Raw genomic sequence first — 72,089 nt, 5'->3', positions numbered from 1 at the left:
TTTAAAGGACGAGTCGTCTTCTTGCAGATCGGGATGTTCTTGAAGGTTCTCCCTCTCTTTATACTGTTTATGATCCTTGCCGTCTTTAATGTATGCATCTGGTCAATGAACATTTTTGGCTGACCCTCAGTGATGATTTTATTAGAGTAGAGCATTGCACAGAAGATACTCTGTTGATATAGGATTTTCTTCACTGAAGTGAAAGATGAGCCTCCTGTACAGCAGGGGTAAAATTGGGCTAAAATGAAATGGAGTCCCCTTTGTACTTCAAATCTTTCTTCTCACACGCTAACCGAAGAATCAGACCTCTGTTGGGGAAATTCAAAAGCCTAGTAATTATGGGCCTGACAGGGGCACCCTGTGCAGCGGGCGGGTGGCCAACGAGCGACCCGCCCATTCCACCATATAGAATTTTTAAAAGCAGGCAGCGGCAAAGAGGAAAGCATTTTCTTAATATATGTCTCAATTTTATCTGTATTTGTCGATTCAGCTATCCCAAGAATGTGGATGTTGTTGCGCCTGGACCTGGCTTCCAGGTCTTCGGTTTCAGCTTTCATAATTATTTTTCCCTGTCATCAAGGGTGCTGTCCACAATTGTTGATATTCTGTTCTTGGCTTCCATTGTACGGGCACCATGCTTATCTATCTTGGTAGCCATAGTGTCCATACATGTTTTTGACATCTATTTTTCTATCTGTGAACGTGAGACTAGTTTTCATGTTTTTGAGAAGTGTTTTCATATCTAGATCCTCGTCTGCTCCAACTTGGCTGAAAGGGCCAGGCACTAGATCTGACTCATGTTGTTTTCCAGTCCGCCACTTTTTAAACAGCAATTTCAGCTGCTTGAGGTCTTTAGTTTTTCCAATCTTGACTGCTAATGTCAGTCCTGCATGGCTAAGTACACTCAGCAATAACTCTCAGACACACGTACACTATCCGCGTAGGATAGTGCACAGGCTGCCCAGGGTGAATGTTTGACACCTTGATGGAGCAGAATGGGCCTTTGGGTAATCCGGGCCTGCAATCCCCCCAATTCACAGGAGGCACAAGCAGCCTTGTGGGCCCTCTACTGGCAGCACCACAAATGAATGGACATCCACTGCTGACCTCCACCAGTGTTGGGCAGTGCACCTGTGTCAGGCACCGACCTCACAGTGAGTTATTGCCTCATAAGGTTTTGAAAGGTGGGGCCATCTATGCCCTGCCATCCGCAGGCCCTCCAGAGAGACACTCTACACCTAGTTGTCACTAATGGAGTGTGTTTCACCAGCAGCCAGGGAAGACATCAACAGTCCGCTCACTCTTAATAACCAGGACTCCCCACACCAATTGCAGTGGTCATAGCAGATTATTTTCCTCTTACCGCACAAACATATTTCTTCTTCTACTTATCAGGCCCAATCTCTGAATGCCCTCAGGCAGTATGTGCTATGCCCACATCCAGCCAACCTATTGGCCAATTCCGTTCCACAGGATAGTGGCTCTTTGCAGTCCTCGCCCACCATCTTGGCAGCGTAGAAATTCAGTGCCAGGTGTTGTTTGTTCTGTGCCTGAGTGGGTGAATTTCCCAGGTGGCCCTCCCACTCCCTGCCGACTTTTGGCCTTGGGGACCACATCCCCTGGGGCCTAGCACACAATTCAGGGGGAGAGATGGCAGGGACCCCATACCTCAGGGCCCAGCACATTTTACAGGGGAGGGGACAGGCAGCCCCACTCCCCAAACCGATTTCAGTCCTGGGATCCCATTCCTGTGGCCTGGTGTACTTGTTTGGGAGAGAGGGCTAGCCGTCCCCCCTCCCTGGGCTAGTGCAATTGTTATATGGGGAAAGCACACCCCCTCCTTGGGCCAATTTTGGCCCTGGGGACCCCATCCCTGGTGGCCCGGTGCGATTTTTATGGGGAGGTGGCCTCACCTCCTTAAGCCAACATCACCCAGAGTGACCCTATCCCCCGGGCTCAGGTGCAATAAAAGAAGTGTGCCCTGATGCCTACCAAGGGCACACAACATAGTGTTGCTGATCCCAGATGCCCCACCTACCTCTCTGCATCCAGCGGGAGCCGGCATTGCTCCCCCGCAGAGAGCACGTTCTAATGCTGTTCCCTGTGGGTGGGAACAATATTTCGATTTGTTTCCCTGCCTGCATCACTGCGGGCACACAGATCTAAAGTCCGCTGCCAGAATTTTTGAATCTCCCATCCCCTGGTGCCGAAATATAAGAAAATGGAGAAGTCCTCCTCCCTATTTTCCTACATTTCGGCCCTAAGGGTGTGGCCTCTTGGGGCTTGGGAAGGGAGTACCGTGCAGCCCCTCCTCCCCATAAATCGTGATGGCCCTGGGCATGGTCTCCTCGGGGCATCTCAAGGATCAGCGAGGAGGGCTGCGGGGCCCCTCTCTCCATTTTCCTATATAATTGGTCCTGGGATGAACCACTCCTGGCGTGGGGGGGGGGGGCATCCCACCTTCCCATATAAACAGCTTTCAGTTCTGATGGTAGATTCTCCGGGGCCTTTGGAGGCTCTGGGAGGGGGGCCACAGAGCCCTTCTCCCCTAAGTGAAATCAGCATCCGGGGGTAGGCTCCCCATGGCATTAGGAATTCATAGGCGGCCTGGCCGCCATTTTGTTTTTTCGATCTCAAAAGAACGTTGTGGAATCACTGCATTTTTTGCTGTTTATTTCCTTTTTGCCCCTAGAGGGTGTCCCTCTGGGCCCACGGCATGGGGCCTTGGGGTCAGGCTATTTTTACCCTGAACCATATATCTTTCTTTTTTTACAATTTCTGGACAGGGGACGAAGGGTCTGATTTAGAGTTTGGCGGAGTGCGTTACTCCATCACAAACATGACGGATATCCTGTCCCCCGTATTACACTTCAAATGTGACGGATATCCCGTCCACCGTATTACAGTTCCATTATAGCCTGAGCAAACTGTAATACGGCGAATGGGATATCCGCCATGTTTGTGATGGAGTAACCCCACTGCCAAATTCTAAATCAGGCCTTAAGTCCCCAAGTCCTGTAATGGCTGCCAGCAACATTTTTCTCATGTTGTTGGCAGCCAATCAGAGTGCTTGCTCTTGGAAGAGTCTCACTCCCACAGGAGTGAGATGATCCAAGGGAAATAAAGCTCTCTGGGGCAATCGGAACACTCTATTATTAAACGGGCTCTCCTGGGATGGTCTTTCGAAAACCCCGAGAGCCCAACTGCCAAAATATACAATTATTTTTTACTCTTCATTCTCAAACTACTGAATGAATTTACACTAAATAATAAAAAGTGCTATCTGGGTACCAAGATCTAGCTTCCTGTCCAATTTGGAGTAATTCCGTTCAGCGGTTTTTGCTGTAGCCTGACTTAAAGAAGTCTATGTAAAATGAATGGGAATTTCGAATTTTTGGACTTCCCTTTTTTCTCAGCCCCGTTAAACGGATCATCCCAATACTTTCCATGCACAAACTAGGCAAAAAAGTAGCACCTCTTTAGAAAGTTTCGCAGAGATTCATCACACTGTGTCAAAGCTATTAGCAACACAATAAACTCTTTTCCTATGGAACAGCTGACCTAACTATAACTACTTAGTGGCAACCCCCACTCTCCCTCTCTCTCTCTCATTCTTTCTCTCCATATATATATGTATATAAAAATCGGTCTCACTCAAGGGGAAGGAACAGAAAATGTTTGTTTATTAAAACGCTATCACAAAAAACAAACGCGTTTCGGCAAGCACCTTCCTCAGCGTCGGCGGCTCGCTGCGAGATATATACATTTACACATTTGATTGGTCAATCCTCTAGTTTGCATCGAAATCAAAGACAGGCAATTCATTGCTTTCAAGACTTGGAAAGGTTGCAAACAGCGGCCATCTTTAAATATAATACCCCATTATAGGTATAGCAGGAAACTCATCAATTGAAAATCACAAACATTTTAATTGAATGAACTGCTGCCACAATAATGCAAAATTCATCAATCCCCAATTATAAAAACATCAACTAAAACCTGAAAAGAAATCGTATCATAAATTAACAACTCGTAAATAAATAAATAGCAATTCCTAGAAAAGCAAAGTCCTGGATTGGCATACACTCAACACAATCCTCCTAATTTCATGCAATGATTGCTACATCAGGTAATCCATACAACCAGAACATATCCTGATTATCGCAGTTATAAAAAATCATATAGACAGGAAAAAATAATTTAAAAAAATGACAGATACATTTTTTATTTTCAATTGTGCATAACAGAAATATCTCATTCTAAGTATATCATACATCAATGACTAAAAAACTCACTATCTTTCACCCTCTCACTTTCTCTCTCTCTCTTTCAATCAATTTCGCCCACTCATGGCCCCAGTCAGACCCTTATGCACCACTCACAGACCCGCTCAGATAGTTACACACCCACTCACAGACTTACTCAGACTCTCACACACCCTCTCACAGTCCCACTGACAGGCTCATGCACCCGCTCAGACCAGCTCACACAATGAACCACCCACTAGAATACTGATGTACTCACTCTCACACCCAGACACTCTCACAGCCACTCTCACCCCCAGATACATCCTCTCACACCTATTCTCAATCCCAGAGAGGCAGCGGCCAACTCCCGTCGTGAAGGCCGTGCACGGTGCAAGGTTCGGTGTTTGGATTAACGTACAGTAATGAAAATTACAATATGTTAAAAAAAACACAGAAATTCACTGAAACAAACAAAGGTCACAGGGACTTTATAGTTAGGAAATAGAATTAAAAAAACATAGAAATTAACTTAAAAAACCAAAGGTTACAGGGGCGTTATAGTTAGGCTCACATTTTAAACATATAAGACCATAGAAATTCACCAGTTAAAGTTAGATACCACCATAAACATAATGCTCAATTCAACCTAAACAGAATTCTTACTCAGCACTTATAGGAATAGTCAACCACAGTTTAAGAGAAACTTACCAACATTAACCTGGGCCAGTGGTTCTTAACATTTTGACTTCAGTAGAACTCCACATAATCATTACTGAACTGCAGGGACTTCCCGCTTACTCATTAGTGGAATTTGGGGCCCCCTCATGGAGTCATTAGTGGTACCTGGGCCCTGCAGCCTAAGGAAGTTTGTTGATTTGAGCTGCAAACAACACACAACAATACTGACACAAGCATTTATGAAATTCCCAAATGTTTATATGTTTCATTTCTATAACAAGGAAACACAAAAAATGTAACTTTTACCGTTAAAGGGCAGTTTGACACTTTTCTTAATTTAATTATAGCCGCCCATTGTCCATAACATTCGGTTTGATGCACTTACACTGCTCCCTCCAATCAATCTGAGGATACCTTTAGCCTCCAATTTCAAATTTCTTCCCTTTTGCCTATCATTTAAAAAAATTGTTTTTACATGGTGTCTATTTATTTAAATACACTTTATTAATTTGTTAGTGTTATTTAATATTTTAAGCAGTCGCGGACTCCTTGTGAAGGCGTTGTGGGCTCCTGGTGCCCCCCGACTGGGGTTAAGATCCGTTCACCGACACCATTGTCTTCTTCCAATCTTAAAAAGGGCCAAATCCATTGGATTCTTCATGGACAGTAATCTGTACTTCAAGAGCCATGTTGCCAAGAAGAAGTAAGAAAATAGTGATCACTGTTACAATAAAGAAAGTTCTGTCCACCAGAAACATATTCAGAATCACACTACAAGCCCTGATAATCTTGTGCATGGATTCTGGGTACACCCTATTTACCAGCATCCACAACTTTTCTGTGGCCAGAACTAAAGATTCCCATGCAACTGTCCAACTAATAAAATATCCTTGAAACCTTGACATTAACATTCCCACCCAAGGATTGTTATTGGTTTCCCCTCTAGCTCTGTATGATCCTTAAGTGTTGTTTCATTAGTTATAACAATGTCTTGACCAATGTGCTGCACTTCGGCTGGGTACAAGAGAGGTTGTGTGCAGGACCTTGTCTTTGGCCAGGGCCCTGTATCTACTATTGTGTCCTCAGTTTTCAGCTAAGTGTCTAGTTTTTGGCCAGGTCCCATGCAGATCCTCTGTGTGGACACAATCCAATGTGCAAGCACTTCAGATGAGTATCCAGAGCTTACCTGGGTTAAATATAAACAACTACCTTTAGGACACATTAGAAGAATAAAGGCCCTCATTACAAGGCTGGCGGTCATGAGACTGCCAGCCCCGCCGTGGCGGTAAGGACCACCACATTAAGAGTTGAGAGCCTTCACATTCGCCAGGCTGCCGGTGTGGTTGCAGTGCTGCGGCCGGCGGGGAGCACCTCCAACCTGGCGGCAGGCCTTAGCCTGCCGTCTGGATTATAAGGCTGCAATCTGCCAGGCTTTCTGTGGTGGTCACCCTGCCACATAAACCCTACTGGTCTCACACCCAGTGAGAGGAATTGTCATTCCTGTTGCCGGCACACACATACACACATGTCCGCACACATACACACATCCCCCCCCACCGGTCCACACACTCACACACACCCCTTCACGCACAAATGTATACACATACACATACAGCATACAGCATATGCATAAGTGCACTTAGGCACTCCCACTCACTCACATTCATCCACACAGACACCCCCACTCACTCGCAGACATGCAGACACACGCCCCATTCATGCGCATACACGCACACACACATTCACTCGCATACACACATGCATTCAGCACCCCCCTCTGCAAACATGTACACATGCACTGAAACACACACACACCCCTATTTTCCCCCCTTTGGATGCCCACTTACCTCCTCAGTCGAGGGGTCGTCCAGGAGGGGGTGGGACCCGGCGGTCTTCCCTTGCCGCCACCACCACAACAGCAGGACTCCACCAAGCCGTATAACGGCTTGTAATACGGTGGGTGGAGTCCTGCTGGCGTGGCGACTTTCCACCAGTAACATGGCTGACGCTGTCAGCACTTGTGATATAGCGGTCTGCTGGCGGGTTTGGCTTCGGTGGTCTGGCAAAAAGACCGCTGAAGTCTAAATGAGGGCCATAGTGCCTTTGTAGGGCTGCTGCATATTGGAGGATCTCTGGCTGGAAGAGGAAAAAAGGTGTTATCTGGGCAGCATCAGGGAAGGTGTAGGGCTTGGATATCAAGGTGGTTGTAGAAACCTTGGAAGATTCCCTGGTTAAAGCACTGTGGGTCTTAATTGGATGTGGCTCTGGTAACAACCTGGGCGATTTCCCTTAGGCAGGAGTGTTAGAAAGGCACAAAACTAGTTAGCTTCAGAATTCTAAATCATTTTCTGGTATCATAAGTTTTGCAGGGTTGTAATCTTATAGTTGTATTGTGAGAACATGTAATTATACATCAAACATTTGAATTAAAAAAGTAGTAGTGTAGGTGTGCTTCAAACTGAGTTGCAGGAGGAAGTGTAACATTTTAACAGCCCCAGCTATGGGCAGCCTGAACGAGCAAGAGTCAAAGCAATTTTTTGCCACCGTGAAAAACTCCTTGAATAGAGCTTCTTGGTATTGTTTATAGACCCTTCTAATAATGCATCCATGCCTCGGTGATGTTTTCTTGCAGTGAGAAACTGAATGGGACACTACTGGCTAAAGCTTACCACAGAGGCTTTTTGCTTTCGCTCTACAGATCCAGGTGCTTGAGTGGAAAATGTCATCTTAGATCTGCAGTTCAATTTGGCTCCTTGAACTCAGCGTATCCGAGATGGACCTGCAGAGAGCATGCGTAAAAACTGAAGACTCTGTGGATTTGAAAATTTGGGCGTGGAGCTATTCACTCTGTGCATGAAAACTGTGCACTTTTTCATTTTTTGAGGTAGTATCCACCCCCCTGTCAGTGACCATTACCTATCCTCCCTGGCGTTAAGGGATGCTCAACCATCCTTATTTATTGTAATGCGGGACGTGTGAGCATTAACAGAATCTTCACATCACATAACTGCTGCAGCAAAACAATGGCCCAAATTCTAGAAAAGTGGTGCTCCATTATATGCAACGCCACTTTTCTTGTGCCCCTTAGAGCCCCCCTACACTCCACCATGTGTGTGCCGTATTAAACATACGGTGCACAATGGCGCAGGTTAGGGACAATAGCGTCATCATTTTGTTTGCTATTGTAGTACATTGCAGGATCAGCTCCAAAAATTATGGCACTAATCCTGTAAGGTACATGGGGCCATTAAGAGTAATGGTGTGCCCCCTTTTAATGCCTGCTCTGTGCAGGCGTTAAAAATAGCCGCTAAAAATGGCACATGCATTGCGCCACTTCATAAATCTGCGCAGCAAATTTTGCCTCATTGAGCCACATTAGCGTCGTAAAAATTTACGCTAATGTGGTGCAAGGAGGCAGTAGGCCTTCGTAAATCTGGGCCCATATCTCTAACACAGCAAGCTAACTACAGTGCGAGGCTCTGCGGTCCCTTCGAGGATGCAGTAGTACAGCATTAGAAGAAAGGAAAAAACACTCTCATCTAATCAAATTTGTTTTTTTATTTTATTTATTATCCTCAACATCTCTTGGGATAATTCAAGGATAACAGTTTATGCCATGTAAGGCGCTGCACAGTTAAGCATTTTTGTTGTTGCAGTGACTAAAAATTTCCGGGTCTCCTAAAAGAGATGCTTATTTATATCCTCATCTGACCTTTTAACTCCTCGTTGCAGCATCCCCTGAAAGATCTGTACAAAACTTGACATGTCAAAGCTTAGGTGTGTAAGGTAGTTCTGAGCCAAATATTATGCAGATTTGTCACGTGGTGCCAAACTTATTAGCAATGCAAAAATTGGCTTTTTCAAAGGGAAGTGGAACTTAATTGTAACAGCAGAGTAGCTATCACTCACTGGCTTTGGACCACTTGGCATCAATCTTGTAAGAAACTGTGGTCATATTTCAAGATCTGAGTGTGATAAATGTTGCGTACATTGAACCAAAAAAACAAAGCTTGTAACCTTTTCAAGTAAAAGGTTGTTTTTACACAGGAAAGTTTCTTTGTATATAATTCTGAAGGTATTGTTTCAAACGTAGCCACATTTTGTTCAAGAAAATCCATTGGAGTTTTACAAGAACCATAGAAAAACATGCAAAAGACAGCGGGGTGTAAAAATAACAGAATAAGGTCAGTGCGCTTGCTAATATCAGACACTGAATTTGAGAATCATGGGGCCTATGGAGCAGAGGAGATCTGTGATAAAGAGAAACTTAGGGATAAGTTGAATTATTCAACAGTAATTTTGTGGAAGCAATGTGCAAATAGAAAGATCTTATCTAATCTAAAGGCATTTGATGGTACACTTAAAGGAAAAGTCAGTGGGAAAAATTAACCAAAGGTCCGGTGGTATTAAGCATCTAAGGATGAAGGGAGGTTTTGTGTTCGAAAAATAGGAGTCTAGTTAACAGTGGTTCCCAACCTTTTGACTTCTGTGGACCCCCACTTCATCATTACTGGAGCCCGGGGACCCCCACTGTATCTTTATTGGAATCCGGGGACCCCCCACTGAGTCATTACTGGAAGCTGGGGACCTAATCTGTTAATATTATTTAATTTTCTAAGCTGTCGTGGACCCCCTGAAGAGGCTTCGCGGACCCCCAGGGGACCCCGGACCACAGGTTGGGAACCACTGGTCTAGTTTGTTCCAGGTAAGTGGAGAAGTGTGGCTCAATGGTTAGAGCGGCAGACCCTGAAGCAGAGATCTGGCTCAAGACCAGGGTTCAAGTCCTGCTTCAGCAGGTCTTGGGCTCAATTCCCCTTGACCAGATAATTCTCGCCTCGGTGCCTAATCTAATTCATGGGTGCAACTCTGGGCAATAGCTTGCTTAATCTCCACAACGGCCCCAACAGCGCTTGGATGCCTGGCTTCACCCTGGGGGTGCTCAGGAGTGGGTGCCTCACAGGGAAAAGCCAGGAGGGGTTCCATAGCGGTATGAGTACAGCGCCTTGAGACCCTAACGGGTGAGTAGTGCGCTATACAAGTGCTAATTTACATTTACATTTACAGGTAGATCTTTTCAGGGGGATCGAGAGTATTGTAGAAAGATGTTACTGCTCCTCTAATAAATGTAAGCCAGTCCCTCAAGGCATGAAACAAGACTCTGGAGGTGCCTTTCCAGTTATTAAGAACGAGCTTGCATCCCAAGGAAAGCATTAAATCCAGTAGGTATTTATATACATCTTATTTAGGATCACGGTTTAAAGGGCAACTAATCAGATAAGTAGAATCTTCAAGTGGCTCAATATAAAGGCTTAATTTGACAAAGTCAAAAATCTATGTCCATAAAGTTTTAAGAGAAGAGCAATACAGCGGCATGTGTGGTAAGGAACCTATCTCCAAGTTACCATTCCAACGGGACGGGATATCTTGTAATATCAATTTATGTAATTGTAGGGGTGTCCAGAAGGTTCTATGTAATAAAATGTATTTCTTTTGGGCTAGTGATGGTGTAATTTTGCATCTGAAGGAGTGCCACATGTTTTTCCAAATGAACTGGTGATCATTTTTGGAGCACTCATATGCCATTTGATTTGTATGTTCTAGATAAGATTTTTGTGTGTGTTTTGAACAATGCATGTATTCTAGAGATACTATGGTGGTCATTACGAGTTTGGCAGACACATGCCCGCTACGCTGGCAGTGGTGATCAGGCCGCCAACAGGCTGGCGGTGCAGACCGCCGTAATACGACCGTGGCAGTGAACAGGCCAGCACACACCCAGTACACCACCCATACTGCCAGTGCGGGCAGACCGCCCCCGATGGCGGATGCCATCTACAGGGTGGCAGAAAGGACATTGCCGCCCACCGTATTAGGGATCAGCAGACCGCCACGATTTCCAGGGCGGCCCAGCCTCCACTCAAAGCATGGCAGAAAGGAACAGTATAAAAGGAAACACTCATCGTAGGGACACAGAGGAGGCCGCCAATGACATGGAGCGTGAACTGGGGATCTTCCTAATGGTGGTACTTGCTATTCACCTCCAGGACATAGAGCGCCGACAAAGATGACAACTTTGAGTATGCCACCTACCACGCAAGGGAGGGAAGGGGACAATGACACACCCACACGCCACACACACACCCGACACCGACTGCCACGCCCACACACAAAGACACCCACAGCAATGCCCCTACCCATATACACACACATATACACACACAATACACTCACGCACAACCAGAACACACACCACGCCCTACACACACGACACACACACCAAACAACACCAACCATAAACACGTCACGACACTCATACCCAGCCACACACAAACTGGTCACAAAACCACAGCCGACACAGGCACCATACCAGACACACATACAGCACACAACCACAAGTGCCATCCACACATACACTGGTACCATACCATGACGCCATTGTCCATACCACTCATTCCACTCAACTAAATACACATCACAACCAATTACCCACACACATACCATCCACATCAACCTCCAAAACCATCACCACACAAATACCATTGCATACACAAATACAGACAGGGGCACAAGTGAAAAATAGAAGTAATGCACCCACACACGCACAGTACACATGCACAGATGGGGACAACAATGCACATACTTGTGCACACAAGGCAGCCATAGTGAAACGGAGGACAAATTGATCACAGTACAGCAACTGTGCAGGTCGGCGAGATATATTATTGTGCAAAACAAAAGGGGAAACGGGAACTATTTACAAATGGGCCCATTGGGCAGTTCAGAGGTCCATGACCTTGCGGCCAAACAGTCACGAAAAGGCCCCAACTTGACTCCTGACAAGACCATGGTCTCCACAGGGCAGGGGCATCAATGGGACAGGCACCTCAGGGCGCAGGGGGAGGCGTTGGTGGTGGGGACTCTGGTCATAAAGGGGGGGCCTTGGACTTTGGCTTTGGAGGCGGTGGCTTGAGCTTCAGCTTGGAAGGGGGTGGCTTTGGCTTCGGCTTGAGAGCGGAGGGCTTGACCTTAGAACTTGATGGAGAATGGTGGGTGGTAGCGGGATCAAGGTTCTTGACAGGTGTTTCCTTAGAGGGGGAAGGGACATGGGAACTGGAAGGAAGGTCCAGGGAGGAACATGAAGCGGAGGTACTGGGTTTGGGGAGGCCACAGGAATGCGCAGGGACAAGACGGGGTGGGCCAGAATGGTTCAAACAGGTCAACGCGGGAAAGGAAACGTTTTTTAGGAGCACGGGGAGGAGCTGTGGAAACAGGCATGGGAGTAGAGGTAGAGGGAGTGGTCATAGAAAGTGTAGGTGTGCTGGACGTGGATGCAGGCGTGTGCTCAGTCTGCTTGTGTGTGGTAGATGAATGTGGGGTGCCCGAGTGGGTGCGTTTGCGTGTGTTGGGAAGAAGTGGGTGAAAAAGGGTGGGTGAGGACAAACAGGTTGTGTGAATGTAAGTTGTGGTGGTGTCTGCATGTCTGGTTTATGTGCTCCAGGTGTCTGTAATGGTTGTTGTGGTGAGTGCGGGTGTGGTGTCTGCGGTGCATGTCTGGGTGATTGCTGTTGTGGTGACTGTGTCAATGGGGGCAGGATCTTGGAGTGAGGATGCAGTGCTTGCGGGTGTGTGTGGTGTGGTCACTATAAGGGAGGAGGGGGTGGGGGAGATTGTGGAGGGCCTAGTTGTTGTTGAGTTTGCATCTGTATGTTGAGTGTGTGCATGGCTATGGTGTGACTTGTGGTGCCTGTGTGTGCCCTTGTGTGGTGTGTGTGTCGTTTTGTGTGCATGCTGTTTTGCGTGTGTGCTTGGGATGGGTGAGAGGAGAGGGGTACTGGATGGGGCATAGGTGGTTGGGGGATGGGGGCAGAGGTACCAGGGACACTGGCTGCCGTCAATGAGGAGGCCAGAGCCTGAAACGATCTCTGGAGGCTAGACAAGGCACTGTGAATGCCGTCCAGGTAGGTATTGCTCTGCTGCAGCTGGGATGTCAGCCCCTGGATGGCATTCACGATGGTGGTCTGTCCCACAGAGATGGTCCTCAGGAGGTCAATAGCTTCCTCATTGAGGGCACAGGGCTGACTGGGGCAGGGGCTGAGGTGCTTGTGGCGAAGGAGATGCCCACCCTCCTGGGTAAGCGGGCACAGGCAACTCGGTAGGGAGCTACTGGGGGGGTGGTGCTGGTACGGGGGTGGCAGACGAAGATGTTGTTGGGGTGGTCCCAGAGTGGTCCGCCACCACCAGGGAGCAGCCATCGGAGGAGAAATCTGAGTCTGATGCTGCAGTGGTAGTAGGCTCCCCTGTGGTGCTCCCCTCACCTTACACCCCACTGGTTCCCTCGGCGTTGGTGGACTGTGCCTTTTGGGTCCCGTGGGCTCCAGCATTACCACTCGGCGGTTCCTCTGCTCCTTCGCCTGATGATGCTGATGCACACAAGGACACAAGAAAACAGAGAGGGATGGGGGAGACAAAGAAAGGGATGCAGGCTTTGAGCAACTCAACTATGATGCAGGTAGTCTCAGAGCTCACCTGACCATAGCCTATGCACTACAGGAATGTACCACTGATATGGATTACACCTGCCTCTTTGGAGTACACTACACTGACAGTCGTGCCCTACAAATTCAATGCACATACCCTGGAACTCCAACTGAGGTATCCATTTAATGCTTAGATGTATTAAGTACCACTAAGTCTCTTAGCAAGACAACCGGAACACTACCTGACTGACTGTACTATCCAATTTCCACCTTACCTGGGTACACAAGCCCCCTACACTACAAGGTAACGTAACCTGGTCAAGAAGCTGGACACCTGCATACCCTGACACCTATGAGTCACTATAACACCAACCTTTCCCCACATTGCCTACCATCCCCCTAATACAGTTGGCATGCAGGACAGTGTGAAGACTCACCTCCTTGTGGCTGCTGTGATGCCTTCAAGCGCCCATCCAAGACTGGACGGGGCACCACCAGTATGCAGGCCATTGGGGGGGATCAAGGTCTGACGTGCACCTCACCCTCATTGGGAGGCTGTCCCCAGTTGGGCCTCCACAGTGTTCCGGGCCCAGCGTCTCAGGTCCTCCCACCATTTCCTGCAGTGGGAGCTCAGCCCAGGGTCCGCACGTCCTTGGCGATGGCTCGCCATAACCCCTTCTTCTGATGGGCGCTGATCTGCATTGGAGAAATATAGGAATACACATTAATGTAGACTGACCACACGCATGCTGACATAGGATACAATCGCACTGACAGTTGACAACAATACACTCCATCATCTTCCTACAGGTACACGTTGATGGCCTTCTCCACTACTCCCACACACTTGGTAATCCTACATTCACACACACCTGCACCCAAGGAATCTCTCTCACTGCTAGGACACTGTTTATCCACTCACCTGCTCCACTGGTCTCCCATACAACTTGGCATACAAGGGCAGGACCCTGTCCACAAGCCTCGTCAGCTCCTCCTGTGTGAAGGCTGGGGCCCTCTCCCCTGTAGCACGTGCCATCTTCGTGACCAGATGCAGGACACAGCAGCACACGCAGTGGAGTATTGGTCGTGGTGAGTGCAGGAGTCAAGTAGCTAAGGGAAATAAAAATGGTGGTACGCACTGTCACCACTGGCGGTGATCGTGATTGGCCCCTGTTCCCCATAAACACCAATGTTAACCAATGGGGACTTGCACGGCGGTACAGACTAACCAATGACGGTTTACGCCAGTGGAGTCATGTCACTTACATCTGCCCTCAGCATGTAGGACAGGAGACCACCATTTGAAGTGTAAAATGTAGTAGAGTGCAATCTCTACGCGTCCTCCATGCTGTCATAACTTCCTGAACATTGTTATCCACACCAGTCATACACAGCGATACATGCCATATGTGTTGTGTGGCATCAGTTATCTGCATTTATAGGTTGCATGGTACCGTGTACACACGTCGATTATCAGTGTTAGCTGCATGCAACCTTTCCATAATGTGAAAGCTAAGTTTGTGCAATTGTGTCTGCATTGACATCATCCGTAATGTGTTGGTGTGGTGAAATATGTGTGTTGTCCCTCCCTAGGTACCGACCTCTGCAGAGACTGAGGAATGCACCAGTGTATTGGCCCCTAGTTTACCTGGCAACCATGGAGGAACAACACATCATACTGACCTATCGTCTGAACCGGATTACCATACGTGAACTGTGTGCCATATGTGAACTGTGTGCCCAATTGGAGCTAGATCTACTGCCAGGTCTACGTAATCCCTATGCTATTCCACCTACTGTGCAGGTACTATCTGTGCTACTTTTTTTGGCCAGTGGGTCATTTCAGGCGACAGTCGCCTTGGCAGCAGGTGTGTCACAGCCAATGTTCAGTAACATCTTAAGGGATGTCCTGACTGCCTTGCTGAAACACCTCCACAGCTACATCAAATTTCCCCAACCTGCTGACTTGCCCACTGTGAAATCAGATTTTTATACCAATGCACGGATTCCACATGTGTTTGGGACCATAGATGGCACCCATATTCCCTTGATTCCTCCCAGGGTCAATGAACAAGTGTACAGTAATCGGAAACGCTATCACTCCTTTAATGTACAGGTGGTGTGTCTTGCAGTCCAGTACATCTCCCAAGTAATTGCCAAATTCCCTGGATCTGTGCACGACTCTTACATTTTGAGGAACAGAAGTGTCCCACACCTGATGGCACACCGACAAAGAGAGAAAGCCTGGCTTGTGGGTGAGTGAGATGTGAGAGTGCAGTAGCTAACAACCTGCCTTTCTAACTCTTTATCCTCTACACAATGCTGACATGTGTTATGTTTTCCCACTCTTCCCAGGTGATTCTGGCTATCCATACATGTCCTGGCTTTTGACACCAGTGAGGTATCCCAGGTCAGGGGGTGACATTCGCTACAATGAAGCACATGGCAGGACAAGAAGAGTTATCGAAAGGACCTTCGGCTTCCTGAAGGCAAGATTCCGGTGCCTGCATTTGTCAGCCGGATCCCTGTGCTACTCCCCAAACAAAGCTTGCCAGATCATTGTGGCCTGCTGCATGCTGCACAACTTGGCACTAAGGAAACATGTACCCCTAATGGAAGATGAGGAACGACCTGATCCACCCGTGGCAGCTGAGGGGACAGAGGACAGCAGTAAAGAAGGGGAGGATGATGTGGACTTCAGAACTCAGCTCATTCAGCTGCACTTCCAATGAGTTGAAGGTACATTTAGCCTAATGTTTCCCACATTTCCTACATATACTTGTGTAGATTTGTAAGAATGTACAACCAGTGCTGGAGACACAGCAATGTGTGTGTAGTGCAATGTGTGTACTGTCACATACCTCTTACTGCTTCATGTGTTTGATGACTCTCAAAGGTAGTTCACACACAGAAGTTCTGTTTTCCTGGATGTGTTTCCTACCTTCACATGTATGGACTGTTTGGCCTACATTTGTACTAGTTTTGAAAACTGCACGTGTGTGTGCATAACTGATGTGTAGTACAACTGACACATGGTAATAGTGGTCAGTGAATAAGTGGCAGTACTCCGTCAATGATGTTCAACTTTGGACACAAAGCAGCTACATGTGTCATTGAACAAACCGTACCAAAACGTATGCTACATATCTGTTCCTCACAGGTCTTACTATGGTGGGATAACCTTTGCCATGCCGTGTACAAGGAGGATTAGGACATTCCTGGTGCAAGTGTCAGGGAGCCATTTCTCAGATTTGGAATGTTAGATGCCTTCAGACATTCGCCCTAGCCAGTTTCTGGTAATGTTTAACATTTGACATAGAGAAAGTGATACATCACATGCATGCATTATGAATAAGGCACAGATACATTGGGTGTGAATGTACGGTTTTTAATTAAGTGCTGCAAAATAAGGGATGGTGAAATACAAGGGAGTGGGCAGATGATTGTCGAAATAGTCAGTTTGGTATTCACAGCTGTTGGTAGCACAGGTCCAGAGTCCATGGGGCCATTGGGAAATGGAGCACGGACCTCGTACTAGAGCCACATATAAAACTTGCTAGAACTTGGATATTATCTATACACATCTAATCTCGGGCCTTGAAAAAGTCTTGTTGACGAAACACGTGTTGGCTGTTGCATTCTTAGACTTATGATGGCTGCTTTCCTCATGAACTATTGGAAGAAATAATAAAGAATTGCTACCTTACACTTACCTCGAACTGTGGTTTTTGATGTCTACGACAAGAAGGAATGGACTCTTATGGTGTGCCCTGGTTTGAAAATATCATGTTTCTAAGTGTCTTTGGAGCTTCCAACTGACACAACCGGATTTCTGGTGGCTTGATGCTGACTAGTGTTGGCACCCGCTATAGGACCTTTATATATTGGTACACATTTTCTGCTATTTCTTCATTTACCAATACAATAGGAAGTGCGAAACTACTGCACAGCCACCTCGTTCTTTGTAATTGGAGCACGAACAGTAGATGGTCAACAAGGTGTGTCAGTGGCACACAAGGGAGACAGTACAAGAAGGGATCACTTCCTGGCAGTGGGTTTGGTCATGGCTACAGTGTCTGAGGTATGTATGATTGGATGCCACATTTGCGAGGGGGTTCTTGGGCAGCCGAAAGAGGGGGTGCTGGTGTCCTGTGAGTTCCCTGGCAGGGCCACCAGTCCACTACCAGCAGCAGATGTGGAGGGCTGGGGTGTCTTGTGGGTGGGCCTGCATGCGGGTGGAGATCTCACACAGTACCCCAGTCGTGTCCTGCAGCACCCCTTTGATGGAGGCCATGGTGGCATTGTGGGCCTGCCATTGCTTCATGGCCTCCTGATGGTATTCACTTTGCAGCCTCTGAATATCCTGCACAGTGGGCAGAATCTGGACCATCCTGTCCTGGGTGTGCTGGTATGCTGACAGGATTTGGGAAATGGCCCCTGGCCAGTCGCTACCCTTGTTTGGCTCCCCCCTTGTCCCACAGATGGCCTCACACTGGGCCGGGTCCCTGTGCCTGTGACCCCGTTACAGTCACCCCACTCCCACTTGCACCAGTACCTTCATTGTCTTGCCTGGTGACAGGTGGTGACTCCGGTCTCTGTACAGGTGGGTACGCCGTAGCTGGGTCAGGGACACTGGTTTAGGGGCATTGGGCCTCAGCTGTTGGTGGTGTCTGTGTAGTGGGGGTCTTTCTGGTGGGCTGGGTGGGGCTTCTGGAGAGTGACTGACCAGAGGTTCCCGATGGGCCAGGCTGCTCGTCCAGATCCAGACATCCTGCTGTAGTGTCATCACTGGGGCCTTCTTCTGCGGTGGGACTGGCACTTCTTGGCACCTCCTGGTGACTGTCATGGGCAGTGTCACCTGTGGAGTAAAACAAATCAGGTTGATTGTGTGTCGTGCAGAGTGTTTGACTGTGTGGCAGTAGTGCTCAACAGCTTGAGGGGATATGGCATTGATAGTCAGTTAGTTGTCAATGGTGGAAATTGCACATGTGCATTGCTTGCACACATTCTCAGTGGCATGTGTTTCCTTCTGTTTCTGTCCTCTGTCCTGTCATTGCCATTTCCCTGTCAGCATCTGCCACCAGTTGATTGTGCTTACATCCCCATAAATCTGCACGCAGGACTCCCATTGGGATGGGTGCAGTGCATGGAATTAGTGGGATGGGTGATGCACTGTGGGCCTTGTGTTTCAAGCACTACATGCAGGGACTGGTGGTTGTGTGCACACTGGTTGGGTAGGTGTTAGAGGGGTGCGTGGGCATGCAGGGGATGGGTGTGGGTGGTTGATGGGGTGGGATGGATATGGGATCGGGTGTCTTGGGTTCGGTCGAGGGGGAGGGGGTGACATGCCTTTCAAGTGCAGAGTCCAGTCCTCCAGTGAGGCCCTCAGGATGAAGAATAGACATGACCTTCTCCTCCCAGTTGGTCAACTTGGGGGGAGGTGGTGGAACCATCGCTAGTCCTCTGGATGGCAATCTGGTGTGGTGATGCCATTGCCCGGACCTTCCCCCGCATGTCGTACCACCCCTTTCTGATGTCGTCCCTTGTGCGTGGATGGTTTCCCACTGCATTCAACCTGTTGACTATCTTCTGCCATAGCTCCATCTTCCTGGCTATAGATGTCTACTGGACGTGTACACCGAACAGCTGTGGCTCCTCCCGGATAATTTCGTCCACCATGGTCTGCAACTCCCTGTCAGTAAAACGGTGGTTCTTAAGGGGTGCCATAGTGGGTTGTGTGGGGAGATGTGTGCTGTGTTGTGGTGGTGTTGTTTGGGGTTGTGCAGTGTGTAAGTGAGTTGTTGGCAGGTTTGGTGAAAATTGAAGGTGGAGTTGTGGGATGCATGGTTGTGTGTTTGTGAGTTATATGTGGCGTGGGGTGTGCAAAAACATGACTTGAGTTCGTGGTGTCCCTTTCCAGTTGGTCAATAGTTGTATAGCAGCAGGTAGGAATAGCTTGGGATTGTGGGCATTGTGGGTGTGTGTTTTATAGTGGGTGTGTGGGTGTGTCAAGTGTATGTATGTGTCTCAGATGTGGGGTTTTCAATTTGTCCAATGTGGGGTGTTGTTGTTGGTGAGTCCCTCTACAATGGCATACCGCTGTTGCACGACCACTGTGCTGATTTCTGAATCATATTTGGGAGGGCGGTTCAGTTTTTGCCATGGCGGTGGTGGATTCTGTGCAGCCTGTTTCCCACCATCTTTTGGCCTGGCGGGGTTGGATAGCTCGCTCTTTTCTGGAGGATTTTGCCTTTAGGATCGTATTGCGGCGGTAAGTTTCCCACGTTCACACCGGTCTTTTCACGACAGACTGCACCGCGGTTGGAGGTGATAACCGCCAAACTCGTAATGACCACCTATATGTTTATCTTTGTTAAGATTATAAATAAATTGTAGGCTGGAGGGATCTATGTCTAAATTAAAAAATTTATTCAAGCAAGTTTTTAGTTTGAAGAAATTATAAAAATCAAGATTTTTTATGTTAAAATGTTCCATGTAGGTTGGTAAATGTTTGTGGTGTTTTCCCAGATCTAAGGTGTTCAACAAAGTGAGCACCCGAGAAGATCAATCCCTCTGGTCTGGGGTGTTGCCTTCTAGGTTGAATTGTTTATTGCTAATAGAGAAGACGAATTTGAGTTCTGTCATATGAGTTCTAGCAAAGAATCTAAGGCCCTCATTATGAACTTGGCGGTCGAGACCGCCATGCCGGTGGTGGTTGAAATTTCTGCCACCAGCATGGCAGTCTCAACCGCCACATAATGAAGACAGTGGGGACCGCCACAGGTGCCCTTCCACACTCCAAACTACCACCGACAGGCAGCCTGACGATGGCGGAATTCTTCATCCGACAGAGCAGTGCTGCAAGCAGCGCTGCCCTGTGGATAAAGAACCCTTGTTCCGCCACCCACCCGCCAGGGAAAGGCTGGTGGAAGGGGTGCCCCGGGGCCCCCCTTAGGGCCCCTGCACTGCCCATGCACCTGGCATGCACCTGATTTACGGGCAGTGTCTGCGCGACGGATGCTGCTGCACCCGCTGCACAGCGGCATTGATGACGGCTCCATGTGGAGCCGTTGGCAATGTCCCGGCCCAGCAGAATGTTATTTATTCGGCCGGCGGGGTCTCAAGGGGGCTGGCGGTCTCTGATAAGACTGCCAGCATTAACACAGCAGGGATTCCCGCTGTGTTCATAATGACCCCCTAAGTGTGGAATGGCTATTGTAGTGTTATCCAAGATATACTTTGGATGTGCTAGAATTATTTTGTCCATAGTTAAATATGAAATGGGGCTAAAGGCCTTCTATAGTGAGTGTCCTACTGACAACTGTATGCAACATTAATGGTCTGACTGACTGAGCCATCTGGATCCTTGACTGAAAAGAAATGCTGGTTGGTAATATTTAAAGCTAGTTAAGTCGACCCCCTGCCTCAGGCCTTTGGGTATATAGGGCCTGATTTAGATGTTGGTGGACGGGTTACTCTGTCACAACGATACAGATATCCCGTATGCCATAAACTAAATCCCATTATTTCCTATGGGATTTAGATTTCGGCAGGTAGGATATCCGTCACCGTTGTGACAGAGTAATCCGTATGCCAATATCTAAATCAAGCCTTTAGTATCTTAGTGATATCTATGGATACTTTTTTGCTATAAACAATTGTTTAGGTATAATTTAATTTATGACCAAACCATCAGAGAGTCATAGTGAGCTCAAGCTTGTTAAATAGTAAACATTTCTTAGCGTATTTTGATAGTTTCTGTCCTCCCCCACCAAGATAAAAATTTGGGGAGCATTTTTCCAAACAATCTGATATTTTTTTAAGAGTAGTTATTTTATGTTTTATAGTGTCTAAAATGTTTTCAGCAAATTGAATTCTGAAATATTTTAAATATATATGATTTGCTTACTCATACTTGATTCTTACCGTAACCAAAATTGCACCTTCTTTGTTAATGTAACCAAATTTTAATGGTGCAGTGGCATTATCTTTATTTATTGCCTTTTCTTCGTCAGGACAATTTTGTCCCTCTGTTTTGGACAAGTAAACCACAATGCCACTGTCCAGTGTACATGAGCTAACTAAGTAGACACCTGTAAAAGTTCGTAGTTATCAAATAAAATATAGCTTAACTATTGCGGACATGGTAAAATATAACAAACATTGGCAACCCAATAGGTCGTGCTTATGCAAGAGCTACTGGGTTTGCCAAAGTGTATTAGCCATGTTGTACATCGGTGTGGCTGCTGTTCAGCATGGCTAAATGTTAGTGGCATATAGGAGAGTGGTGTAGAGTGGAGTGTCGTAGAGTAGAGTGTTGTAGTGAAGAGTGGAATGGCGACGAGTGGAGTAGAATACCGAAGAGTGAACTAAAGTAGTGAAGAGTGGAATGCTGTGAAGTAATGTAAAGGGTCAATGAGCAGAGTGTCATAGAGTGGCATGGAGTACAGTAGAGTAGAGTGGAGTAGAGTCATATGCATCAGAGTTGTAAAGTGGAGTGACAGAGTGGAGTGGCGCAGAGTGGCCTAGAGTGAAGTGGCATAGACTGGAGTGGTGTATAGTGACACAGAGTGGAGAAGAGTGGTGAAGAATGGAGTGTCATGGATTGGAGTGCCTTGGAGAGGCATAGAGTGGAATAGAGTGGTGTAAAGTGGCATAAAGTGTAGTAGAGTTGTGGAGTGAAGTGTAGCCATAGAGTGGAGTATAGTCGTGAGTGGAGTAGAGTGGAATGGCATAGAGTGGAGTAGAGTGACCTAGAGAGAAGTGGCGTAGGGTGGAGCAGAGTACAGTGTCATAGAGTGGAAGGACATAGAGTGGAGGGGTGTAGAACTGAGGGCTGTATAGTGAAGTAAAGTGTTGTAGAGTGGAGTGGAGTGACAGAGAGTGGAGTGGTGTAGAGTAGAGTGGCATAGCATAGACTGAGTTGAGTGCAGGAGTGGGAAAGAGTGGATTAAAGTGTCAAAGAGTGGAGTGGCATAGAGTGGAGTAAAGTGGCATGGAGTGTTGTACAGCAGAGTGGCACATAGGGCCTCATTACGAGTGTGGCAGTTTACAGACCACCACACTCGCTGTAGCGGTCTGACAGCCACATTACAACCCTGGCAGTCAGACCGCATGGGAACCACCAACTCCGCCAGGATCCATGATCCTGGCGGCCTGGCGGAGATCGTAATCCGCCAGGGCAGAGCTGCATGCAGCACTGCTCTGCTGATAACGACCTTGTTGTCCGCCAGCCTGAAGGGGGCCAAGCACCATTGCAATGTTCACTGTTTGCTTTACAGGCAGTGAACATTGCGAGGGTGCTGGTGCACCCTGTTGGCTACAGCATTGCCGCTGGCTCGATTATGAGCCAGAGGCAATGCTGTAGACTGAAACTCAGGTTTCCACCTGCCGACCTAGCGGGAAACTCGTAACAAAACCGGCGGGGAGGTCGCCACGAAGGCGGCGGCCACCCTGTCAAGAGTTTGGCAGACAGACTTTCCTGTCCACCAAACTTGAAATGAGGCTTATAGTGTCATACAGTGGAGTAATGTTGAGTGGAGTAGAGAGGTCTAGAGTGGAATGACATAGAGTGGCTTAGACTGTCGTGCAGGATAGGGGAATGTTGTGTCATAGAGTGGAGTGGCGTAGAGTGGAGTGGTGTAGCATGGAGTATGCATGGTGTGGTAGCACACTGCCATTACAGATAACATATTCTCAATTGAAATCACCATTACATTTCCACATACAGTTTTACTGATAAAACTATACAGTGCACAAACAATGACCTATAGAAATGGCATCACCTAGTGTACTGATTTGAAATATTTGTTTCCACTACACTTCCGAATTACAAAAAAAAGTGCTTTATTTGTGCTTTCTTAATTCTGATATATTCTGAAATATTTACACAGTTCATTCACAGACATTAAAATTTTGCTAACGCTAGAAAAAAACTTTTCTTTCCCAATACCGGCAAGATTGTCACATAAATCCTCTCACTTCAAAATCAGAGAACAAAAAGTATACAACATGCTCCCTCGAAAGACAGAGCCTTACATTTGACCTCTGTCTCTGAACGGAGAGCAAAAGTGATAAGAAAAGAACAAAATTTAAAGGCCCGTTTTCAGAAAGCGAGGAATATGCAAGGAACGATGGTGAACAAACTTTGCTCCTCTGGAAGGACAAAGATATGCTATGCAGCCTAAAACAAATAAAGCCAGCAAATAGAAAGACAATCAAATGTAAGTTACAAACTTCAAAGCCAATGGTAAGCAATGGCGGTAGTTTGGTCATGCTCAAAGGTAGAGGAAATCATTGCGGAGTATATAAGTCTAGAGAACGTCTTCACCTGCAATAACACACAGGAAGAGGTGAGAACCCCTCCTTTCAGCTGTACATCATTTCGGACAGGGTGCTGGGATAGCTGCAAACTCTCTGTGAAATCCCAAATAAAGGCCCTGCTCATCCCTGGGCAATGTGGGCAGTGAGGGGAAATAACGAGCTTTCCCATCCCTTGATTAGGTAGGGGGTCCAAATAAACCCTGTCGTCTCTTGAGCAAGGAGGGATGACGTAAGGCCCATACAACACCCCATGATTGGGCAAGGCATTAAGAAGTGACTCATTCTGCCTTGTTTGTGCAGCACAGAGGGGCTTAAGGAGCTTACCCCTCCTCACTCTACCACTGGAAATGTCGGAGTGACATGAATCAAACCCCACGGTTCCTAATGTCCACAAGTTCCCAACCAGTAGTGAGCCTTCACGGGCCAGCTTCACCTTCAAGGAAATGAGATGAATGTGAACGGGGACAGTAGACAGATGACTCAGCAACCTGTTCGCACTCCATCATCAAAGGCCTGACACACGTCTCTACATACTCATTCAGTTTCTCATTTACTTCTTATTTCCAGCTTTCCCAAGGTGCAGATGCTGAGTATTGATTCCGAAATATCAATGATACTAAATATTGAGGTCAAAATATCATGATTACAAAAATATCAACATCGAGGACAGGAATATCTATTACTGATTAGATAAATATTGTGGTATTTAATATTGTTTTTATGTACTATTTACTTATTTTGTTAGGTGCTTAGTATTAATGTAAATAATATAGTTTAACGTTCAAATGTTTATTTTCTTCTGGGTTGTTTGGTTTTATTGGGATATTGGGTGATAACGTTTTATGAAATATATGTTTTGTGTTACTTTTGTATGTTTTAATTGATTCTTTTATTAATTTTTTAAATTTTGTTTTCAATCATTGTATTATTTTCCTATTATTTATTTTATTGAAAGGATTGTGATTTTATTGTAGGGTAGGGAGAGTAGTGTTTTAAAATAAAAAAATTAAGACTGATAATTATTTGTGTTAATTCAGAAAGATTTATAAACGTTTATTTACATTTTTTTTAAACTTTCAACAACTGAAAGTTTTGGTTTCTTTTTGTATAAACTATATTTCAAAATAAATTAATAACTAATTTCAATAATGACTTAAATAGTTTTCTCTGCATTTAACATTTCATGTCATTATATTTATTTAATGAAATAGATAAAGTACTTACAAAGAAAAAGATGTTTAAAAATATTGTAATATATATGTTCATAATATGGTCTTTAATGCTGAATATGTCATTGATTGATTTTTTTTTTATAGATTTTGTTTCAGAAATGAAAAATTAAAGGTAAAAAATTTTTATGAAAAAAGTTACATTAGTATATATGCCTCCTTACCAATGATATACTTTTACCTGTTTGTAGGACTGGAGTTAGAAGAGTAAATCTTACCCTAAAAATATATGCACCGTCCCCACTATTAGTACGATAAGAGTAAGAATAGTAAATTCGACCCCTCTAAATATAGGCACTTTCCCTAATGTTAATTGGAGTGGCGTTAAAATAGTAAATCTGACACCCCCACCCAAAAAAATGAACTTCTCTCAATTTTAGTTGAATTAGAGTCAAAATAGTAAATCTCACCCTCCTAAATAAATGCACTTCTCCAATGTTAGTTAGATTTGAGTTAGAATCGCAAATAGTATCCCCCCTAAATATAAGCGCTTTTCTCAATTCTACTTAGCTTGTAGTTACAGTATTACATATACAACTCCCTTCTGCCCCCCCCCCCCCCACACACACATGCATTCTTCACAATGTTACATGGAGTGGACTCACAAGAGCAAATCTGGCTCAACTAATATATCACTTTTCCTAAAGTCAATTAGACTGCAGTTAGACTGATAAATCTGACTCTAGTCCCTAAATATATCTGCTTTCTCCAATGTTAGTTGAAATGTAGTTAGAATAGTAATACTGACCCCTCTAATTGTATTCACTTTTCCAACTTTCATTCAGTGAGAATTAATGTGCTAAATATTACCCTCTTAAGTATATGCACCTTCCACAATGTTTGCTGGGCTAAAGTTAGAATAGTATATGTAACTCCCACAAGTACAGTTTATTGCTATGTCTGTTTTTATAATGAATGAATCTATATTAAGCACCATTTTGTATTTATTTTGGGATTTTTCTTTTTTATTTGTTGTTTGTGTTTTACATTTAGTTATCTTTGTTTATGCAATTTATTAATTAATGAGTTTGTATTTTATAAACTAATTTAATATTTTTTACTTTGGAGTGTTTTTGCACGTATGTTAGTTTCTTAAAAAATAAAATGGATAGTTTTTTCAATTTTGTATATTTAAAAAAAAAATATCCGTTGTTTAACAATTTAATAAAATGTGCATTTGTATAAAATATTTCATTGTTTTTTATATTTAGATATATTAATGTTTAAAATTGTTATTTTTTTGTAATTAATCTGATATTTAAATATTTATTTATTTAAAAATGACATTATTTTGTGATTATTTGTAAAATAAAATATATATTTAAATTAAAGTATATTTGCCAAAATATTTTAACTATGTAAAATATACTTTTCAAATGATTATAATTTATAGCAATTACAATTAAAAATTAAATGAATGTAATATTTCCACATTAGATTATCAGTTTTTTTACACTATATTTTAGTTTTTAGGGTTTTTTTGGGAATTCTGATGGTAATTGTAAAAGTCGACATTACTGTAAACTATTGTTTGGGATTAGATATTTTTAAACTTTCAATATTTTTTAGGACAGTATTTTGGAATTAATTATTCTTATTATTATATTATTTTAATTAAAGATATATGGCCTCATTGCAACTTTGTCGGTCCGACACGCGGACCGCCAAAGCCTTGGGGCTGAGACCGCTGTCATTCCGGCAGCCTCACCCCGTTCTATTATGACGTCGCACAACAGCACCCTCAGCAAGCTCACTGTCCGCGCCGCTGACAGTGGGCATTCTGAGGGTGCTGGCAGTGGGGCCCCTGCACTGCCCATGCCATCTGCATGGGCAGTGCTGGGCCCCCCTGTGGTCTCCAGCACTGGCTTTCCACCAGCCTTTCCATGGCGGTGTAACCACCATTGAAAGGCTGGCGGAAAGTGAACTTGTGATCTGCATGGCGGTGCTGCCATAGGCACTGCTGTGGCTGACCACGACTCCGACCGCCACCCCCCCGTTGGGATCTGTGATCCTGGCGGTGGCAGCGGTCCCCTGGCGGTCCAATGGCCAGGGTTGGAATCTGGCGGTAAGACCGCCAGGAGTGCAGCGGTCGACCGCCACCGCGAATTTGGCGTTCTTAAGACCACCAAACTCATGATAAAGCCCATAGTGTTCATTATATCTAGGTAGTGGTTATTTTAACCTAGATGTTATGGTAAGTTAATATTGCCCTAGTTATTATTATGATATTCTTGAGAACAGCCCTTCCACAGGTAGCAGCTGGCACCAACCTCTCCCTGTGCAGGTGCAAGCAAACACTGTGGAGGTTGGTGGTAGATGCCACAGGGAACAGCTCCCATGTGGGGATGACTGGAGGTACCGTGAAGAAGCAAGACCCAGCATTGATGAAATGTGGAGAAAAGCAGACAGGAATATTAATTGGAACTTTACACAGAACTTTTCTGAAGTCTGCACTTATACCATTGAGGAGATGCAATTGGCAGCCATGTTTCAAAAGAGGCTACAACTGTGAGTGGACGAAAGCCCCTAGAGCTGGAGTGCAGTGTGTCTCTCTCTTGGAGGATTAAGAGACAGTAAAGTATTTGAATTACATTTTACATTTTTTGTCAGGTGCTTTTGGCATCAGAAACTGACTTTTGTCACAAGACATATAAAGAATCCATATAAAAAGAAAAAAGGTCAATGAAGAGACAAGAAAGTAAACATGCATAATATAGGATTCCTCCAGTCATTTTTCTTGCTGCAACCAGTCATTTGTGCCCTCAAAATCTACTTGGAAAAAGGGGCAAGTTTTGATTCAATTTAACCATGCTAGTAAACAGAAAGCGCATGAGATCCATATCTATTGGATGTGCTGTTATGGGGTGTTAGTGGCTACTGGTACTTAGCACTGAAATGTCAATTTATCCCTAATGCCGACCTTAGGATGTGAGCCAAAATAACTGTATTGATCCGCATGTGCTAAGAGACAGATATGGATGTCCCTGGTAGAACCTGTTCATCCTCAGTGCCTTAGGGGATATCACTGATGGTTTCGCTGTTGCATATCTTGATCTTCTTTGCTGATGACATGAGGGTCAATGTCTACGTTGTTCTAGAGGCATTTTACAAGAAATCTCCTTGATCATTTTTTCTCCTAGGAGATATCTCTGAACAGAAGAAGGTCAGGTTCTCCAGCATTATCCAGATCCTCATGATTGACTACTCCTTTAAAGGTACAGCCCTGGATCATAGTGCAAAGTGGACAGGTGAGGATAAAGTTGGTCATATCTTCAATCTTCCACAAGGGCAAGTATCAGAAGATACTTGCTTTCTTTTCTTTAAAATCACTTTCAGTGGTGGCATGTCAGTTCTTGCTAATACAAATAGTCTTCTTTCTCTGTAGTTGGTTAGCTTTACCTGGTAAGACTGGACAAGCTGGGAAGGTCTGAAGAGGCTAGCTTGGCCCATGGGTCGAAAGATCTCAATGGCATTAAATATCTTTTCGATTTGTAGTTTGGTGAACTTTTTGCTGATGGTCATGTCCCTCTGGCTTGCTTTTTACATTACCCTTTTAGCATGATTTTGAGGAGTTAGAACTAGTCCCAGCCTCTTAGCTTCTTTCTTCCAGCAGACAACACATTTTTACACTTGGCTGAAGTTGAAATGCTCTCTGCCGGTTTTAATATTTTCAGTCTTTTCATACCATATTTTCTTGGTCTGATTAGACAGCTACTCTGGATGGACGAGTGAATAACGTCTGATTCCAGAGCAATGGTGGGAAAATATGTTTGTAGCACCAGCATTAACTTCCAAAAGTTTCTTTCATGACTTTATTTGTGTTGCCATTTTGTTGTGTCACTAGAGTTCAGTACCGTAGGAAACTTGGCTTTCTGCCTTTGTCTGAACAACTCGATCAATGTTACAACTTTATAGATGCGGCAGCAGTAGATCAGCTAACCGCACATCACCAAAGTATATGCTCAGTGTAGTGATGAACTGAATGAAGTTAACTCAATGACATAGTTTAGTGTAGAATACAGGTGCAGCACAGAATGCACTATTGCTACCAAATAAGTGCAAACACAGCATGTAGAGAGTCACACTTGAATAAATTATGAACACCTTCACAAAGAAGTCTTGAGAAAAGAATGTTTTCTTTCAGCAGAATTATATGCATGTAACTAAAGAACAATTTTAATGAGTATTCCACAAAAATAAATTGAAAGATAATTCAACACATTGTGATCAGTAAGACATATTAGTTTAAGACAAAAAGCAGGCAGAAACTCGTGATTGAATTGATGAATAGATGGGCACAGCCAACACATGTTTAATTGAAGATGACTTTTTAAAGGCTTAATTAAGTTCACGCAAAAATTCTCAGGGCCTTTTATGGCACAAAAAATGATTTATATTATGAGTATCTTCCTTGTGCTTAAAAATGTTAGTTGTAAAAAGACTTCTCTAGGAGTAAGGAACCATCAGGAAATACATCTAAAGGTCAGTATCATTTGAGGTTCTTAGGCGATTATGGTCGGACCTGTAGCAGTAAAATCCTGATCGCGACACCGAATCTGTTGCAAAAAAGTAAAACACATTATTCATTGAACCATCCTGGATTTGTGGTCTTTCTTTGGACATTCCTGTTTTTGAAGAACCATTAGGAAACTAGCTGTACTAGGAAGTTTATAAGCTCCTGGTATCCTGACACCCAGTTTCTCTGAGTGGCTATTTTGTGCCTTAGATTGGAAATATGTTCTTCAGTGTTGGATCCATTTAACCAGTGATTAATTTTGGGCTCCATGCTCTGATTCTATTTCACTTTTTTTTGACCCCCGAAATCCCAACAACTGCTCAGATCTTGGGTTTCTTTGGGCTCTTGAGATATGTTTCCTTTGATGTTTGATAGTGGCATTGGGTCACTATCAACTTTCCATAAGACCTTTGGATTTTGGAATCTGGACCACTCCTCGAACCTAAGCAGGATGTAGTCAATGACCACCTGAGGGCCACAGGCACTATGGCCCTCACTGTGACTTTGGCGGTCTTTGAAGCCGCTGCAGCCAGCAGATAGCCAGTGCTTTTGCCAAACCCCACAACTTGTGATGTGGTGGTCTTTACCGCCGGGTCCGCAGTGGTAAGATCGCCACGGTGAGGCTGGCGGTCTAATGACCGCCAGCCCCATAATGAGGGCCTATATGTTGGAATCTGAAGTCGTGATTACGACCCTGGCAGTCATGAGACCACCAGGGCCGCGGTGAAGGTCGGACCGCCGCCAAAGCAGCGGTCCGGCCTCCACATTATTACCCTGGCGGAGCTGCCACGGTCCGACCGCCGGCACCGCCAGGTTGCTGCCAGTCGACAGACTGGCAGTCCCGGCTGTCTTAATCTGCCAGGGCAGCCATGGTTCCACCGCCATGCAAAGGCTGATGGCGACGGGGGCCCTTGCACTTGGCATGGGATCCCATGGACAGCTCAATTATGGGCAGTGAAAAGAGCGGCAGGTGCTGTCACACCCGACGCACCTTAACATTGCCGCCGGCTCGATTACAAGCCGGCGTCAATGTTGTGGTGTGTTTCCCGCTGGCCCAGCAGGAAACTCATAATGGGGCTAGCGGAAGTTAAAACGGAGTGGCAGCTTTCCGACTCATAGAGTTTGGCCGGCGGCCTCCGCAGCCCACCAAACTCTCAATAAGGGCCTGAGTGTCCTCATTTTCATAAGAGTTACGGACTAAGAGCAGGGTTTCGCTGGAACAAAATTTTAGAAATCATTTGCTTCTTTTCGTAGATATTGATGTTGTACTGATGGAATACCTAATGACAATTTCACCTCCTTAGTTTCTTCAGCACTGCTCGATTCCCCTTCCTCAGTTCTGTGTTTAAAGTCACCACAGATGAGAATAATAGGTTTCAATTTGACAGATTTAAACATTGCTTCTCTGATGCAGGAGATGAAATTTAGGAAGACTTCCTTTGTTGTGCCTTGACATTTATCCTGTTGCTATGTGTTGGCATTTATTATTCGCAAAATGGAGTTGTCTAGTTTGGTAATGCCACACACCTGATAGGTCTCATGAACATTTTGCCATGCTTTGAATCTAGACAAGTGTTCAGTTTGGCAAGATATGCATAGGTTCCTGTTATTCCTTGTAGAGGGCAGCTGTTTAGCACATTTGGCATGATTGAGGTAACCTGGGATTTCCCATGCTGTTGATAGATAAGATTTCATGTATGGCTAGAATTTCGTAACTTGTGAAAAAGTTAAATAAATCTACATGTTGAATGCCAGCCACATCACAAAATACGTGTGGTTTGGTTCCCTCAGTCCACCTGTTTGAGCTGGTGAAAGGTTTTGCAACAAATTACCTCCACTACAAGGATTATAGTTGCAGGTGTACTTTTGCCAGAAGATTCTGCATTGGTGGAGACTCATGAAACTGAGGACTTTACCACTTCCTCCACAAACTGAGGGATTTTCTTATGCCACCACCTTTGAAACCATGATCTTTTGTTTCTCCTCGGTGCCTTTCATATAACATGTGGAAAATTCTGCTAAAGAAATTCTGCAGAAAGGTCACAGCAAAGCTCCCCATATGAAGTTTTCGTGTTCCACCAAGAATTTGCCAGAGAGATGCACAACTGAATTTTTGAATAAGGGGTGTGCTACTAACTTTTTTGTCTGCACTCCTCCCTTTGAATTGTCTTTTATTACTTTTCGAAACACAACATACAATGGGTCAGATTCTTGTAAAAAGTCATAAATCGGCACCCACTCCCTTTTTGGGAACTTGTAAAACTCTGTGGGTTTACAGCCCCTCTCCTTTGAAGATGTAGTCAATTATTTGTTCTCAACCATATTTTACAGGGGCAGCTCCTTCGCTATGGCGAAGGAGCATCCCTGCACTGGCTGAGCCAGAAGCAGAAAGATAAAACGACAGTTTACTATTTTTTTATTTTTCTGCTTCTGGCACAGCCAGCAGTGCAGGCAGGGGTTGGGCTGGCCATGGGAGTGGGAAGAAGGGGAGGGTGCACCTAAGTGCGCATGTGTGTTTTGACAGCCGTCTGAGGCCTGCCAAACACACATGCACACTTAGGTTTCTCCAGCCCGGCTGTGTTAATCAGCCGGGATGGAGAAACTGCAGAGACACCAGGGCTGTATCTAAGCAGCAGTCACTGCCACTCAGACCAATCCTGGGGCTGCTTTCATGCAAGGTTTTGTATGAAAGCACCGCCAGGATTGCTGGGGAGCCTGTGCTGGTGTCCTAGCAGTGAATGCTGGGACACCAGAAGAAGAGGAGCGTGAGGCGGCAGGGAGGGAGGCAAGGTAAGTGCCTTTTTAATATTTTTTATTTTTACACCGTCTCTATCCCATCCCCCCACCCCTCCTCTCCAGTTATGCAGCGGCTGCCGCTGATATTTTGTATGAGAAAGGGAAAAGGCAAGTTCAAGAGCACTATAACTTTTTTCTCCCCTCACAGTTTAATTATTTTCCCCATGGAGAAACCTCTTCCCCTACTCACCGCGTTTAATGGTGGTGTTCAATTTCATATCAGTGCTATTCCATATTGTTTACTGCCTATGATACTTTCAAGGGCGGGAAGAGGTTTGATTAGAGATGGGTACAAATTTCCATAACATTTGCACTATGGAACAACCACTACCCACCCAAAGTAAGAATACGTCTGTGTGAATAAATTAATTTACGAGTGCAACCAGTTTTTCAGAATTGCAAAAGTTGACCTTCAATCGCAAACAAAGCTATTGGCCAGTGCTTAATTTGTAAATAAAAATGTGCAGGTGCCCAGAGATCTCCTCTTAAACACACAGCTGCTGCATTTAAATGTGCGATCACGGAATACCAAGGCAGCGTAATCCTGAAGCCATCTCGGGCCTCTTCAATCCATTTACAGCCACTCCCTGCCCCTTCAGCTCACTTTTGCAGCTTTTTGCTTTCTCCCTTTGTGAAGCTTTTTCGTTTTTCTTTTCCTCCATCTTTTCCAAGCTCAAATGCTCAAATGCTTGAGGCAGAAAAATAAGTGCCGGCCCTCAAAAATAAGTACAAGCACAAATTAAGCACTGCTATTGGCACATATAGGTCAAATGCGAGGCCTCTGGTGCAGTGGTTTCTATAGTGAGTAGTATTAACACTGCTCTGCACAGTAAGTACGTGGGTCACCAATGAAGTATATTGGGCAAGGTGTTTTCCTCAGCCATTGTGGTTCAAGTCAATGGATTGCCCTGTAGCAAGTGCTTAAAATGGGCTGGTCCGGTCCATTACTGACTACATGCACTTTTTTTATTTTGAGAAGGAGAGTACCTGCACTTCTCAAGGAAAACGCAATACTTTTAATTGGAGATTTTAATTGACACTTCTCGGAAACAAGCAGGTGCTCTGGCTACAGGGTACCTGCACTGCTATTTTTCCATTTCAAGCACTGCGACGCGAATGAACGAATAAAGTGCACATCTGAGGCGCACACACGAGAGGGTTTCCTGGCTAGAGACCGAACACATGAACTGCAGCATCTTCCGAGCAAGCTCGTGGGACAGAGTCCTCGACTCTTCCTTGTGGCTGGGGGGGGCCTTGCACGCTGACACCTGACGAGGAGATTCCGGGCCAAGAAAGTCTTCCTCATTCCCTGCCCGTACTTGCCCGAACGTGTACCGGGCCGAGGCTGCACGTGCGAAAAAAGAGAAAAAAAAAAGTAATTTCCTTCCAAGAAGTTAGATGGGGGCCGCGGGGTTCGGCTGAAGTCTGGTGACCGGTTGGGGAACACCAGCAGCGGTGGCCGTGGCACAGCGTGTCCCGGGCACTTCCGCTGCTCTGTAAACAATACTTTGCATGTGCGCACGCGGCGCGGTGACGTGGCTGAACTTCCCCTGGTTGCGACATGCATCGAGCCTTATAATGCATGCCGGGGCTCCACCACTTCACTACAGCCAGGCACTGGCATCCTCACACTCTACAGGAGCAGGCGCGTTATTTGGTTTGTTCTTTTCGCCTGCCAGTTTCCTCGCGGATTATTATTATTTTTTAATTGCTGCTTATTTTGGAAACAAACTTGTGAGTACATTTGGGATTGTCACCGAGTACATCTATTGACGCGTTTACACTGAACAAGAACATCCTCGACCTTGAGCTGCCCCGTTTGTGGCCCTCGGTGTGGTCGTCCTCAGTGGTTGGAAGGATCGAGGCAGCAGGTGTGCCATCACGGCCTGGGATGGTCGCACTAGTGTCCCCGCTGCGACCCCTGGATTCAGCCCCCGGCTCTGGGCTCCTGTGCTCGGCCTGTGGGTTTCTGCTCATCCGACCCAAGCAGACCGAGTGTGGGCATCGCTACTGCGCCTCCTGCGTGCAGGGGCTCTTCAGGTGAGCGTGGGAGTCTTGCCGGGTCGTTTGTTGTGCTATAGCGCTTAGCGCCCCTGACGAGGCGTCGAGGCACTGTATGTGAATGCAGAAAACACCAAGGCCACGCATTGCAATCGGTGTTTCCTAATTTGGCCAGATATATTTGACGGAGATCTACAGCACAACCCCTGTCCCCCTCGACCTTACCTTGCTTCAGCCCCCCAATACTATGTATATTTACCGTCAATTGTGTCAGTTCCTTTGTAACGATTGATACTAACCTCCCTCCCTGTGTATTTCACCACCACTTTCTGCACACATTAACTCGTTAGTTGAATCAGTAAAGACTTCACACAATCAACCTCATCACTAATTACATCATATGACGTCAGCAAAGACATTGTAGGCTGTTAGCATGTGTGAAGGCCTGCTACGTCCGTTTATCTCACCCATTGCTCTCTCGTACCATCTGCGAGACTGGCAACTCCAGTGCATTCTGGTAATTGCAGTCTTGGTAAAGGAGAAACTGATCTGTGCCTCGCTGTTCCCATGTGGCTAGTGCTGACTAATAATGTAGGTCTGAAATGCTGAGTCATTCCATTTCACGTCTTTGGCAGTGACTAATCCGCGCTCCAAGGCTCAGTGTCGTAATGATCGGGGGCGGAGCTAGTGGCAGGTATGCACTCCTTACTCCTTGATGACGTTCATTTGCATCACTTGCCCACTATATTAAGCAAAGAACATCACGAAAGAGGACACGGGGCGTGAGCCGCTGTAAGAGTTACCAACGCTGTGACCTCAAAGATACCCATGAAGTGTCTCCATCGTGACAAACTTACCTGCGCATAGCGCCCTCTTCAGGCGCCAGATCCCATGCGCTTCATTGGTTGGGTCATCGCTCACTGTGTTCAGTGGCGTCACTCAGGGTGCTATGCAGGGGCGCCATTAGTAGTGTAATGGGAAGTCCTCTGTGACGTCAGGATAGACACTTCTGATGCCATAGCTGGGGCGTGCATGACGTCATCCGCAAAACCTTCAAAAAGGAGGACGTTGTTTATGGGGCGTCCTTTTGTTGAAACTGTTAGTTGAGGAGTTGTAGTTGAGGAACAGAGCAGAGAAGTTGGGGAGGGGGTATTCTGGGGCCCTAAAGCTTCCTGGGTGAAGGCCCCATCACATATGGTATTTGTAAGCCGTAAACACCTTATTAAGATTTTTTTGGGGAGTGTACAGGTTCCAAATATTAGCTCAAAATGACCTCCGATCTAATCCAGCTTTCCTCTGTCCCCCCCTCACCCCCATGCAGGAAAGAAGAGGAGGTGAACTGCTTGGTGTGCCAGGAGAAGCTGAGCCTGAATAAGGTAAGATTAAGACCCCCCACGAGCGTCGATTTATCTGCCCCCCCTCGTCCCCCCCACCTCCCTGGGAGTTCCAGGGATGCAGACAAGGATGTCATAGTTACAGATATCTCAGTGGGTGGAACACCTGCGGCACAGCTCCCTGTGCAACACGACAGGGCAGATGTGTCATCACTCCCCGAAAGCCAGCTCAGAGGGTAAATGTGCATGCTGCGACGATCACCTTAGAGCCTACTGGTCACATATTCCGACCCTATGTAAATTAGGTATGTTCTGTTTGATCATATTATGAGTCACAGATGTGAACAGCCCTGTGCTAGGCTACTACTCACTATATTAGTAACCCAATAAACAGATATGTTACAAGGTAACAGCTCCCCAGTGATGTGTATATATGTCATCAACTAGCTTTTTTTTTTTATTAACCCATACATCTTCACTCTTTTATTTTATTGAAAAATAATAATCTTTTAAAATCCTCTTTCAAAAAAACCTTCTTGGTTGTAATACTAGCACATTTCATCCAATATTTCTTTACGGTGATAACCTTAATCACATTTTAAAACAAAGTACAAGTCCCATGAATAGTTCTTAATAGTCTGATACAGTCACTGCCAACACGTTTCGCGGCTCAGGGCTTCTTCAGGCCTGTGTGAGGAAAATAAAGGGAAAAGAAATTAGCAGGTTCAAGAAATAAGACGCTTCCAAGTAGGTCTCATAATCAAAGCATGAAGGATTGTGTTGATGTGTCTTTTATCCTCGATGAATTGAACTCGTAGTAGTTCCGCACTAAGATGATCTTTCAGTGCAAAATAACTGCCAGTTCCATTTAATTATATCAGCTCCACGTCATACTGTGGCACTTCAACCTATATCATAGTTTTAAATTGCACCTTGAACCCGCATGACATTACTCTCAACCTCCCATTCCAAGAAACAAAACAAAAATGGGAACAGGAGGTTGAGAGTCTCTTTCCATCGCCACTTCACCCTCCAACCCCAAGCCTGAGCGAGACAAGGAGGAAGATATGTAAAAGTGTAAAGACAAGCTTTTGCAGTGCCATAGGTCGCACATTTGCTTGAGTTAGAGCTATTAGTGTTGCAAATTCCTAACTGGAGTTTTCTTGCCACTTAAATTGAAAAGTAAAACAGTTGACATAAGCGAGCCGATTCAAAGCACCACGGCCGCCATGAGCATGAGCGTGAAGGAGAGCCAGCCACAAAAAGAAAAAGAAGTTCGCTCGCAGTCAAACGTATCAGCAAACGTGCTATTATCCATGTAACAGGCGTAGTCTGCTAGGTGGTAACAAAACTGCCCCAAGGAGGGACAAATGTAAAGCATTTACCAATGATAACAAAGGATGTTTGAAGGGCAAACCCATGAACGAGTGAAAGTGATGTGCGTGCAATGCGCCCGGTTAAAAGCCCGCAGTACTTACAACAGGTCACAGCGATTGCATGCTCTACCTAAAAAATTTTTTTAAAAAAGAGGCCGAAGGTATGTGTGAGAATTCACCAACGCCTCTGTCACTACACACGCATCCCCTCTCCCTTTTATCTTTCTCCTTTTATCACCACCGTCTCTCTTATCACAAACACTCTCTGTCTTTTTCTGTCTCTCGGTGCCCTCTCTCCCCGTCTATGTCCTTATCAGGTTTGGTACTGTGTTCTCCCGCATAGTTTTTTAAATTTTCTGGTTCTCCTTCATGAAGCGTTGAATCCCTGCTGGCATTCCTGCTATTTTCTACTCCACTTTTCTAATGTCTTCCTCTGCTGTGGCCTTGTCCCTCTTTCTTCCACCCTTGGTTTTCCTTCCTCCACTCTTACCAGTTTGCTCCCTTCTTTTCTTCCACTCACGGATTTTCTTCCTTTTCTTCCCATGTAGTCTTATCTCAGTCCTCCCCATCTTCTCCTGTCGCTTCTTTGAGAATAGGTTTGAGGTTTCTTCATCCCCAATCCCAGCCAGATGTCCAAGGCCGCACTTCCGGCCTCCTTGGTATCAGACTCCCTGACCCCGCAGTGCCCTCGGGAAGTGAATCTTAGGAGTTCCCACTAGGTCACAGCCAGGGGCTCTGCCGAGAAGTGGTCCCGGGGTTTGTCCCGCCACAGACAGAGCTACAGGCCGGAGTTTCCGCCAACCGGTGGGTTCTGTGACTGGGCAACACGTGCTGGGGAAAACCCCAAGTCCGGATGTCTTTCTGTCTGTCTCCTGTATCCCCCTCTCTGCCTCTATTTCTGTCTCTCTTCTGTGCCCCCTTTCTTTTCTGCCTATGCCCCCCCCCCCCCACAGCCTCTCCCTCTCTCGGCCTCTATTTCTGTCACTCTTCCCTCTCCTCCAATCTCTCCCTCTATTTCAGTCACTCTTCCCTCTCCTCCAATCTCTCCCTCTCCCCCTCTCTCTCCCTCTATTTCTGTCTCTCTTCCCTCCTCCTATCTCTGCTTCTCTGCCTCTATTTCCATTTCTCTTTTGAGCCCCCCCCCCCGTTTCTCTGCCTCGCGCTCTCTCTGCTTCTCTCGCGCTCTCTCTCTCTGCCTGCTTCTCTCTGTATTCTTCCCTTTTTGCATTCCTCTCCATTTCTGTAGGCCTCTGTACTCCCTCTCTCTGTCTCCCCCTTTCACTTTCCAGTTGCCTGCTTCTCTTGCTTTGTCTGTCTGCATATAGTGTCTGGCCAATATCACCAGATATTACATCACCAGTGACATCATAAATATCACCCAAAATGCCACGGTTAATGATAACACCAACATTAACACAAACATGGAATATTTCTATAGCTCTCACAGCCACATACTTCTTCAAAGCACTATAACATGCGTGGTTCTTAGTAAACGTCAATGGCACGTGTATTTATCAATCTCGGATGAAAGGCTGAGCGGGGGCCTGCAGTTGTTAGGCCTGTCACATGGCTAGCCCAATGAATGATCTCACTTTGCTCCAAATGTATTAACAAATACAAAGGTTCCTTACAATTATGCACATTCTGCACAAACGTATTAAAAATTGTTTTCTCCGACACATAATGATTTTATTTTGTATGGTAGCACAGATACAGCATTTTATCGCTACCTTAAAATGAGACGTAAAATGTTAGGATTTTTCTGCACTCTGCTGTTGTTAGAGTAGCATCCTGGGTGTCATGAATTTCCACAAATAATGAAACATGACATTCTCGTGACATTGAAGAAGTCCTTATTTCCATCCTGTTTAAGAGTTAGGATGTTTTTCCCATCCAGCATCTTTTAGGGACCTCCATCGGTTAGGGGCATTCATGCAGCCTGGGTAAAGCTTTTACTTCGTTAATACCAGATTAATACCGGAATGCAGCGGCCAGCTGATCTTTCCAAAGTGTCTGCCATTGCACTCTACATGTGGCTTGTTGATTCAGTGTTGTGCCAAATTTGTTTTATTTAAGCCTGTAAATTATGCGGCAGAGGGTGGAATGAGTGGTAAGCATGGTAAATCCATGCTCATGTTGAAAACGCTGTGGCGGCACGTTTTTTTTTTTTTTTTACTAATAACCCTACATGTATATAACTTCCTTTCTTCAGAATATATTCCCCCCCACACATAAATCTCACCGCCTTATTTCCGTTCACTGGGGGGTTGTTTACTTGCAGTTATTGAGCAGGACTCACCCTTTTCATACAGTGGTTGCCCCCCTATCAGAACGGCGATAAAACGCTCATTTTGTTTATGGAGGGCCAGGCCCAACTTTTGTGTGTCATCACACAAGGTTAGTCTGAACAGAGTCAAATCTTTCCTAACTTTTTAAAAATCTTCTGTCCTAGTGCATTCTGGGATATATTATCCAACTTTCCTTCTGCCAAGGCAGGCCTTACCCTGGTAGAAGGCACCAAAGGCTGCCCTGTTGTGCCAACCGGGATGAATTAATTATTATTATGAATAATTATACTGATTTGTAAAACTCACACAGCTGCCCAGAGGTGCCCTAGCACAGAGATTATACTCCAAATAATTTACATTGAAAAGCCAGGTTTTCGGCATCCTGAACAAGTTTTCATTCTCCAAAAGCCGTAAGGCTGAAGAAATATTATTCCACTCCTTGGAAGCCAAGAAGGAGAAGGAACATCCACCCCTCCCTGCTACTCTGATCCTAGGACAGTGGTTCCCAAACTTTTTCGACCCGCGGCTCCTTTGACCAATGCCATTGGCTGCGGCTCCCGTTTACGTTACTTTTTTTTGGCAGATGGGATGAGGGGGTTGAATTTGCACCATATAAAAATGCAGAAAATAGCTATTATATGGCTAGATGGGTCTCTGCTTTTGAGAGCATATTCTCGACCAGGAGGTGTCTTTAAATCTGGATATGACAGTGCACTGTACACCACTCCTGGATAAGGAGAAACTGCATTGTTTAATTTGTCACTATCTGGAACGTTTTAGGTTGGGCGTTACCCACAAACCTTTATTTGTAATAAACCAAGCAATATGTAATATTCATACTTTGAGGGGCTTTCTGTCAGCCCTGTTGATCCATTATTAGTCTATTGCAGTTTCATTCACATTTTGCTTCTGACCTCCAAAAGATATGGAATGGGGCACAATGTAGGCCCACTTCAACCACTGACTTACCTGACCGTCAGTAATGGCACTTTACTCTTGCACAGTGTGCGCTGTGATGCTCATGCATCAGCCTTGTAGCAGAGACTGAATATAGCAAAGGCTAATGCAGCATCAGTTCACAGCGACGGGAAAGAGAGTACATTAAAATGCCAAATGCAACCAGGGCAGTTTGTTGTTTCTGTACACCACGGATACATATTAAACCCCTACTGCATACATTCTGGAATCAAAATTATATTGCACGATTTGTTACAGGGGTAAGCCCTAGAAACAATGGTAATTTAAAGGCCAGACTGATTATTACGCACACAGGACTGGATGTAGAAAAACGTATTAACACCAGCATGTTTCACTACAAATGAGAATCCTGATTTAAAATATCAGCAGTATTCCAGCAAAGCTGAGAGTGTGCAAAAGTGAAAACAAAACTGAGTCACATTGAGTGTGTAGGGCAGGGTTGGCATTCTTCTGAAAAACTGCATTTTTTTGTATGGATTAGGTGGCTTACAAATGGGGAAACATGAATAAGTAGAACTAGAGCTGTCCTTCAGTAATCATAATGATGCAACTAGAGCAGCTGGTCCCAAGACTGAATGTGTGTGCTCATACTGGCATCTAGTGGCTTTTGTAGGAACTGCAGTTCCTTGAAACGATCTGCCAAGCTTCATTGCTGAATAATATGTGCAGCATTAATAGTTTTGTAGTGATGGCTGCGCCCCTGGTTGAGTTTGATGGAGCACCAGGGTGCCACAGTGGAAAGTTTGGGAACTGCTATCCTAGGAGTTTTAAAACAGTAGCCACCATCGGATCGCAAGGCTCTGGAGACTAATGAATGAGTGTTTCGTTCAAACATTTCGGCCCAATATTGTAGAGCTCTCTTGGACCTGCACCAGGGCATTACAATTGTATGTGTTTAAAAAGGAATGGCCTGGCCTATAGTTAGTGGGGGTGGGAGTGGAGAAATATTTGTAATCCTGCCCAGTATTCAAGTTCTAACACTGTTCTAGGGTTTCTGTTTCTTTTAACACTGCACTCTTTCTTTCTTTTTCCAGTTCCACAACGACAGAGCTGCAGAGAACGACACACTTATCACTGAGGTGAAATGCCCACACGTTGGCTGCAGTTGGCAAGGGCTCCTCAAAACTTACTTGGTAAGTGAATGTTTGTATGCCATTGTTCCGAACTTGACCTCTCTAGGTTACATTAATGCATGTGCTGTAGGTGGAGAGAGAGTAGAAGTTCAGCCCCTACAGATACAACAAGGCAAGCCAGCCACATACATGACGTGAAAGGGACTCACCCACACCAGGCCACCTAGGTACAGGTGTGAGCAGGAGCTCACCCATTCCAGATCACCTAAGCACAGGTGTGAGCAGGAGCTCACCCACTCCAGGCCACCTAGGTACAGGTGTGAGCGGGAGCTCACCCATTCTAGGTCACCTAGGTACAGGTGTGAGCGGGAGCTCACCCATTTCAGGTCACCTAGGTACAGGTGTGAGCAGGAACTCACCCACTCCAGGTCACCTAGGTACAGGTGTGAACGGGAGCTCACCCACACAAGGCCACCTAGGTACAGGTGTGAGCAGGAGCTCACCCACACAAGGCCACCTAGGTACAGGTGTGAGCAGGAGCTCACCCATTCCAGGTCCCCTAGGTGCAGGTGTGAGCAGGAGCTCACCCACACCAGGCCACCTACGTACAGGTGTGAGAGGGAGCTCACCCATTCCAGGTCACCTAGGTACAGGTGTGAGCAGGAACTCACCCACTCCAGGTCACCTAGGTACAGGTACATGAGGGAACTCACCCACTCCAGTTCATCTATATAAAGAATGTGAGAGGGAGCTCACCCACACCAGACTGACTTGTCTTTTTTTTTCTCTCTGTGACTTTAGAGTTCCCATCAACAAGAATGCAGCTTTGTGCCAGAGCCATGCCCCAACGCCAACTTTGGGTGTGGATTCGTGAGTGCGCAGAAGGGCATGAAGATGCACCTGAGCGAAGAGTGCCTGTGGAGGATGGTACCATGTCAGTACTGTGCAACCCCTGTCTCTTTCAGTCTCTTAAAGGTACGTATCAATACTGGTCAAGGGCGGTAACCTGGAGAATATCTGTCCTATCTGAAACAAGCCAACCCATCTCATCATCTGTGCATAGCTAATGCTCTTTCCCCCATGGTACCCTCACATCTTTTGTAGCAGTGTGTGCCTAATACTAATACTCTCCCCCTATGGCACCCTCACACCTTCTGTGGCAGTTTACGGCTAATACCCTGTCCGTCATGGCACCCTCACTTTCTCTGTGGCAGTGTGTGCCTAATTCTAATACTCTCACCCTATGACACTCTCACACCTTCTGTGGCAGTGCACTACTAATACTCTATCTCCCCACGGCTGCCTCCCGTCTTCTGTGGCAGTGCATGGCTAATACTCTTTCTTCCTATAGCACCGTCACATCTTCTGTGGCAGCTGCTGGCTAATGCTCCATCTCCCTATGACACCCTCACATCATCTTTGGCAGTGCATAGCTGCACCCTCACCACTTCTGTGGCAGTGCCTGGCTAATGCTCCATCTCCCTATGACACCCTCACATCATCTGTGGCAGTGCATAGCTGCACCCTCACCACTTCTGTGGCAGCTCATGGCTAATGCTCCATCTCCCTATGAAATCCTCGCATCTTCTGTGGCAGTGCATAGCTGCACCCTCACCACTTCTGTGGCAGTGCCTGGCTAATGCTCCATCTTCCTATGACACCCTTGCATCTTCTGTGGCAGTGAATAGCTAACAGTCGATCTCCCTATCACACCTTCACATCTTCTGTGGCAGTGCGTGGCTAATACTCCATCTTCCTAAGACACCCCATATCTTCTGTGGCAGTGCCTACCTGCACCCTCACCACTTCTGTGGCAGTGCATGGCTAATACTCCATCTCCCTGTGACACCCCCACATCTTCTTGGCAGTGAATAGCTAATACTCGATCTCCCTATGACACCCTCACATCTTCTGTGGCAGTGCATGGCTAATACTCCATCTTCCTAAGACACCCACATATCTTCTGTGGCAGTGCCTAGCTGCACCCTCACCACTTCTGTGGCAGTGCATGGCTAATACTCCATCTCCCTGTGACACCCCCACATCTTCTGTGGCAGTGCGTGGCTAATACTCCATCTCCCTATGACACCCTCACATCTTCTGTGGCAGTGCGTGGCTAATACTCCATCTCCCTATGACACCCTCACATCTTCGGTGGCAGTGAATAGCTAATACTCCATCTTCCTATGACACCCTCACATCTTCTGTGGCAGTGCATGGCTAATACTCCATCTCCCTATGACACCCTCACATCTTCTGTGGCAGCTAATGGCTAATACTCCATCTCCCTATGACACCCTCACATCTTCGGTGGCAGTGAATAGCTAATACTCCATTTTCCTATGACACCCTCACATCTTCTGTGGCAGTGCATGGCTAATGCTCTTTCCATAGCACCCCCACATCTCCCGTGGCAGTGTACAGAGAATACCCTATGGTGCTCTCATGTCTTCTCTGATAGTTCCTGACTAATACTCTATCAATAGAGGTTTTTGTTATAATTATGTCATTTTGTTTCCCATAGGATCACATATGCAGCCCCATCGATAAGAATGGCATCTCATTACATGACCCTTTGAAGCCAAGAAAATCTGAGGTAAGGACAAGTTACAACACCCAAAACATTGTCTTACTCCAGTGATGAAAAGCTGAGGACTGGCTTTCCACTAATATCCAAATAGCTACACCTCTCCTGGCTTATAATCGCGCTTCACATTGCTGATACTAAAATAAGTCCACTGCAGCTAGCTGCCTTACAGTGCCACCATAGATGGTCACAAGTGGCCACAGATGGCATAAAACAAGCCTGGTTGCTAGGGAAAAGATACACATGAACAACGAGATGTTTTTTTGGTTTGTGTCTCAGAATATTCGTGCACCAGAGCAGCCTGTTGAACAGAAACCAGAGTCTGAAGGTCTTGAAAGCTCTTCCTGCCCTAATGTTAAGGAAACAGTTAACATTGATACAGCCTTGCAAAATATATATTTAAAAAGTATCTATTCAAAGTGTCAACACAGCTTTAAAGTAGGGAAGACATAACTGGTGTAATTGCCTCAAGCGTAAATACTCATAATTACAGCAAAATTACTTATAATTACGCATAATTGTGCGAGAGACATAATCCGGCTTTAATGATATTTTCTAAGCACAAAATGCATCCTCACGTCAAAAGTGGGCCAGAGGATGCGTTTTGTGCTACGAAAATTGCATTAAATGCTACAGGACACGGACAGTAATAGCCAGCATCCGCTCGCTGTCTCTTAGTTCATTGTTCCTGCGTTCCTTCTGTAGGATTTTTGTCCCAAATTCCTCCTAATTAAGCTAGATGGTGTAACTAAATTATTTCGGTAATTTCGCATCAAAAGAGTACTGCCTAGTTACTCAAGCGTAATTAAAATTTCAGGCAGTAAGATCCTTATTTGGAGTTAAGCAGATGGGATACTGTAACAAAACATGACGGATATCCCATACACCATATTACAAGGGCCGTAGACTATACTGCACTTGTAGCACGGCACACTCAACATCCACCAAGCTATTGACAGAATACCCCTTCGGCCGAATTCCAAATAAGTCCCTAAGTGCCAATTGCATCCGTTAACACTCACCACTGCGAATGTCTGGTACCTAAGCATAAGGATAGACAGGCAGACATGCCAAGTGTGGTAAAAACAGAAGAAACTGACACTCAAGCATTTTCTTTGCAGGTATCGGCAGAGTCCTCTTCCAAGATGGACGAACAGTCGAGACTTTCTATCCAGAGCCTGCTGGAATCGGTGGCGATTAATGGAAAGGTGCGTATTATACGCCTATAAAAATATAGGGAGAAGGGTTAGACTGGCCTATAGGGCATTCTGGCAATACCAGATGGGCCAGTCTGACAGGTCAATGTGTGGGCCAGTTTTGTGGATGTGGGTGGGGTGGGGTGGTGTGCTGGTTTTGTGCCTATATGTGGATCAATACGTTCTGCACAAAGTTTGAGTAATCTTAAAACATATAGGAGTGGTAGTCTGCCTGCTGCAAAACAGTGTGTAACCTCTCGGTCACATTTTTTTAAACTCCAAAAATAAGATGACACATTCACCCAAAGTGTTCAGGGGGAGAGAAGCGGTGAAAAGATGGGAGAGGAAAAGAGCGAGACAGGACTGAGGGGATGAAGGTGGCGCACTGAGGAGGTATAATCTCATCCGAGGTAGCATCACTGGATCAAATAGAACTCTGTGGGTAGAAGAGCAAGGATGCGTCATTGTGTTTATCTTTTTGATGGGGAAGGGACATAGTGAATTTCATTGCTGCATTTCCCTAACATTACCACACTGAGGGGGTGATTCTGACCCTGGCGGTCCATGACCGCCATGGCGGAGGGCGGCGGAAGCACCGCCAACAGGCTGGCGGTGCTTCCTGGGCTATTCTGACCGCGGCGGTAAAGCCGCGGTCAGAAAAGGGGAACCGGCGGTTTCCCGCCGGTTTTCCCTTGGCCCAGGGAATCCGCCATGGCGGCGCTGCTTGCAGCACGCCATGGGGATTCCGACCCCCTTCCCGCCAGCCTGTTTCTGGCGGTGTCCACCGCCAGAACCAGGATGGCGGGAACGGGTGCCGTGGGGCCCCTGGGGGCCCCTGCACTGCCCATGGCACTGGCATGGGCAGTGCAGGGGCCCCCTAACACGGCCCCACAAAGATTTTCACTGTCTGCTTTGCAGACAGTGAAAATCGCGACGGGTGCCACTGCACCTGTCGCACCCCTGCAACTCCGCCGGCTCCATTCGGAGCCGGCTTCCTCATTGCAGGGGCTTTCCCGCTGGGCCGGCGGGTGGCCTTTTGGCAGTCGCCCGCCGGCCCAGAGGGAAAGTTGGAATGACCGCTGCGGTCTTTTGACCGCAGTGCGGTCATGCCTGAGTGCCTGCAGCAAGCACATGTTCCTGTGGGTTTTCACCCATCAGTGACCACCTAGACAACAGATCTTAGAAAGTTCAATTACTCAATTTACAAATGTGGGCCACATTTTAGGTCGCGCGTGAAATCGCTCTGACGTGTTGTAATTTATCTGTGGGCTTCTAACCACGCCCACCACACGCCTATCACTTTCACTCGTTCGTGGGCTTGCCTTTCAAAAATCCTTTGTTATCATTGGTAAATGCTTTACATTGGCCCCCCCCTTGATTGGTTTGTCACGGTTTTGGACATCGACCCTGTTACATAGTTAATTGCACATTTGCCGATACATTTGACTGCGAGCAAACTTCTTTTTCCTTGCTTATGCTCATGGTGGCATGGAGCTATGAATCAGCTAAGATATTTGCTCGCAGTCAAACATATCGGCAAACATGCAATTATCCATGTAACAGGGTCAATGGTCAAGGCGGTAACAAAACTGCACAAAACTGCACCAAGGAGGGACAAACGTAAAGCATTTACCAATGATAACGGGATTTTTGAAAGGCAAGCCCATGGACGAGTGAAAGTGGTGGGCGTGGTTAAAAGCTCTCAGATAGATTACAACAGGCCAGAGTGCTTGCACGCTCGACCTAAAAATAACATACACCACGTGCATAGCAACAAATAAGTGAAACACAGATGTTACCATGTCAAACAAATAAAACCAGCATTACATGTCTGCCATTGAAGAAAAAAAATCTGCAAAACAGTCATCAGAAATCTTCGTCAAAATGAGTGTTTATTGGTCAGGAAAAAAATGTTTTCTTGCAACAGGCCAGAAGCACAGGCTAGCTGTGTCCACTTCTGTTTGCACAGCTGATACTGAGGTGGTGTGTCCTTCCCTTCTCCTGCAGGCACACAGCGAAGGTCTGAAGAGCTACCCAAGGAACAGCAGCGAGCCACACCTGGCCACGCTGCTCTCTGAGGTCTACCATCTAAACACACGGCTGGACAAGCAAGAAACTGTCAACACCACCTTCAAGCAGTTGGTCATGGAGAAGCTGGTCTCCCTGACGGGCTCAGTCAGCAGGATCAGCAGCGGTGACACCCCTGATGCCTCCAGTCGGCAGCAGAGTGAGCGGAAGGTGGAGAGCTTGGAGACGATGGTGTCCGCCCTGCGGCAGGACCTGCAGAGGCAGACTGTCACTATGGAAGCACTGCAGCACCGATGCCTGGAGTATGAGAAAGTCATCCAGGTCCTCCAGAGCCGAAGCGGACAATCGCAGAGGCCTCAGGAGCCCGTCAGCACTGATGGGATCCTGGTTTGGAAGATTGAGAACGTGTCATCCCTTCTAAGGGCTGCCCGAGCTGAACAACGGACCTCATATTACTCGCCCTCGTTCTGCACACATCCCTTCGGTTACCGGCTCTGTTGCCGCCTCTACCCGAACGGTGACGGCAGTGGCAAGGGGACGCATGTCTCCCTCTTTCTGGTGGTAATGCGAGGCGACTATGATGACGTACTACGATGGCCCTTCCAGCAAAAAGTCACCTTCCTGATGCTTGACCAGACCCCGCATCAGAAGCCGATCCGTGAGTCCTTTGTGCCCGACACCTCAAGCGCCTCCTTCCACAAGCCGAAGAGTCACATGAACGTGGCCAGTGGAAGCCCCCAGTTCTTGAAACACAACCAGCTGCTGGCCTCGTCCAGCCCCTACCTCAAAAATGACACATTCTACATCAAGGTAATCATTGACCCATCAGGGCTCGACGTCTGACCCGCAGAACCTCAGGCTCGCGAGGGATGAAGGCCTTCTTCTGATTGGGTCTTATGAAATCTTCAGTGATGCAGAAGCCTCAGCCTCTTCATCAGTAGCCCTGAGAAGGCCCATGCCCTCTGGCATTCGTTCAGGCAGTCTCCTCAGCTAGTTTGTTGGTGGTGTGTGGACAGTTAGGGACACAAGAACTGAAAGGGACATGAATGAATCTCCAACCGCTGGTGTAGACGACTGGTTCACCGCCATGCCTACAGGAAGGGTCGAGAGTACGTGGCAGGCGCCTGGGCCTCTTTCAAGAACGCAGGAGCTAAAACATACCTCAGGACAATGTGTTATAAATGTTTACAATCGTTTTGAAAATAATGTTATTATTGCACTGACACTGTATCTCACTTCCCTGGACTTTTATATCTTATATAAACATTTTTCTAAGTCAAGTCTTTAGTAGAATGTCGGGGAAAATTCTGCTGGGATTCCAACTTAGCTGTTCCTGCCTTAGCTGTAGTCTTAGCTATTACAGTCAGAATTTGAATGACCTCCTTTGGGTTCATTCGCTAAGAGTAAACAGGGACTGATCTTTTTTCATCCGGAAAGGTGTTTTTGGGATGAGTGGTGATTATAAGCGGAAACCCTGAATATGTGAAAAGGGGCATTTCATATTAAAATCCTTAAAGTGTTAGAGCATTCTTCAAAGTAGAAACAATTTGCAAAGAGAAATAGAAAATCTAAACTTCCCCAGCCAAAAACATTTCAGCACTTGAGGATGTGTAGTATTGGATAGCACAAACCCTAAGCCTTGCAACAAAATCCCTTATTGCACGTTCATATGATGGACCACTCAACTTCAGCTTGCACAAGTCGATTCTAGAAGAATCTTTAATTGTATTTTATATTTATTTATTAATGTGACATATTTATTAAAAATAATATTTATTTTGGCACCTGTTGCATTTTTTTCATTCTTTCATATATCATTGTTATTATGGGTTCATGTTGGAAGGAGGCTGAGTGGTTTCCTAATTCCTCGGTGGGGATCTGCAGTGGGAGACCCATGGGTTGATCCCAACAGTCACAAGGGCTCTTTATAAGCCTGTAAAAGAAGCAAATCAGTGAGTGGTCTAAGGTGTACAGCCAGGACAACAGTCCGTTACTTCTTTAAATAGCAATTTCGATTTCGCTTGACTGGTTATACATAAACACCATATGCAATTTAAAAAAGCTACGGCCGTACGTACTATTTTGTTAGAGTCAACAATCTAGGGGGGATATTTACAAGAAAGTGGCGCATCAGTCCCGAGGCGCCACTTTTCTTGCGTCTCCCCCGGCCCTCCCAACGACACCGTGGTTGGTGGTCGTTAGGCCAGTAGCGGCAAAATGTTTGCCGCTAATATGACGCTTTTTTTGCAGTAGCGTCAAAAGTTTTGACGCTAGTGCAGCAATGCACAGGAAGGCCCGTTGATTTCAATGTTTACGTCATCATAACGCCTGCTCGTCATCGTAACGCCTGCTCTGAGCAGGCGTGATAAATGATGGAAAAAATAGCTCAGGGAAATGCTGTGAATTTCACTGTGCCATATTTTCGGGGCTCCTAACGGGGGCAGGTCCCCTTGCATATATTATTCCTGGTGCAGGCATAATGTGGAGCAAGGGGTTACAAAACATTGTGCCACTTTATAAATATGGCGCTGGATGAAAGCCATCTTCATGTTTAACAAAACAAAAAAAAGACATTAAGGCAGCACAAGGGGCTTGTAAATATGCTTCTAAATTCTTAGGAAAATCCTAGTCCATAATGATTTACCATATTACACATCATAACAATGATACCGCCGCAGTCCACTACTCATTACTTTGAGACCACCTCCTGCCCTCTCCCATTCAGCACAGAACAGATCTTGTTAACATTAAGCCTATTTGTCTTATCCTTTCCCTGTGTAAATTACAACCTCCATGGTGGCCAGTGCATATATTTCAGCCCTCCAGATCTCTGTTATATCCTCTTCATCTTTGAGTGCCAGCCTTACCAGTGGAAAGTGCAAAGTTTATTCACAAGATTTTGAGGCATATTTAAGAGCCCATAGCGCCACCTTAGTGCCGCCATAGCATAATTTTTTTAATGGTAAGGCGGCGCTAAAGTGGCTTTTCTGCCACGCCATGTTTACAATGTGACGCAATGCATGCATTGCACCACTTTGTAACATCTTGCTCCACGTTATCGCTGCGCCAGGCATCATCTATGCAAGGGTGGCGTTCCAGCCGTAGGAGTCCAGCAAAAATGGCGCAATGAAATGTAAAATATTTTACTGCGCCATTCTTGGTGTCATTTTTAACACCTGCTCAGAGCAGGTGTTAAAATGACGCTCCCATAGAAACCTAGGGCTTCCTTACACTTTGCTGCACTAGTGTCAACATTTTTGATGCTAGTGTAGGAAAGCGCCACATTAGCGTAAACAACGTTGACGCTATTATGCTAACGACCGCCATGGTGTGTCGTATCCCAAATATGGCGCAACCATGGTGTCCGTAGGTGCCGGAAAGGGGGGCAGCAAGAAAAATGGTGCTTCAAAGCTGATGCGACACTTTTTCTTAAATATGGGCCTTTATCTTTCTCCATTAGGTTAATGTCCCTCACAAATTTACATAATCTTAATGTCCTTATTTTGATATAATTTAGAATCTTAAAACATAATAGAGCTAGTATTCAGTGATATAATATGGCCTCTTCAATTATCAGATAACATTTAAATAATACATTTATGGGTAGGAATCTAGCTACTCCTTTGTGTCTAGTTTCAGAGCATTTTTATTCTGAGTTTCATGTAACAACGTCACCACCAGTAAACGCACCAATTTCCAATAGACCGCTTTAAAGCTGCAGAAATAATTTTAGCCATCTCTGCACAATGCAGGGCTGGAACATGCATGCATGTCACTCCCTCACTGGAGACACATTTTCTAAAGCAACATTCTCCGTCTCTGGCTTTTCATTTTATAATGACATTGTAGGAAGTTGGCTCTGTATGTGCTATTTCAAAGTAAGGAATAGCATGCACAGAGTCTAAGGGTTCCCCTTAGAGGTAAAATAGTGGTAAAAAATAGATAATACTAATGCTCTATTTTGTGGTAGTGTGGTCGAGCAGTTAGGCTTATCCAAGGAGTAGTGTTAAGCATTTGTTGTACATACACATAGACAATAAATGAGGTACACACACTCAGAGACATATCCAGCCAATAGGTTTTGTTATAGAAAAATATCTTTTCTTAGTTTATTTTAAGAACCACAGGTTCAAATTTAACATGTAATATCTTGTTTGAAAGGTATTGCAGGTAAGTACATTAGGAACTTTGAATCATTTCAATTGCATGTATACTTTTCAAGTTATTCACAAATAGCTATTTTAAAAGTGGACACTTAGTGCAATTTTCACAGTTCCTGGGGGAGGTAAGTTTTTGTTAGTTTTACCAGGTAAGTAAGACACTTACAGGGTTCAGTTCTTGGTCCAAGGTAGCCCACCGTTGGGGGTTCAGAGCAACCCCAAAGTTACCACACCAGCAGCTCAGGGCCGGTCAGGTGCAGAGTTCAAAGTGGTGCCCAAAACGCATAGGCTTCAATGGAGAGAAGGGACTCCTGGGGGTCACTTCTGCAGTGAAAGTCCGGTCCTTCAGGTCCTGGGGGCTGCGGGTGCAGGGTCTTTTCCAGGCGTCGGGACTTAGGTTTCAGAGAGTCGCGGTCAGGGGAAGCCTCGGGATTCCCTCTGCAGGCGGCGCTGTGGGGGCTCAGGGGGGACAGGTTTTGGTACTCACAGTCGTAGAGTAGTCCGGGGGTCCTCCCTGAGGTGTTGGTTCTCCACCAGCCGAGTCGGGGTCGCCGGGTGCAGTGTTGCAAGTCTCACGCTTCTTGCGGGGAGATTGCAGGGTTCTTTAAAGCTGCTCCTTTGGATAAAGTTGCAGTCTTTTTGGAGCAGGTCCGCTGTCCTCGGGAGTTTCTTGTCGTCGTCGAAGCAGGGCAGTCCTCAGAGGATTCAGAGGTCGCTGGTCCCTTTGGAAGGCGTCGCTGGAGCAGAGTTCTTTGGAAGGCAGGAGACAGGCCGGTGAGTTTCTGGAGCCAAGGCAGTTGTTGTCTTCTGGTCTTCCTCTGCAGGGGTTTTCAGCTAGGCAGTCCTTCTTCTTGTTGTTGCAGGAATCTGATTTTCTAGGGTTCAGGGTAGCCCTTAAATACTAAATTTAAGGGCGTGTTTAGGTCTGGGGGGTTAGTAGCCAATGGCTACTAGCCCTGAGGGTGGGTACACCCCCTTTGTGCCTCCTCCCAAGGGGAGGGGGTCACAATCCTAACCCTATTGGGGGAATCCTCCATCTGCAAGATGGAGGATTTCTAAAAGTTAGAGTCACCTCAGCTCAGGACACCTTAGGGGCTGTCCTGACTGGCCAGTGACTCCTCCTTGTTATTCTCATTATTTTCTCCGGCCTTGCCGCCAAAAGTGGGGGCCGGGGCCGGAGGGGGCGGGCAACTCCACTAGCTGGAGTGTCCTGCGGTGCTGTGACAAAGGGGTGAGCCTTTGAGGCTCACCGCCAGGTGTTACAGCTCCTGCCTGGGGGAGGTGTTAGCATCTCCACCCAGTGCAGGCTTTGTTACTGGCCTCAGAGTGACAAGGCACTCTCCCCATGAGGCCAGCAACATGTCTCTAGTGTGGCAGGCTGCTGGAACCAGTCAGCCTACACAGATAGTCGGTTAAGTTTCAGGGGGCACCTCCAAGGTGCCCTCTGTGGTGTATTTTAAAATAAAATGTACACTGGCATCAGTGTGCATTTATTGTGCTGAGAAGTTTGATACCAAACTTCCCAGTTTTCAGTGTAGCCATTATGGTGCTGTGGAGTTCGGGTAAAACAGACCCCCAGACCATATACTCTTATGGCTACCCTGCACTTACAATGTCTAAGGTTTTGCTTACACTGTAGGGGCACAGTGCTCATGCACTGGTACCCTCACCTATGGTATAGTGCACCCTGCCTTAGGGCTGTAAGGCCTGCTAGAGGGGTGTCTTACCTATACTGCATAGGCAGTGAGAGGCTGGCATGGCACCCTGAGGGGAGTGCCATGTCGACTTACTCATTTTGTTCTCACTAGCACACACAGCTGGTAAGCAGTGTGTCTGTGCTGAGTGAGGGGTCTCTAGGGTGGCATAATACATGCTGCAGCCCTTAGAGACCTTCCCTGGCATCAGGGCCCTTGGTACCAGAGGTACCAGTTACAAGGGACTTATCTGGGTGCCAGGGTGTGCCAATTGTGGAATCAAAAGTACAGGTTAGGGAAAGAACACTGGTGCTGGGGCCTGGTTAGCAGGCCTCAGCACACTTTCAATTCAAAACATAGCATCAGCAAAGGCAAAAAGTCAGGGGGTAACCATGCCAAGGAGGCATTTCCTTACAGACATGTTTTGGCTTGTTGTGCAGCAAAATGCAGTCATCCCAAGGCTTGACTTGTGTCACGTGACATTCCAAGTAATACACCTGGAAACCTGCACTTGGTGCAGCTTTACAGGTATCCTACTGTGTAGGCTTGTGATTTGCAAAATAGTGTAAAATTATGCTCAGGCAAAGTTCTAAATCATTGCACATATTTTTTTGTGAGTTGGGCCCCTTGTCAGCTACCTGCTCAAGAGAAGTAGCCACGAATGAGGACCACCTGGAATGAGCACAATGCTTGCTGGCCCCCGAGGCTGAACCCCAGTGCCCCGGCATGCCCATTATCATTCGCTTTCTTAATTTTAAAGACAGCAATGCTGTGCTCTGTCACACAACAAACAAATGCTCTCATTACTTACCAGTAATCTTCATTACTCTGATTCCTTATTTCTCATCTGATTACTTACTTTATGCATTTTGTGAGGCAAAGCTTAACTCTGCTCAGTCTTCTCAAGGAATGTCTTCCGAATGGAGCCGGCGGTGTTGCGGCCGTGCGATGGGTGCAGTTGCACCCGTCGCGCTTTTCACTGTCTGCTAGGCAGACAGTGAAAAGCTGGCCAGGGCCCTGTTAGGGGACCCCTGCACTGCCCATGCCAGTGGCATGGGCAGTGCAGGGGCCCCCAGGGGCCCCAGGACACCCCTTACCGCCAGCCTCTTCCTGGCGGTGAAAACCGCCAGAAACAGGCTGGCGGTAAGGGGGTCAGAATCCCCAGGGCAGCGCTGCCCTGGCGGATTCGCCCAGCCGGGGCAAAAACGGCGGGAAACCGCCGGCCCCGGTTTTCCGACCCGCGGCGGTAACAGAATGGGCTTTGAAGCACCGCCAGCCTGTTGGCGGTGCTTCCGTCATTCTGCGCCCTGGCGGTCCAAGACCGCCAGGGTCAGAATGACCCCCTAAATATCAAAAGACAAAAAAAGCCCTGTCCATTTCTTTACTAAAGGGAAACGAGGGTAGCACGCTTCCTGATTAAATCAAGTCTCCACAGACACTCCCTAATGATAAAAAGGAAGGGAACATGCGTAATGGGACGAGTAATCAATTTTACTGGTAAGAAACCAAGCATTAGCTCCTCATGCATTCTTCATCCCATTTCTTACTATATGCAAGCATACCCAAGCATGTATAGACAACAGCACAAAAGACAGAAGTCATGCTTACAACAGTTAATGAACAGAGGAATGGGTTTATAGATTTGTTAAAGGTATTGATTTGTTAAGACCCAAATGAATACCTTTAAATAATCTAGGAACCCATTCCTCAGTTTGAGAAACAGCACCTAAGGAGATGAGAAGGCCCATTGTACCCTCAGAGTAGATGAAGAATAACCCACGCCAAAAGCCTCCTGCAAGAATTGCAAAATGGTCTCAGGGGAGCAAAGAATAGGAGAACAGCCACTATCCATATATCACCTGGAAAAAGAGGCCCAGTAATGAGAATAAGATCTCCTGGTGGAAAGTATCTTGGAAGCTTGAATGGAGTCCGGAACACCACGAGACATACCTTACTTCCTATGCTTTTCCCTCTCAACTTGCAAGCCACTAGCTTCAACCTTTGGAGAAGTAGAAGAAGTAACCAAGGAGGAGCCAAAATTGGGACTCGGAGAGAAAGAAAGAAAACAAACCTAAACTATCAACATATCCATTAGCAGAGGGAACCAATGTTTCTGAGGCCAACACGGGCAAATCAAAATTACCTCCGCTCTGTCCTTCTGAATCCTTACAAGAAGACAAAGAATCAGGGGAATTGGAGGAAACACGAACAGCAGGCTGTTCGGCCAATGGCAGGTCAATGCTTCCACCACTGCTGTCTGAGTGTTGCTGAACCTGAAAAAATATATTGGGAGAAACGCCTTGGTCTCATCTACAAAAAGATCCATTGAGGGGGTTCTAAACTCTGGCAAACTAACTGAAACACCTACTGTGTAATTCGTGTGAGTTCATCTAGGCTTATCTGTTTAGTTGTAGTAACTTATAAGCAGGCCAATGAACCTTTTGACTCGTGTAAGATGATCATACCCGACGCAGCACATAAAAGTCATGAATAATAATACAATTCGTCACAGTCAGTAAAGAACGCACCATGACCTATTAGGCCATGAATAACCACACAGTTTATTATTGGTTAAAATGTTTATTTCCCTAAATTAACAACGCTAAGGGCATGTAGATTAATCTCAAAACCAATTAGCATTAGCATGTTGGGCTTCATGGAAAAGTTTTAGTATCGCAGATTTAGAAAACATCTAGTTATGGCACTATCAAAACAGCAGCAGTATCAAAGCAGTAGCAGTTGGTACCTGAAAAACAAAAGACAAACAACAATGCACAGATCATTCATGTTACCTGTCCCTAGGGAAATCAGCAAAACAGCTTCAGCTTCGTCAGGGAGACAGCAGCATCAGGACAGGAACAGGAAAAGGGGGCGGTTTAGAATGTTGGACTATAAGATTACTAAACAATCAGAGCATAAGTTCAGCATTGAACAGGCAAGGTAAACTAAGAAAATAACATATTACCAGAATGTCAGTTGACTATCTGGCAAGGCATGCAGGGTTGACATGACAGATGACCAAAAGAGACTGGCAAAGAATGACTAACAGCTTCTCAGTGCCTAAACATTAAATTCAAATTGTCACACGTTTGCCATTTGGTCAGAAACATCAAGCGAAGAAAGAACATCCAATTACAAAAACATTAGCTATCAGCAATGCATTAAGAAGTTTCATTAAAGTATTGGCAGGACACCGATTGGTCTCTTCTCCTTTCATGTAGTTCTAAACTATACTAAATGTATCATCTCGTTCTTCCGTCTGCGATCAGTAGGCTCTTTAGTTTGGCACATTCCAAATACACTCCTTTTGGACAGTGGTTACAAAGATTTGGAAACATTCTTGTGTTGCACCATTTGCTCGAGAGGAATACATTTCATTAATACTGAACAAGTTTGTGATTTAAACAAAAGAAGTTTGTTATACAATGGACATGAGATCACTCAAAACTTACAGTTGTTAGAACATTGGCTGTTAAATAACTTCTCTCTGTGGCTTGCATGCTAGAAGCCCAGTAAAAAACTAGAAATACTCATATTATTTCAGCTATTCATTTGACAGAGAAACGCTTTTAAAGAAGCCAGACTTTCAATACAGTATTAGTACATTATTTATAAAGTGCACGTGCTAGCCTTGCACTTGATGGTGGCCAATAAAGAAGGCACATTATGGCCCTCATTACAACATTGGCGGTCCAGCTCCACCACGCTGGCGGTGGTGCTAACACCGCCGACAGGGTAGAGGTGCTGGACCGCCAGATTATGACCATGGCAGTGAATAGGCTGCAAAGCAACCAGTTCACCGCCTGTACCGCCAGGGCGGTCGGACCATTGACGGTATTTGGAGCTTCCTTTCCGCCAGGTATTCCCAGGTAGCAACGCAGCCAGGAAATCCCTGACAGAAACAATACTGGAAACAGGAATCTACATTCCTGTTGCCAGTATGCAAATCACCCCAGCCCCTCCCACACAGTCACGGTCCTCCCTCAGCCCCTAGAGACCCCCCCACCCCATCCAAACATGCATGCACCACACACACACACACACACATGCAATCACGCATTCATGCACTCATACAGACACACACACACATACACTTGCACACCCCCCCACCACCCCCGCATCCATTCACGCACACTCACACACATACACATACACAAACCCCACCCCCCTGCAATCACACAAACGCACACCCCCATGCGCACACACACCACTCATCACCCCCACTCCTCTATCGGACAGGCACTTACCTTTCCATGGTGGACGTCCAGGAGGGGACGGGATCCTTGGGGCCTGTTCCGCCAGCACTGCCCCGTTGCCACAACACGGCCATGCCTAATACCAACTCATAATAGGTGTGGCGGTGTTGTGATGATGTGGCGGTGCAAGGGGAGCAGCCGCCACTGCACCGCCGACCGCCAGTATGGCTGCTGCATCCCTGGCAGTCTTGTGGCTGGCGAGACTTTGGTGATCTAGGTTTTAGACTGCTGAAGTCATAATGAGGTCCTATGTGTCACACGTTAATATCAACAGTTAATACATTTTATATGTTAAATCAAATACAGGAATACATGTAAAAATTATTAATGTTAATTTCAGTGCTCACATTCTCAAATTCTAGGATGAAGTAAGGACTGTGCTTAGGGAGTCTGGTATTGTGTTGTCCCCAGTGCTTAGTTTGTGATTGTTGTTTCCAGTGCGGAGCACCCGCACTTACTATTGAGGGCTGGCACTTATTTTTCTGTTGCAAGCATTTACTGCGAGCAAAAGACGCATATGGGAAAGACGGAGGTAGAGAAAACCGAAAAAGCGTCACAATGGGAGAAACCAGAAAGCTGCAGAAGTGCGCTGAAGGGGCAGGGAGTGGCTTTAACTGAATTTAAGAAGCCTGAGATGGCTTCAGGATTATGCTGCCTCAGTATTCTATGTTCGCACATTTAATTGCAGCAGTTGCATGTTTAAGAGGAGGGCTTTGGGCACTGGCACATTTTTATTTACAAATTAAGCACGTTTATTTACAAATTAAGGTTGTCCCTCTGTTTTGCTTTCCTTATCTTATGACCGAGCTGACAAAACTTCTCTGGAGTGCACTTCTTAGTTTAAAGAAGACATTTATTATTATTACTTCACCACGAGGTTCCTGAGAGACAAGATTAGTAGGTTGGAAGCACACGTTTAAAAGTAGTCACAGCAATGAAAACAAAATATATCAAAGTACTTCTCAATTGCAATGTACACAGCAAATACATGTGATTACATTACAGCATAACTTCAAAGCAAAGAATAAAAGTCAAAAATTCATCACTGTAGGGCTTATCACTCCCCTTCATCTTTCTAATGCCTGCAAGTTGATGACTCCTGTTCAACTGCGAGAAAGAGATTTTTCCACCCAAATGGGAGGTCAGGCAGCTGACGTCCGCTCCTGACTGAAGTCCTGGAAAATTCCCCTCGCTGCTGCCCAGGGACACCGTTAAAAGCCTGCTAACAGGCCCCTTAGTCAAAACATGCTGGCTACTGTACATAGTGGGAACAGAACAAGAGTTGGAGAGTGGCCAAGTCTCCAAACCTTGCTTGTTCCCAGGCTGGATAGAGAGGAAAACACAAAATATACGCTCTCTTATCACGCTAGGGTTCGGTGTGAACAAAATGCAAAAAACACAGCTTGGTCTGCCATGTGAAAAAAAAACACAGCTCATCTGCAATGTCTCAACTGTAATGTCTAATGCCACGTTAAAGCCAATAGGCAGCTAAACTGAATACAGAATGTAATGTCTAATGCCATGTTAAAGCCAATAGGCAGCTAAACTGAATACAGAATGTAATGTCTAATGCCATGTTAAAGCCAATAGGCAGCTGAACTGAATATAAAATGTAATGTGCTACTGATCAACATTGAACAACTAATATGCGCAGTGGTGAAACACAAAGTCATTGGTCAAACACAATTAATGGAGTGTAGGACCCTTATTCCTCGCCCACTCCAGATTTGTTTTTAATCTTGACCAAGGGCCTTTATTCCAATAAAATTCATAGTTCAGAGGTCCTTGAGCCAATTTTATTCTGTTTCTCTTCTGCTTTTCACCTTTTTCAAGGGTAGGTTTGAATTCTTTCCTAACCCTGCTTTTCGGCACACGCTGTTATTGCTACATGATTTGATTCTGCCAGACTGGGAAAACAGTTAAGATCCCCACAACAGGCCCGCAAAGAGACCAATCATGGCATAGTCAAGATGCTGATTGTTTTTAGCTCCTGAAGATTCTTCAAGGATCTCTCAGATGACCTAGGCTGAAACCAACTTTTATTAAATGAAGATTCAAATCTCCCAGTATTGGACTACCATACCCTTCTTTCTTCTAGAAAAAGACCTCGATTCATGCTTAAAAGGAAGGGTATGATTCCCACTCTTAAAGGACTTCTTGATAACAACTTCTAGTTCTTCCCCCAAAAGTCTATCATCTGAAAAAGTAATTTTCCTTATGCACCATTTTTGGGTGGAATCAGTTTTCCATCCTCTCAGATACAAGTGTCTCCTAGCAGCGACCATCTCACTGGCTGCCTGATGCCTTCAAACTCTAAGGTAATATCCAAGAGGAAATTTGCCTGTGCTCACTAGCACATAATCGTCTCCCACCTGAGGGAACAACCGAGAGAGCCCTAAAATCCTTAAATAGAGTTTGAGAAGTATAAACAGAATACACCCTACTCTCAATCCCAAGTTTAGACCTGAATAGCCTCTTTTGAGTGAAGACACAACGTTTGCATCTACAGGATCTGGAATTACAACATCCTCTGACAAAAAGTTTGGCAGACTAGCCTGTCAAGTTGGCTAGGAATGGATCCATTGAAAGTTTCTGAGGAAGATCCAGCTCCCCCTTAAATAAGGGATAAAGTCTTGCCATGAATCTGGGAACTGAAGTTTCCTCCTGATCTTTTCATTCCCTTCTTAGGAGGCCATGAACTTCGGAATTCACAGGATATCTGGGAGGGAATGGTTTGTTAAATTGTGAAAAACAGTCAGCAGCCGTCCAACTGCAAATTCAAAATAGATGAGATACATGAAACCAAGCCTTTTAAGTCATCCTTCTGAACATACTTGCCTCTTGGCGAACCAGACTCAAATTCATCAGTGTTGGAACTGGGAGAAGACCACGAGGAAGAGACTGGAGAGGAAGAAGAAAGAAAACTGTGAAGACTCACTCCTGACAGGAAACAGACCACTGCTATGTTCCTGATGTCTGTTGAAAGTAACAGAATTTGATTTGATCATGATCTGGAATTGTTTATCTGAAACATTTAAAGCTTCTAAAAAAAGGCCCTTCCCTACTCTGGTCTTTGCAGCAGCAGAAGAACCCCTCTTCCTACATGGAGAGGGAGATAGGTGTCAACTCTTCGCACTATGCTTCCTCATTGTGAGTAACCAACACCAAGAATCCTCGTAACATAGGTGGTGTATATAGTTACCCAAGGGCACCTGACAGGAACCAAAAGGGAATCATGAAAACAATGGATAAAAAATGAAAAACAGGGTAAATACCTACTACTATTTCATAAAAAAGCCAACCACCATGTATCTTTGGAAATGGACAGAAAAAGGAAAACACCGCTGCTGTAGGCCCCCCCCCCCCCTTTTCTTACCAGGCCCTTATCTAAAGAGCAAGGAAGGACAAGACAATTAGTTTAGCAAAAGACCCGCTTCCAGCACCTGCCTGAGGTACTGGTTTAAAATTGCCATTGCCCATCACACGAAGGAATGACTGAGTATCCAAACACTGGCTGGAGCCATGTCAGCCATGGAAAACTGAGAGGAGATATTGAAAAGGCTGTTACTGTGAGACCTCAATGCCCCTATATCACATGGAGACGCACATAGCGCTTATAGCAGTCCGGTTTCCACCTGCAGACACCCTTGACTATTTCCTTGCTAAGCCCTGCCCGCTGCTGATGTTGCTGCTCCTATCCTAAAGAAGTGGGAACAAAACTTTCCCTGGATGTTAGCTGCCTGCAAGACCTTGTGCAATATCTGTGAAAACTGTTATCTCAAGAGCAGTACACCTGATACATGGACATATAGGGAAATGGATGCCACAAGAGCGAATCTGTAAGAATCTGCAAATTGCGTGCCATGGAGCACACACAGAAATCAACCGACCTCCCCAAGAGTAACTGTTCCCCTCTTCCCAACTGGCCCATTTTTGAGCACGGTATTGTAACTACTAATTCCTACCCCTCTAGCATATGCAATTTAGCAAAGCCCCTTATGGGTAGCTTGTTTAGATCTTGCTGTAAGTTAAGAGACCCAAAAAGCCCCGTAAAATGGGAATGCAAAGGCCCTTGCCAGAGTCCCCAGGACTCTTTCCAGCTTGTCAATATGAATGGGGCCCCCTCCAACCTTTCCCACACTTGAGTACCTATTTAATAAGAAAGGATTGGGAAAGATCTGTGCCCCGCCCCCAGCTTTGTGAAAAAAGATAGTACTGAGACATGACTCCTGGCAGTTGCTACTGATCTACCTTTCACTCACCTGTGCTCAAGAAAAAACAGCAAACTGAGAGAAAAACTGTACTTGGAGGTTGCCAGAGGTGTATGCAACGTAACTATGAAAAACCTTTCATATGCGCTCCTCGTTTTAGGTGCGAGGCTGGCTGCCACTGGATCTGCAAAAGTTGACCTTCAAGGTTCCACAGATGTCCCAGAAAATAGGCGGGTTTCAACTCTTCCCCTGGGTGGACAGTGAACTCCTTCCTGGGACAGAAGAAAGGAAGGTCCCACGGTTCAGGCATGTCGGCTGCTGTCAAGGGCAGCTAGGCAAGAAACCAGGTAGCAACAAGTAAGGTTGTGCCCCCTTTTAAGTCACCTGGCTGCTGCTGCCATTCGCCCAGGAGACCCCATCACCCTCCCACCAGCCAATGGCTGGCATTGCAGGAAGCTCGCAAAAATTCAAACCACTGAGGCGAAGTTGGCCGCCACCTTCAGCCAGTCGATCCGGCCCATACCTGCCTATGAGGCCCGCCATCACTTGACATTGTCCATGGTCCAAATGTATAGGATCATTTCTATATGTGAAGGGAAAACGCATCACATGCAAAAATTACTCAAAAGTAATGAGAAATTCATCTGGAGTGGCACAATGCAACACATCTCTGACTCAATCCATTGGCCCTCACTCTCTTTCATTACCCTCAGAAATACACAACACACACTCTTGAAATACGTTCAGGACTCTATGACTCAATGTATACCGTGAAATATGAATATGTTTTGAGTTGAAATAACTACTTCCTTTCTCATGGTATGGTTTAAGGTGGTAGAATGAAAACTAATAAATCACAATTGTAGGAAACTGGTTCACTGGTTGAACAGGGGTGTAAACTCTTCTCAAACAACAACCTCAATCCTTGTCAGGGCGAACCCTAAAAGTCACTAAAATAACATGCTTATATCTCTGGTAGCTTGGCACAAAAGTAGTCAGGCTTAACGTAGAGGCAATGTGTTTAGTATTTTTACATCACGCGAACACTAATAAAGTGAAAACAGAGCACAGGAAACTCCCAAACCAATTTAGTAAAATATATTATGTTTTAATAAATAATTTGAGAATCAACAACATTCCAATCAGTAGAACTGGAGATATTGAGGTTTATATGTTTAGATCAACATAGAGTCAAAGGGTACAAAGCAACAACTGAGGGCTTCTGGTCTCGCTCGACCTGGACACAGTCAAAAGTTCAAAGGAGCACAGGATGGGCATAAGACCATGTTTTGCCCTCTGAGGGTAGTACCTAATGTCTTTGGTGTGAAATCTGCACAGCTTTGGTTTACCAAGCTTTGCATTGACTGGTGTTGGTACTGATGAGGCTGTGAGGCAAGGCTTTGCATCGCTTGCCGTTGATGCTGATGAAGCTTTTAGCTGTGCGGTGAGGCTTTTCAGGGCTTTGCGTCACTCTGCGTCAGTTACGATGAAGCTTGCAGCTGTTTGGCGAGGCTTTTCGGGGCTTGCGTCACACCAAATTTGATTGAGCCTTCAGTTAGACCAGGAGGAGTTCTCTCTCATGCTAGTCAAAGGTTCAGTACCTGGTTAGGAACCTCTTGGGGATCAGGAACTCTCTCCAGCCGAGGCCTGTAGGGCTCATCCAGATCCAGTTGAAGGTCCAGTGTAGCAGGTCAGATGGCCAGTTTCAGGGAGGCCCCTGGAGCTTGTTGTGTCCCTGTAACTCAGAAAAGGAGGCGAGTCAACTGACCCTTCAAGTCACCCCGGTAGTCCTGGGTTCAAGGAGATGGTCTTCTGTCCTTCAGGCAGCAATGTAGGCCTCAAGCAGCTGGGCAGTCCTCTGAAGAACAAGGCAGGCCTCAGGCAACTGGGCAGTCCTCTGGTAGCACAAGGGCAGTCCTCTGAGACACAAGGCAGGCGTCCAGCAGCAGGTAAGTCCTCTGAAATACAAGACAGTCCTTTGACAGGTCCAGCTGTGCCTTGAAGAGTTGGTCTGAGGGTCCAATATTGATACCTGGTGCCAGCTTTTGAAGTGGACAAAACTTTTAGACTCCTCCCCACATCTGGCTCTGGAAGTTCCTCCCTCCGTTGCCCAAGCTGCAAAGGGTCTAGGGTGATAATAGACTGATGTCAAGTTCTTTGTGTGTGTGCTGAGGCTGTCATTTTGAAATGTAAGTGGGGCAAGAAATAGCTCTGCCTCTCCCATCCTGGCAGGATGGCCCATTCTGCAAACACCTAGTCACCTTTTGACTCACTTTGTATGAGGAATACAAAAATGGCAAGTGACAACTACAGCCGGTCATCTGACTAAGGAATATGCTACATGGCACCAAATGCCAACTTTCTAAAAGTGCCATTTTCAGAATTGCAACCTAAAATCTGACTTTACCATTAAAGGGGGGTTTAAATTACAATTCATTGAATGTAACCATTACATTCCTATTTGCTCCCAGTCAAAAGTTCACTTATTAAATATAACATAAGGTAACCCAATGTTATTCAATGGGAGAGCTAGGCCTTACAGTAGTGAAGAACACATTTAGGAATCTTTTACTACTAGGACATGTAAAATGTAAAATTACGTGTCCAGCTTTTGAAATGTCTTGCACCCTGCCCTATGGGCTGTTCAGGGCCTACCTTAGGGGTGACTTGTATATATGAAAAAGGAAGATATTGCCCAGCAAAAGGTTTATTTTGTCAGGTTGGTATGACAGTTTAAAACTATAATACAGCCTGCCGTGGCAGGCCTGAGACTTGCTTTAAAATGCCACTTCAGTCAGCGGCACAATGAGCGCTGCAGGCACACTGGTAACATTTAATTTACCTGCCCTGGGCAAATGCAGGCCACTTTACTAGGAAATAACAAGCAGATAAAATGTGGGGTGTAAGTCAATGTTACCATGTTTATAGAAGAGAGCACAAGCTCTTTAGCACGGGTCAGAAGAGGTGAACTCCAGAAGTCAGTGGACTGACTTCATGTTACAGCACCAGTGCCACAAAACCTGAAGTAGCCCATTCTGGCCAGCCAGTAGCCACAGCCCCTTGACCACAGCTGACCAACCACATGCAGCCCTGATGACCAATGGCCTGATTTAGAGTTTGCCGAACGGGTTACTCCGTTACAAATCTGACGGATATCCCATCCGCTGTATTAAGACCTCCACAGGCTATAATGCGATCAGTAACCCCTTCTGTCAAACTCTAGATCAGGCCCAAAGTCCCAATGCTCAACATCTGCTGGATCTGGGAAAGTTGCCGGAGTGTAGTTTGGTTACCCAAGATGAACACTAGCCTCCACTAAAGAGAGCCACTGGTTTTGCTGTGACCGGAGACCAGTAGTCCAGTGGAAACTAGACTTTTCCTGGACCAAATAGAACTAAGAGGGGCGCTGACCCTATGGCCAAAGTGACCCAACCTGGACCATTTAACGAGGAGTAGCCCCAGGAGAACATCCATCAACTTCACAACATCCTACCCATCTTACAGAATCTTAAGCATCCTATATTCCTTGCATGAGGACCACTTCATTAAAGACAATGGTAGTTCACACATAGACTGGACTTGAAACTGCTTTGCTGGCAAGATAACTGTCCTACAAATAATGTATGCCCCCCGTGGCCCAGTGTCATCTTAATGATTTTTGGCACCCCGGGCAAGACATATTTTGGGGCCACTGTTCATAACAACTGAAATTTTGCTACCCCGTAAATCCTTAAGATGCTACTGGGCAAAGAGAAACAGACTCAGAGGTTGCAGGAGGCAGAAAGGATAGGGGTTTACATACGGAAATAGTCAGAAGTGAGTTAGATATAGAAAACATTTACTTTCCCAGTAGACCCCTTGGAAAGTGGGATCCCTGAGCAATTGCCCACTTTGCCCATGCCTTAAAATGTCTCTGCCTTGGCCTTGCTCCTGTAGAAGTTGGTCACCCAAATCAGGCCGGAGTAGAACACAAGTCAAGTGTCACAACGTTTTCAAACTTTGCTGTTACCAATAGCTGTTGGAATTTTGTGGTGATTTATGTTTGACTTAAAAATCTGTATCCCCAGAACCTTCTGGTGGATTTTGTTCATTTTAGTGTCTAAGAATTCATAAAAATAAGTTATCTTTTTTTAAAAAATTGGTGCCTGGTTTCTTTCGCGTTGAGTGACTTTCTTATTCTGTTGTTTTGGTACTTCTCAATGCTTTACACTTGGTCCTTTGCTTAAGCCTAACTGCTTAAAACCACGGCAACCCAGGGTTGAGCTAAGGTTTACAAAATGAGGTTGACTATACCTAAATTGGTTTCATGAGTGTATCCCACAGTGAAGTCACACAGCCACACTATATAATACACAGCATTGCCCCTCCCTTTCTATTTTATGCACACATCTACTTCTATCTTTCATTATTCATACTTAGCACTTCTATTTTCAAGCACACTCTCCCTCCCATCTTCTTCAGGCCTTTACCTTTAGCTTTCATGCACACAGGCCATCCTTCTCCTTTAATGTAAAACTGATGCTCAATTTCATTTTTGAAAGCACACAGCACCCACACCGCTGGCCCTTCCTTTTAGATGCAGACACCCATCTCTATTTTCTATATGCTTTCCCTCCATTTTCCATGTATATTGAAACTCCCTTGCATTTTCATTGACAAAAAACCCTCAATTTCCTCAAACTCTTGTCTTGCACATTCAGTCTTCATCATGCATACTGCCTAGCCTACTTTTGCAATGGACACATCTCCTCCCTCCTTCACTTATACACACATTCCGCCTATTCAGGTTCTGCACACCGATCGCCCCTGCTTTTTCATAAACACCTTCTTGACATGATATATGGGGGATCACTGGGGCCTATTGACAAAGGCAAATTTACCTGAGTAAATCTTTACATTTAAATGTAGTCTCACACTTATTAGTAAATTTAATATTTTTAGCTATTCACAGTTTCCGATGGTAAATTTACTACATGTCTCTAACCCGAGAGTCCTATTGAATAGTTGCTAGATTATCGCAATTTGAAGTGGAGAACCTCATTAACAAGTAGAGAAATCAGCATGGTCGGACTCAGTGTAGCTTAATACCAAGAATCATACAGTCAGCCCTATATTGATACAGAAATTGTGACTTGAAAAATGGGGAAGTCACAATCTCACAACATATTAGTAAAGGTACGGCAAACAAAGTTAGTGGATTTAACTCCTGACTTTTAGCATGCATGGTGAATTAAGTCCATTTTTCTCTGCCAAAGATGATGAAATACATCACTCACTCCCAAATACTATGAGGTCCATAACTGACTCATGCAGAGCCTGAAGTTCATCACTGAATCCCAAAATACATGTAGTCCATCACATCACTCACTGTCATACAGAATGAATTATATCACGCATGCCCAAGGACCATGAGTTGTTTACTAACTCCCAAAGACAATAAATTCCATCACTCACTCCCAAAGACCATGAAGTCCATTACTCATTACCAAAGACTATGACGTCCATCACTCACTCTAAAAGACTATAATGTCCATCACTCCTTCTCAAAGACCATGACATTTATCACTCTCTTCCCCAAGACCATAACATCCATCGTTCACTTCCAAAGTCTATGAAGTGCATCACTCTCATCCAAAGACCATAGTGTCCATCTGTCTCTCTCAAAGACTATGTTGACCATCACTCACTCCCAAAGACTATGAAGTACATAGCTCTCTCCCAAAGACTTTAAAGTCCATTATTCACTCCCATAGACGATGAAGCCCATCACTCACTCCCAAATGCCATGACGTCCACCACTCTCTTCCAAAGTCTATGAAGTGCATCATTCTCTCCTAAAGACCACGAAGCCCACTACTCACTCTCAAAGACCATGCACCCCTTTACTCACACCTGAAGACCACAGAGTCCATCACTCATTCCCAAAGGCCATGACGTCCATCACTCACTGCCAAAATCTATAAAGTGCATCACTGTCTCCCAAAGTCCCCGAAGCCCATCATTCAGTCCCAAACACCATGAGCCTGATTTACTAAGGTACGCTTAGACTTTTGGTCTAAGTTTAGACCAAAAGTCTAAGTTTATCACTTTGTGGTATTGAAAAAGGTAAGTTATGAGTGGTATCTTTATGTCTGCACTCAGGGTGGAATCTCTGCCCTCGGGGTGGAGATCTGGCCCGAGTGTGGAGATTCGACTCCGGGTGGGACATTACACTCCGGATGCGGAGTAGAATCTCCGCACATGGGGCAAGGGGTCCCACCCGAGTGCGGAGATTCTGCCCGAGTGCAGACATAAAGATACTACTCAGAACCTACCTTTGTGAATACCTAAAAGTTATAAACTTAGACTTTTGATCGAAACCAAAAGTGTAAGGCCCATATTTATACTTTTTTTGGCGTCGCATTTGAGCTGCTTTTTGACGCAAAAGCGGCGCAAACTTGTTAAATACAGTTGGGTCCCATAAAGCCCTTCACTCACTCCCACAGACCACAAAGCCCATCAATCACTCCCAAAGGCCATGATGCCCATCACTCTCTACCAAAGTCTATGAAGTGCAACTCTCTCCCGCAGACCACGAAGCCCACCACCAACTCCCAAAGACCACGAAGCCCACCACTCACTCCCAAAGACCACGAAGCCCACCACTCACTCTCAAAGACCACAAAGCCCACCACTCACTCCCAAATACCACAGAGTCCCTCGCTCACTCCCAAAGACCACAGAGTCCATCACTCACTCCCAAAGACCATGCCAGGCAGCTAGATCCAGTCAAGGGTGTCTTCCATGAGCAGAAGCAAGGCAGGTGTTTGGTATTTCTTCTGTTTCTTTTAGCGCAATGAAATGTGGATGATAGTTCCTGAAATGTAGCAAAACCCTAAACAGGATTATTGAACACCAGTGTTCTCCCTAAGCAGCATGAAAAGCTGACATTTTTTCCTCATTTAACCTGCCCCTACAGAGATAATTAAATAGGAATACAATTAATGGTTTTTATCATATCAGCATTTTCTCTTTTTGACTGTTAATGTATGTATCCTTTGAGGGTTTAGTATAGTGCTCACAGCAAACTGAATTGCATCTAGACTCTTTCCCAATAACCTTTGGTTGGGGAAGTACAGGCAAAAATTAAACAATGCATTGAAAACGTCACAAGGCACTTTCCTGTTGCCTTAAAATGGGCCATATAATGACATGAATTATCCCCTGGTGTCTGCCTGAGACAGGGAATTAGGCAGGTCCCACGCCAACAGGAGCAGAACCTGTGAGCCAAGCACTCCATGATGGAGGAGCAGACCCACGTGACGAAGGTCTGCTTAGCAAGTCTCTGCCCACAGCAGGGGCAGAATTCTGTGGGTGCAAAATGAAAAAATAAATGGGGAACAATGCACCTGGAGTTTCTCACTGTTTTAATTAATGCTGCATCCTGCAGCAATTACTACTTCTTGTAGTTTCCATAGTTCTCCACATAGTACACTGTGCTGGTTTTAGCTATCACACCTTAATTTGTAAAAGAATTCCAGCTATCCCATTCACTTTTTCCATCATTCTGTTGTAAGTTTGCTTTGCAATCCTTCATGGTTTCATTACTATGCACACTCTGCAATTCAATAATGTCCCCGTTGACAGTTTTCTACAGCACTGCAGCAAACGCACTTTGCTGTTCTCCATAAAGCTGATAGTGTATTTCCTTTTCTCTTTGAACAACCTTCTCCTTACCTCCCATCCTCTGCATGCCTCCTCTCCCTGAGTACCGCCTATTCTAAGTCTTAATCTTTATTTTTTGTTTTTCTGCAAATTGCCAACACCTCCTCTCAATGATCATAACCTGTCCTTCATCCAAAGCACAACACCGTAACAGAATACCTCAACAGACGGCTCTTCTCCTACACCCCGACCCGGCATCTCCGCTCCGCCTACCTTGCCCTCGCAACCGTCCCACGCATCCGCAGAACTGCAACCGGCGGTAGATAATTTTCGCACCTCGCCGCCAAAACGTGGAACACTGTTTCCACCTACCTGTGCCAGACCAAAGACCTCCTTTCCTTCAGGAAACTTCTCAAGACCTGGCTGTTCGAGTAGTAGCAGTACCTCCCCTCCCGCCTTCTCCCCACTTTCCTCCTCAGCGCCTTGAGACCCTCTTGGGTGAGTAGTGCGCTTTACAAATCCCCAGTTGATTGATCCCCTGCAATCTAGCAATACCTGCTCTGCTCTCGCTCATCTACTAATTCCACCAAACATCCATATGAACTCACATGCCCCTCCCCCACTAAGATCACACCTAACCCCTACTAATTTCATTTGTCACAAAGACAGTGGAGTGAATGCATAGAATGATATCCCTAAACACTAGACTAATCCCTAAAGCCACAGAATTGACCACTAACCTCGGGTTCCGGAGCAGCATGCTGCCCTGCGTAAAGCGCTTCAGCACCTCATTAGGGGTGGTAAGCAGTATATGACTGCAATTACAAATACAAATTACAAATGCAAATACACATTCTGCTCTTTCCTGAAGCAGAAACTATTCTCCCTGGATTGGAACACCTAAGAAAGGGATATCCATAGCCTTGGGTCGGGTGTTGAGAATTAGGTGACAACTTTGAAGTGAGATGGTGACTGGCGCTATGAGCAAGGCCTGGTCAACTGAGTGAAAGAGCTGAATGTGTGAAATTGAATTTTCTATTCTCCTTTAGGAGGGGGTGAGGATTTATTTAATTTAATTTAATTTAAATGAAAGAAGGGGCTGGGTTGCGTGTTTAATTAAATTCCATTTAATGAAAATGAATTAATGTCGGTGATTAGGTTAATTTATTCTATTCCATTTATGTTTTATTTCACTGTGAATGTATTTTGGGTTAGAGATACTTATTTAATTTATTTTAATTTACTTTTATTTAAAAGTATTAAGGATTACGATTATTTTTCATCTATTTAACTTTACTTCAATTTACACTAAGGATCAGAATTAGTTATTTATCGGAATATAATGTAATACAATTTTTTATAATTAACGATTTATAATATTCACTTAATGTATTTTTATTTTATTTTTTTAGATAAAGAGTTAAACTTGATGCTAAAAAAGTGTTTCATTTTATTTCGTTGATTAAAAGTCTCTGATAGTAAAAGTGGGTCAAAGTTCTTGCAAAGTACATTTAAAGCTTGCCTAAACAATGTAGTGGTTGCCGAGTTCATTACATCAACATAAGGTTACGTTGAGCAATAATAATATACTACCCGCTTGTCTGAAATGATACATTAAAGAGCCACTAGAGGGCAGTGCAGCATAGGAAACGATAAATTCCTCGCTTACGCGCTAGATCATCTTATGACAGAGACAGCAATGTTAACATATAACCCCGCTGCTCTGAAATGATACATTAAGGAGCCACTAGAGGACAGTGCAGGATAGGAAACGATAAATTCCTTTGTTCACTGCTAGATCATTCATCGTAGAATAGAGGCAGTATTTTCCACCAGGAGAGTCCCTCCCCACCTCCCAGACGCAAAGTCTACGCTGAGAATCGCAAACGTGTTTTATCTGATTTCTTCAAGTGTTTGATTTTTATGTTTATTTTTCAAAAGGGAAAATATTATGGTGTCACCACTTCTAGCAGTGGCTCGCCGAGGTTACAGGGGACGGGGTTGGGTGGGATGGCACTGGCTGGCACGCGACGGCCAGCCAAACATACATGCCCTAGTGAGGGGAGTGCACAGTATACGCTCCTCACTGCTCGTCACCCCATGGCCCGCCCCTTTCACAAGGAAAGGACAATAAACATAGTTGTGAAAGGTTTGCAGCTTCGGCTGCTGGTGGTGGCTGGGGGAGGTGGGGCGCTGGGGTGAAAAGCTCCATCACCCAAACAGAGGAGCTGCCACTGACTACTTTTCTCAATTTTTTGGGGGCTGGCACTTCAAAATATATGAAACATTTTTAAAAATACAAATCAGGCCAGTAAATAGCATCCGTTTGGAAACTGGGGAGTTCTACAAATAAAACAGAGATTTATAGGAGGATACAAGTTTCCAGTTTAGTGCGTCTCATCTCAGAGCATGAAACAAAATCGGATCACTATCATCAAATTCACCCATCATGAACTCTCCATCAACTCCGACTTAGAAATACGCGGTCAGACAGGCTCTGAGACCTAGGCCTGAGGTTACTGATTGTCAGGTCACAAGTGAGGCAGAACCTAGCTGGCAGACAAAAGCATGAATAGGAAACTCAGCTCAATCCCACAGATACACAACAACACCACAATGGCCCCAGGAGATTGGCCTAAAAAAAGCACACATGGCTTGAGGGGTGCACGCATTCCCAAAACACCTTTAAGTCAGATGCCACATGAAGTTAGGAGCACTCAGAACAAAGCACACTCAGTAACACGCTGCAATCATGCGGCCCACATGCCAGACATCTAGACACGTCACTCATTGGCCATCATTGTGACCACGCAACGTCGAGGCCCACCTGCATTTATTATCAGAAAACTTATTTACAACTCCAAGACAACTGCTCACATTCTTCACTTAAAAAGGATGCGGAAATTGTTTTATAGTGCCCAGAGAAATGCATGAAACAGCGTGCAGATCAATTGTACTTTGAGTCTGTCCTCAGACCCCGTTTTCTGTAACTGTTCT

At 45.5% G+C, this 72,089-nt stretch overlaps 1 protein-coding gene across 1 annotated transcript; it reads left to right on the top strand.

The window, feature by feature from the left end:
• Positions 1–33,869: 33,869 nt before the first annotated feature.
• On the top strand, positions 33,870–48,911 carry LOC138299131 (TNF receptor-associated factor 2-like). The gene is made up of 7 exons (XM_069237177.1): positions 33,870–34,306; positions 35,589–35,643; positions 41,278–41,376; positions 42,118–42,291; positions 43,841–43,912; positions 45,025–45,111; positions 47,107–48,911. Exons 1-7 carry the CDS (start codon positions 34,158–34,160, stop codon positions 47,968–47,970), a joined length of 1,500 nt encoding a protein of 499 aa, XP_069093278.1. The 5' UTR covers positions 33,870–34,157; the 3' UTR covers positions 47,971–48,911.
• The last annotated feature ends 23,178 nt before the right edge of the window (positions 48,912–72,089 follow it).

Source organism: Pleurodeles waltl, chromosome 6, assembly GCF_031143425.1.
Source record: "Pleurodeles waltl isolate 20211129_DDA chromosome 6, aPleWal1.hap1.20221129, whole genome shotgun sequence".
Classification (NCBI taxonomy): Eukaryota; Metazoa; Chordata; class Amphibia; order Caudata; family Salamandridae; genus Pleurodeles; species Pleurodeles waltl.
Note: the sequence above shows the minus strand (reverse complement) of the source record. Positions and strands in the feature narration are given on the sequence as shown.

Bases quoted from the DNA above. Each gene is read 5' to 3' on its own strand.
- LOC138299131 (XM_069237177.1), top strand. From the start codon at position 34,158: ATGGTCGCACTAGTGTCCCCGCTGCGACCCCTGGATTCAGCCCCCGGC. The intron at 34,307-35,588 runs GTGAGCGTGGGA...ACCCCCATGCAG, and splicing joins TGCGTGCAGGGGCTCTTCAG to GAAAGAAGAGGAGGTGAACT. The intron at 35,644-41,277 runs GTAAGATTAAGA...TTCTTTTTCCAG, and splicing joins AGAAGCTGAGCCTGAATAAG to TTCCACAACGACAGAGCTGC.